At 32.5% G+C, this 65,229-nt stretch overlaps 5 protein-coding genes across 5 annotated transcripts in view; 3 read left to right on the top strand and 2 right to left on the bottom strand.

The window, feature by feature from the left end:
* LOC108917687 (facilitated trehalose transporter Tret1) overlaps positions 1–7,412 on the top strand; it is an 11,424-nt gene extending 4,012 nt beyond the window's left edge. Inside the window, exon 2 of the mRNA XM_018724420.1 lies at positions 5,977–7,412. Within this exon, the coding sequence (XP_018579936.1) occupies positions 5,977–7,316 (1,340 nt within the window). The 3' untranslated portion in view covers positions 7,317–7,412. The remainder of the gene's footprint in view (positions 1–5,976) is intronic.
* Positions 7,413–20,075: 12,663 nt separating this feature from the next.
* LOC108917699 (facilitated trehalose transporter Tret1-like) lies at positions 20,076–34,557 on the top strand. The gene is made up of 2 exons (XM_018724436.2): positions 20,076–20,212; positions 33,057–34,557. The coding sequence occupies exons 1-2, from the start codon at positions 20,143–20,145 to the stop codon at positions 34,442–34,444; spliced, it is 1,458 nt and encodes a 485-aa protein (XP_018579952.1). The 5' UTR covers positions 20,076–20,142; the 3' UTR covers positions 34,445–34,557.
* A 75-nt stretch (positions 34,558–34,632) lies between these two features.
* Positions 34,633–44,742, bottom strand: LOC108917700 (facilitated trehalose transporter Tret1-like). Its single transcript, XM_018724437.1, has 2 exons — positions 44,657–44,742; positions 34,633–36,046 (listed from the first exon to the last, which is right to left on the bottom strand). Exons 1-2 carry the CDS (start codon positions 44,724–44,726, stop codon positions 34,713–34,715), a joined length of 1,404 nt encoding a protein of 467 aa, XP_018579953.1. The 5' UTR covers positions 44,727–44,742; the 3' UTR covers positions 34,633–34,712.
* A 2,063-nt stretch (positions 44,743–46,805) lies between these two features.
* On the bottom strand, positions 46,806–50,666 carry LOC108917659 (facilitated trehalose transporter Tret1). The gene is made up of 2 exons (XM_018724379.1): positions 50,577–50,666; positions 46,806–48,759 (listed from the first exon to the last, which is right to left on the bottom strand). The coding sequence occupies exons 1-2, from the start codon at positions 50,644–50,646 to the stop codon at positions 47,420–47,422; spliced, it is 1,410 nt and encodes a 469-aa protein (XP_018579895.1). The 5' UTR covers positions 50,647–50,666; the 3' UTR covers positions 46,806–47,419.
* A 601-nt stretch (positions 50,667–51,267) lies between these two features.
* On the top strand, positions 51,268–57,820 carry LOC108917656 (facilitated trehalose transporter Tret1). Its single transcript, XM_018724376.2, has 2 exons — positions 51,268–51,416; positions 55,378–57,820. The coding sequence occupies exons 1-2, from the start codon at positions 51,356–51,358 to the stop codon at positions 56,706–56,708; spliced, it is 1,392 nt and encodes a 463-aa protein (XP_018579892.1). The 5' UTR covers positions 51,268–51,355; the 3' UTR covers positions 56,709–57,820.
* Positions 57,821–65,229: the final 7,409 nt, after the last annotated feature.

The following is a 65,229-nucleotide window of genomic DNA, read 5'->3' as shown; positions in this document are numbered from 1 at the left end:
AATTTCTCGATTTCTCGACACTTTTTTCTCGTCTCAAGTAAGGCCAGATTTCCCGGGAATTTTCGCTTCGAGAAGTCTCGACCAGAAACCCTACTACCTAGTGAAAAACCCGGGTTGTATCAAATAACAATTTTTTTCTTTAAAAGCAGCTTAAGCTCAAGACTTAGTTGGCGTGCATCTTTATTTGTCTGGGTGTAACGTATATTGGAATATGTAAGAAAATGAACACAGGGTGTTTTTCTTTTAATCTTCAATCCTTTGAACACCCCATAACTTTTTTATGCTTAAACCACTAACTGTCAACTTAACATTTTCTTTTGAAAAATTTATTTTAAAAAACTTCTTATGAAATTTTGATATCTACTATGTACTTTAAGTAAAATATCCGGCCTTAAGGTGGCCATATCCCTGGCTGAGAAATAGTCAAATTTCTGGCATTTTTAGGTACTGAAATCTTGAAAAGTAAAACGTACAGAACAAAAGTAAGCACAAAAATAAAATCCTTGATGTTCTGTTTATTCATTGTTACTGTTTAAATTTACTCAAATAAAATAGTAACTAAAAAAAAATGAGTTTGTAAAACATGCGTTTGCTGTTATCCTAAGCCCACATTTTAAGAATTATTTTCACGTACTTATAAATAGAAGTAAACAATTTTATATGTAGGACTAAGAAAGTGAATGTTATAAGAATATTTACATGTGGAGTTGTATATACAAAAGTTAGTATTTTCGTAGATTTCAGTACCTAAAACTTTGATGGTTTGATCGTTTTTTGCACCGTTTATTCGTTTTACTGCGGCGTCTTTGAAAATATCCAGATGGCATGACATAACATTCCTATTATTTGATAAGCTTTAGATTATTCAGTTATTAATTGTTTGAAATTAGTTGTCTTTGTGGAAAACACTATTTAAAGAATATGGCGCCCTTAAGTGCACAAGTGGTTTTTGGAAATTGTATTCTATTTGAATGCGCCATTCTTATAATAAATACTCCTAGAAATATAAAATAAAACTCATCTTTTGGGTAATTTTTAAAAAACCATATTTTAAAAATCGTTTGAGCAACTAGGTTCATATAAATATTGGTTGCAGAATATATTGTTTTCTTTTTTGTAAACTTTCACTGAACGAAACATATCCAAATATTTCATGTACCTCACCTTGTTTCCAAACACGTGTATAATGGCAGTTTTTAAATTTGAATTGTTAATATTTATTCGGAAATGTTTATCAACTAAATTGATCTCTGACAATAAACTTGTAAGGACATTATAAAAATCCCCCTTTCTTGATGAATATTATAGGAAACGACCGCGCTGACTTGACGCTAAATCATAATTTTTGCAAGCGCCTGCTAATCAACGATAACAAAATAAAAGGTTTTCAATTTCAATTAATGGTGGTAAAACATGCCGGAACACTTTGGCACTAGTTAGTTTTAAGACAGAATTATGACCGCGCGGAACAGTGTAGAGGATGTAGAGGTGCCTTTTACTTTTAGGGGTGTTCTAACCCAGGTAGTTTCAGTAGTTGCCGGTAAGGTTTATTTTATTTATCGAGTATGTGTTTTATATAATTATTAAAAAAAAAACGAATAATAGTTTATACTGGTCAGAAAAACTTATTAAGTTGACTTTTGAAGTTTAATAATTGTAACTCGTTAACTTAAAATTTTCGTACCCTATTAAATGCGTCATAAGGGAACTACAGTCACTCGTAAAGTAAATTAAAAAGTTCATCAGAGCTTTTAACAAAATGTTGCTTTGATGGAAAAACAATTACACTACAATTTTTTGATAATAATAATTTATACAGGGTGGCATAAAAGTAAGGGAACCCCAAAAAATCTCGCGAGATATGCATTTTCCGGAAAAACCAAATATAGGGAAAATTAGTATTTTTCCCCGGTTATTCAATGGTGGCCATGCTATCACCACTGACCACGTGGTTATTATGGGGTCAAGATGATTTTTTTAAATGGGAACCCCCCTTTACGTTCAGATATAACCTTGACCATTTCAAAAATTTCAAAATGGCGGCGAAATTAAGATGACGGATAGAATTTTTGAAAGTTAACCTATTCACACATAAAAATAATTGTTTAATTCAATGCAGTAAAATTTAAACTAAACAAATAATATCTTCCCATATCCGCAATGCAAACATGTATTTGAACAAAGAATATTATTTCTTTAAAATATTTATTTCAATTAAATAATAAACGCTTCACATGAAAAATATTTATGTATTGAAATAATGTAGTACATATTGTTGACTCAAATTTTTCATTGGTTTAGAGAAAACATTTGTAATTTTATTTTAAAAATACTATAAAATTAATATAACATTACATTTGTTCTAACAAAACAAAATATATGTTTGAAAGAAAATTATTGTTTTTTAAATATAAATAAATGGTTTTATTTGATATGAGACTATAACTTTCCTGAATTAAATAAAATAGTTCTTTGGAATAAAAATTTGGAACTTTTTTAGGAAAGATAGGGTAAGGTTAAAATAAATGTATGAGTATGTTTGGATAGAATGTATTTTTTCTTAAATAAACGTATACACAAAACATTACAAATATAAGAAATAATTTTAAGAATTAATGTTCCTTAGCTGTTTATGTATAAAATAACATTCACAAAAATATAAATAATTTTTCCGAGACAGTGTGAAATACGGTAGGTTTAACTGTTCCTAAAGTTTTAATGTCTACCGTTACAAAATTTTCAGAGATCTTCACAGAATAAGCACTATGATGCAAATCATAATTTAAGGTAATTAATAAATAGAAATGAAAACAAATTATTGTATTGTTGTCTTCATTAATAATGATGTTTTCTATTATACCGAAAGAAGGATTAGGATACCTAATAAAACACAAGACTTGATTTTGTAAAAAATACCATTAATTTTTAACCATGGCACGCAAAAACTTGAAGATGAAATTTCTGAATTAGATGGAAGGATAACGTCTCCTTTTATTAAATTTTGAATTGGTCCATGTTCAAACGTGTCTATTAGTCCTTTTGTGATAAAATTCTATACGATAATTTAAGCTGCGTCCGCACACAAAGTGAAAAATGTACATTTTTTCTACATGTAATAAGGGTAGCTAAATATTTTAAATCTTTATGTTTTACGTCGTATCTAATGGAGATAACATGTATTACAGGTCCAGGTTTCTTTATTATATTTGGGTAGTGAAGCAAAAAATTAAATTTAGGCTTTAAATTTTCTTTAAATAGTTTTAAACACATTAGGTGATGGTCTTCAATAAGACATTTTAAAAAATCATTGGATTCATCATTAAAGATAGACAAAAATAACATTTCGATTATTTCTAATAAAATTAAGTATATAGTAACCATGTTTTATCATTTTCTGGGAAAAGCATGAAGATGACAGTAATATAACCGTTTCTAATTTGTTCATGCATACTTAATGTTTGGAGGAATGTTTTTATTTATACATATAAGAGTTATACTTAATTCGAGCATTTAGTAATGTAGCTTAATGTAAAATATTTATTAGTTAATAAATTGTTAATAATTTTCGCCATTTCATAACGATGGATTCCTTCGAAAAGGTTATGCATTAAATCACAACTAATATTTTTATATATGTGAAAGTCATCCAGTTCAATGAAAATGCAATTTTCCTTAACACCATAATCAGAAGCAGTTAAATGTTCTAAGTAGTCTTGTTCTTGTCTAAGACTACATTACACACTCCTACGATGTACTACACAGTACAGTACACCACAGACTATACACCATACACACTCACACTACACTGCAAGTTATAAAACACATACGAGACGAGTAACTGCATGTGGTAGAAGTTAAAAGTCTAAATGCCTTTGGCTGTCGCTGAAAGTTAATCCACGCTTTTCGCCGTAGTTTTAAAAATATGATAGTTTTGAATTGAAACAATATACTAAAATCAACTATACCACATCTTTAAATGCAGTTTATCTGAAAATTTAACGATATGATAGTTTTATGTCAATAAATACTATTATTCCTTTGATAAAATAAGTGTTTTAATTTGGACTTATGATTTATTTGTTTTAAATAAGTTCATTTAAATTAAAATAACCAAAATGTTGATGCAACCTTAAATCATGATTGTTTTAAAGAAATTGATTTGTTTTTACATTATAATTTACTATGTTTTAATACATTATATTATATGTTTAAATTTAGGATGTATCTTTGATTCTAATACATTTTCTAAACATAAAATAAAATTGTTCCAAATACATGAGTAATACTGAAATAAAGATATATGATCAAATTAAATAAATATTTCTTCATAAGAAACAATTGCTTTTAAAGAAATTTGTAGTTTATTATTAAAGATACCTTTTTAGGTGTGTTGTTACCAAATTTTGTATACGGATGTTTTCGAAGTCGTTGATCACAAATTCGAGGTCGGATTTAAAAAATCAAGATGGCAGATCCAATATGGCGGACGAGTTTTTCGAAAATCAGCCGATTTGCACCAAACGTTGTATACGGAGGTTTTTAGGATTGCTGATCACGAATCCGATGTCAAATTTGCAAAATTCAAGATGACGGATTCAAGATGGCTTCCGATTTTTTTTTGAAAATCAGTCGATTTGCATCAAAGATGGTATACGACCGTTTTTGGGTTTACTGATCACGAATATAGGGTCAGTAACCTCCAAAACCCCCGTATATCAAATTTGGTCCCCATTGATTAATTTTAAAAAACCCCATCCACCATCTTGGATCCGCCATCTTGAAATTTGAAAATCTCTTATTCGTGATCAGCGACCTCGAAAATCTCTGTATACAAAATTTGGTGATAATTTCATCCGCCATCTTGATTTCACCGTCATTTTGAAATTTTTGAAATGGTCAAGGTCATATCTGAACGTAAAATTTTCCGCTCTTTCCATTTCCGGGGTCAAGGAGGGTTCCCATTTAAAAAAATGGTCTTGACCCCATAATGACCACGTGATCAGCGGTCAGTGGTCATGGCATGATCGTCATTGAATAGCCACGGAAAAATCCTAAATTTGCCTATATTTGATTTTTCCGGAAAATGCATATCTCGCGAGATTTTTTGGGGTTCCTATACTTTTATGCCACCCTGTATAAAAAAATATGATATGATTTATATAATTTGTTTTTGGTATGGTATAATTGTATGGTATTTAACTAGTATAATTTTGTTTAATGGAAAATGGTTCTAAATGATTGTTTGTTCTGTAAATGGTTATACTGTTGGACAAATAAAGTGTTATTATTATTATTATTAATAAATATATTCACTTTCTGTTTTGCTACAGACTACACATACTTACATTAAATAAATACAAATAAATTCTCAAAAGTTCATAGATTTTCTAAGACAATTTTTGTATATTGTAAATTATTTAGAAGTAGTCTTTGGGTGCTAAAAAAATATGGACCAACTAATATTACACATTTTACAAGACATTTTTTTGTGTATCTTACGTAAAATTCGATGATATTGAAATAAAATTAATATACACAATTAATATACACATAACTTACAGAGAGCAAGTTAAACCTTTTCTTGCTCTTTTCATATTATATTTTTAAAGGGGATTGTAAGCAGATAAAACTAAAACAACAAGCGTTGTCAATATTTAATGTTTACAAGTTACATCTTTTATTTTAGATGAATTCATAAGACAAGGTAACCATTTGTCTGTGAGGTCACCCACAATGTGACATTTTAGGTATCTGACGTAGTATATGGATTATAATTTCATCGCAGTAACAAATAAAACTTGATTTTGGGTATTTCATTCGATTATAAACATGCATTGCTTTAAAACAGATCTTTTTGTAAATCTTGCTTAAAATATTCTGTGTCCATCTTTATGATTGTTTACTTATAATGAAAAAAATGTGTATAAATACTAAGTAAAACCTATTGATAATCCCAATCACGTTTTTTTTTTCTAGGAACATTGGCGGCAATCAGTGATGGCATGCAATACGGTTGGACCGCCCCAGTCATACCCATCCTCCTGGGTCCAAATAGTCCGGTTGAAGTAACACCAGCTCAAACAGAATGGCTAGAAACCCTGCTGATGTTAGGTTCCTTCTCCGGATTAAGCCTAACCATCTTCTTCGTAGACCGAATCGGAAGAAAGCGATCCCTACTACTCTCTTCATTCGTTACTCTCCTTGTTTGGTTAGTAACAGCCTTGGCACCAAGAGTGGAATACATATTCGCTGCCAGAGCCTTTTCTGGCGCGGCTGGTAATATGGCTTTCGTCGCTGCTCCGATGTACGTAGCAGAGATAGCCGATCAGAAGATCAGAGGATTCCTTTCCAGCATAATCTACTTAATGATGCTGATCGGAGTGTTGATAATCTATTCTGTCGCCCCATTCGTGCCATTCTACGCTCACTGCGTAATTGGCGGAGCCTTGGTGTCCATAGAGCTGATAGTGTTCCCCTTCATGCCAGAATCTCCGTATTATTTGCTGTACAAGAACAAACCGGAGGAAGCTAGGAAATCTCTGCAGTGGTTTAGGCCAAACCAGAACGTAGAGAAAGAATTGGAAGATATCAAGGCAGCTGTGCAGAGACAGGTCACTGAAAGAGGGAAACCGCAAGACCTTATTATGGTTCCCAGTAATCGCAGGGCCATCTTGATCATGGCCATCTTGAACTGGGCGCAACATTTTAGTAGCATCAGCGTCCTTTTCATGAACATGCACGTCATACTCGAGGCTGCGGGTTCCATATACATGGCCAATTCCATCGCGGCTATTTTATTTGCCGTTATTATGCTCGTAGCTGCAAGCATTGCTTCAATATGCATAGACAAGTTTGGAAGGAGGACTTTATTGATTCTTTCTAGCATACTTACAGGATTATGTCTGTTAGTTATAGCAATATACTTCACCTTGAAAAACATGGAATATAATGTAGCTGCCATCAGTTGGATACCAATAGTGTCAGTAATGTTGTACGCTTGTGTGTTCAAGTTGGGATTAGGTATGGTGCCTATAGTTTTAACAGCCGAACTGTTCCCAGCCAAGATGAAGGCCATGGGGATGACTATAGCTGATGGCATGTACGTCACTTCCTCTCTTCTTTCTTTGTTAATTTATCAAAAGCTGAAAGACAGTTATGGCATGGAGTATCCATTCTACATATTCTCTATATCTTGTTTCTTCGCGGCATTATTCACAGCTTTATTCATTCCGGAAACTAAGGGTAAAACCTTGGAGGAAATCCAGTTTATACTCAAAGGGCAAAAAGCGCCGCGAAAATCTGTAGATTCAGCATAGATTTGTAAATGTATGACAATGTGTGCAACTAATAGTGATCTAAACTTGCAGTATCCATGTTTCCATTTTGTTAAAAAATTATTTTTTTACTATGTACATATATTGTTTTATTTTTAGAGATGCTTTAGGGTAGTGCGATATATTGGTTATCATTTATATACATACTTTAAAGAACAGTAACTCTAATTCAGCAACTGCTGTGTGCGTAAAATTGCAGTATATTTAGTTATAATATTTAACGTATTAATCTCTTTATACTACTTGTGGAGTTTAGAGAAAATCTCAAATATTGAATGTAATTTCAATGATTATAGAAAACAACCCTGAATCATAAAAAATTTATTTAATTATTTTTTAAATCAACTAGATTTCTACAGATGTGGTAGACAAGGGATATATTTTTAAATATTTTTTAATGTTAAACTACTAATGAGTAAATAACAATTTTTGGGAAATTTAATTCTGATAAACAGAGCAATGAAGTAGAGGGGGAATTGGTTTTGAAGGATTTCCTCCCATTTTGAAGAAACACAATCTTATGTATTGAATCCTCTCAATATGCCGATATTGTCAGTTTTTCTCTAATTGTAACATAGTTGGATAGGAAACGAAGAACGAAATTCAAAAAATAAAAAATTTTCCGCCATAATTGTAAAGAGGTTACACAGAGCCTTGATAAATGTTTACAAGCCACGTAATCGCCGAGCTCAGGCAACCAACATTACAAGGCTGGTACTGGTAACGAAAATTCCGTAAATCTTGGCGTCACCAATATTAATGATTCATTTACAAGGAACAATAACAAATCGTTACGTCTACACGTGTAAAATTACACCAATCACACCAATGCCATGCTTTAATGTAGGTAATCTTGATCCTATTATTTTAATATGTAATTTTTAATTTTACCGAAATTTAATTGACAACCTGAAATGAAGATCAGGGAGAACCACAGAGCCTAGACCGAGAACAACAAGAAGAGGTCAAAGATTCCTAGCTGAGGCTAAGGAAATGAAAGGTAATGGTAACTGGCAACTTCCTTTCCATTTCCAAATTTGTTTTGTTCGACAATACTGTTTTTGCAGAAATATAATTTTTATTATGCAAGGTGTTTGTAAATAAGTGCGAAACACTTTAGGGGGTGGTTGTCGAAGTTAGTTTGTGAAAAAAAAAAGTTCATATAAACGTATGTCGAAATAGCTTCGATTCCGAGATACAAAATCTTTAAATTTTAAGTTTTTATTTATTTTTATTAATTATTTCAAAGTTTTAAAGATATTGACTCGAAATTTGAAAAACGCTTGGGAGGGATAAATGTACATTATTTGGGGTGATCCGAATATTTCTACTTGTACCAGTGGCGTTCGTGCGAGAATGACACAACTTTTTTAATAAAAGAAATGGTACGCCACTGACTTTTTCCTGATTTCAGGGATCATTTTTTTTAGGAATCCACCATCAATTCTGAATGAAATTGGTCTCTTCAATTTTTTTCGTAGGAAGCGCCGTTTTTGAGGAAAAAAATAAAACATATTTTATTGCAAGTTGTATGTAATTTTAATTTCTATTGATATATTATCTAGTAGATCGCTGTCAATATTTCTAAATAAAATACGACCATCAAATTTCAAGTAATATCTTTAAAACTCTTTGAAATAATTAATAAATTAACACTGTATCTCGGAAACGAAGTATATTTCGACCCAAAATAAATAAACATTTTCTCATAAAATAACGTCGGCAACCGCCCCCTTAAAATATTTCGCACTTATTTACAAACACCCTGTATATTATACTTAAATATGTTTTAATACACAGGAATTTTTTAAAACAGTTTATTGAAAAAAACAGAACTAAGCTTTCTGGGGTCAAAAAGAGCTTACGGTTTCTCTTTTGTTTTCAGTCTCAGAAGTATTATACAGAATGTTTCAATAAGGTGTTGCCAAACTTGAGGGGGTTTAAGTAATTTTTATTAAGGATAACGCAAAAAATGTTTCGAAACTAAATAAACACGTTTATCTCTTTTAATAAGTGTTTATCAACTGCATGTTTTACAGACGATGTTGGTAAAAATTGATTTTATCCACATCTGTGTGATAAAAGCTCTATTGCACGCATCTAATTTAGCCATGCAATGTCATCTGTGTCACGCTGCGAGGAATAGTGAAACAAATGAACAGAGTTGTCACGTAATAAATGCTCGGACATAATTGAGTGTTTCACATTTGTTTTGTTTGCGACGAAATTTTGCATCTAAGTTGTTGAAATGAACCAATTTGTTTTGGTCGAAGAGTATGCATCTTATTTATGGCAAAGCAAGATGCAGCGCTAGTGAAGCTGAGCGCTTTCTGAATCGCCGACATCCTTGCCCAACAAGAGAAAAAGGCAACTTTAAACCAGATATAGGAAGTTGACATCCACGAACTTCATGGACAATGGTCAATGAGGAAGAGGTTTTGCGTCGAACTGAAGAACAACGTACCACAAGCCGTTTTAAACAATTATTATAAATTTATTATTTTTGCGTTATCCTTAATAAAAAATATTTAAATATCGAACACCTTTGGGGTCAACGTAATAAATAACGTTACGTTTTTGGACAAAAATTGCTCCAGGGCAAAAACTGTTCATTTTACAGTTTATATACAAAAATTTTCTTCCGCAATGTCCTCTATAACTCCCTCAAGTTTGGCAACACTTTTTTTAAACACCCTGTACATTGCCTTAAAGTTATTCCTAGAGATGTAAACAAGCATCTATGTCTCATTTCACCGTATATACTCCATTCAGTTCGATATGACATCGACACTAGTAAGAAAGAATAGTATTCTATGGATGAAGACAAAAAGACTATTGTTATATCAAAGTGAATAAGCAAAAACAATGAAAGCTTAAGGTTTTTACCGTTTTCATAACACAGGCATAATTTTAAGTCAATAGCTTTGGGAACATCATTGAATGATATACAGAAATACAAGGAGATAAATATTATACGGGGTAGGACAAGTGCCAGTTCTCAATTTAAATTGTATATAAATAAAAATCTGAATATATTTTTTGGCTTATTTTTATTAAGATCTGTAACTTTTTTTTATATTACTTATATGAAAATATCAGCCAGATAAGTTGCTCTAGCATTGTTACAAAGTTGTGCTTGTTTCTCAGCCACTGACTTCAAACCGTGCCTATAATTGCTATGGACCAGTACCGGAGCAAGTATAAATACAGTTTAAATGATTTAGTATTTAGCTCCAATGTTTCTTCTAATTTGCATGTACAAGTGTGTATTTTAATTTAATTTAATTTATTGTAATAGCCATCCAGATGTAGTAATGTACTTAATTAACGTATTATTAAATAAATGAAATGAAATGTTTCTTCTAAATAAAAAGGCGATATATTTCTAGAAACGTCAAAAAGTCTAGATCAACGTCTTGGCAATCAGCTCAGTGATATTAATCAGCCATGCACATATGCTGTTTTCGAGTAACATTACAAGAAAAAACTCTAAAGCTGTGTAAGCTGGATATAATTTTCAAATTAATAATGTAAAAAAGTTAAGTAACAATAAAACGTATACAGGGTGGACCAACTTTTTGTGACAAACTTTAAGGGTATGTTCTACGTCCAAAAATAACCGTAGTTTGCTATACAAACAATAGTCCAAAATTGCTTCGTTACGAAAATACAGGGTGTTGAAGTTTATTCTGAAAAATAGAAAAATACATTTTTTTTAAACCGCTTAAGATAATTAAATGAAATTTGACAGGTGTCAATAGCAATGGAAGACTTAAATTTTGCAATGCAAAAGTTTCTTTTACTGTCACCAGTGGCGCGAGTAGCGGATCGTTAGTGACTATTTTCCAATAAAAAAATGGTACGTCCCTGGTTTTTCTAAAAATTAATGTTATTTTTGAATTCCTCGTTCAATTTGGTAGAAAAAAACTCTCTTGACTTTTTTTTGTACGATGCACCGTTTAATAAATAATAAATTACTTTAAAACTTTTCAAAGTGTTTTCCTTCAAATGGATTATTATTTGTTAGCTGCATACCAGATACACTTGCTGCAACCACCAGATAAACAAATTTACAACGACTAGTTGGCGTCGGTTTTCATGTCAACGTTTGACAAATCTTAAATAGACTTGTCTTCTGTGCAGTAGTATCAAAATGCCGTTTAGATTTTCACCGTGTATTAACAACTTTATTTTCACAATGAATACCAAAAACTAAACTAATTAAAATTATCAACAAAAACAGTCATAAAAATTGTTCAAAATGGGAACCATTATTTTCAATGCACAACTCGCACCTACGTACAATACATCTATTTAAATTAATTAGATGCGGTATTATTGCATTACAACCATTTCTTATACGAGTAATAAGTTCATCTTGTGTGTTCACGGGGGTTGCATAAACTTTCTCTTTTAAAAAACCCCACACAAAGAAGTCTAACACGGTAATATCCGGAGACCGTGGTGGCCATGGAACTGGACCCCCTCTGCCAATCCATCTGTCCGGAAAGTTATTATTTAGCCAATTTCTAACATTTCTGCCAAAATGAGCGGGACAACCGTCGAGCTGAAAAAATGAAGTCTGTCTTAAAATTATCGGTATTTCATCCCACATATTGTGATGTTCCGTTTCTAAAAACTGTAAGAAGTTTTCTGCGTTTAAGCGTCGAGGTAAAAAATAGGGTCCAAACAGATTGTTGTTGTAAATCCCTATCCAAACATTTACGCTGAATTCAACTTGAAAATTTCGTGGTCTAATGGCGTGAGGATTTTCATGTGACCACACATGTTGATTATGGAAATTAACTATACCGCGACGGGTAAAGCAGGATTCGTCAGTCCACAGTATGTTGTTCAAAAAATCCCTGTTTTCTTGAACTGAGCGAAGGACCCACCGACAAAAAGTCAGTCTTTTCTCTTCATCTCCTGGATGTAAGCCTTGAACAGGTTGTAGGTGAAATGGACGCCTGTGATCCCTTCTGAGAGTACGAAGTACATTGGATTTAGATGTGCGGATAATACGAGAAACTATACGGGAACTTGTTGTTGGATCTCTGTCAAACTCATTTAATATCAGTCGAGAAATTCTTCTTTGCTGTTGGTTTGGATTGGCATTATTTCGATCTCCATGTAAATTTCCTAAACCATTCTCCATTAATTGCTGGTGAATTCTTGTGAACACATTACGACTAGGATGTGGTCTCTGCGGATATCTCCTTCTGTATTCTCTGGCAGCCGCCCTTGAGTTTCCATTAGCAAATCCATACACAAAATGGATATCCGCTATTTCTTGGTTTGAAAATCTAAACGGCATTTTGACACTACTGCACTACTACTATTTAAGATTTGTCAAACGTTGACATGAAAACCGACGCCAACTAGTCGTTGTAAATTTGTTTATCTGGTGGTTGCAGCAAGTGTATCTGGTATGCAGCTAACAAATAATAATCCATTTGAAGGAAAACACTTTGAAAAGTTTTAAAGTAATTTATTATTTATTAAACGGTGCATCGTACAAAAAAAAGTCAAGAGAGTTTTTTTCTACCAAATTGAACGAGGAATTCAAAAATAACATTAATTTTTAGAAAAACCAGGGACGTACCATTTTTTTATTGGAAAATAGTCACTAACGATCCGCTACTCGCGCCACTGGTGACAGTAAAAGAAACTTTTGCATTGCAAAATTTAAGTCTTCCATTGCTATTGACACCTGTCAAATTTCATTTAATTATCTTAAGCGGTTTAAAAAAAATGTATTTTTCTATTTTTCAGAATAAACTTCAACACCCTGTATTTTCGTAATGAAGCAATTTTGGACTATTGTTTGTATAGCAAACTACGGTTATTTTTGGACGTAGAACATACCCTTAAAGTTTGTCACGAAAAAGCTGGTCCACCCTGTATATACCTCCTTAAGATATCATGATTTTTCGGGTTGTTATGAATGTTAAGAATCTTTCACCCACCCTTGTTGTTCTTGGGCTAGGCTCTGTAGGAGCAAGCTCTCTATCGGATTCCCTAGGCAGAGCTTGATTTATATTATTATTGTTGGTTCGTTAAATAACAGCACACTTGTGAAAGCTTTAAATCAACTATAAATATACCTGCTGATTTTTAAATATTTTAATTATTATGGACTATTTAAATTGGGTACTGATTTTTATCCCTTCTTGGATATTATCTAATAGAGGTTACGTAAGGTTAGACTTGTCTCGACGTATCATAACCTCAAATAGAAAATGTATTGAATTAAATTAACAAAAACACATTAAACAAGTACTTTTGTTTTATAATTAATATATATATATATACAGGGTGTAACTTTGAGTGAGGGTTATATTTATACAAAGGCTTTCTCAAATCGTCGTAAATGCTTCAGTTCCTTAACCTTTAACCCTGACTTCTTTAACCTTTTTTCAGTAATTTTCATACTCCGCCACTGGATAAATTAGTGTGAAACAACGCCGCGCGTTAGGCGTAGCGCATGCACTGTTGAGAATTGGACTATGCATTGTTGTCAAATCTCATAATTTAAAGGATATGTTATTAAAAAGCAAAAATGTAGTAACACATAATTTTTTGGAAAAACTTTAAAAGATAAAATTTAAAATTCTTTAAAAACAATTTTTCCACACTGGCATCAAAAAAATATGGTGACTATAAAATAACACGTCGTAGTCATTAAAGCAATCTGTATTCACTAAATTATTTTTCATTAGTTTCGCTGTCTAACAGTTAATTTAAAAAAGAATATATTTACAATTAGTAACATATGTACGTACCAATATTAGTTAATATTTAATAAGTCATGTAAAAATGTTTATTTTTTTTAGAAACGATAGAATATTTTTGTATGGTCAGCGCTTCGACCACAGTGATATCAAAAAAAAATATATAGTAACTTTAAAATATTACTTTGTTAAGTTATACAAAATCAATCTGTTTTATTAAACTATTTTTCATTGTAACTGCATACAATACGGGTTAACTTAAACCTAACTGGCAACGCTGATAATGCAGTAATACACAAATTCCGGGTAGCTCGGTTTACTCGCCCAGTGGCGGCATACACAAGAATTAAAGTGCATCTTAAAAAATTAATTATAACTAGACATTTATTTGATTTAAAAAAAATAATTTCAGATTCGTTCAGGCAATTTAAGTTGATCGTATAGATACGCCAAACGTTTATCTTCCACATTTTCATATGAAATGAATATTTTATTTGAAGTTTGAACAAGCGTTACCTGCTTGGTACTATGTGAAGATATTTAGGTTGCAACAGCACTAGAAATGTAATAACTACTAGGAAAACGAAAGAAAGTTATTGCATTTCCATTCCAATTCGTCAGTCTTGTTCCTTAGTGACGTCACCACATTAGAATGTGGAGACGCACACCACTGTTTAGGTTTGTCACAACTTGGAAAGAGAACCATTGTAGATAGATCAGATTTCTTATGATGACTCATCTGGTGTAATGGGGAAGTTGCTGATATTGTTATCTGGTAATGAACATGAAATACGTAATTTGTCAGATCTGAGGACGTCGATTGCTATGCCCTTGCCTACAAATGTCAATTTATGGGCAAGTGTCGGCCCTTAGTTTCAGCAATCTGATTGCATAACTCAAAAGTTAAAGTATATGTTAGCTTCTTTACGGCAACTTCTTTTTTATTTTGAAAAATCTGATTGTCAACCCAAAAATTATATTTTTCTGGTTATTTGTGCGAGAAGTTAAAACAAGTCTAACTCTTTTTAGCTTCTATTACTGACTGTTCCTTTTCAATATTTTTGTGTTATTGTTTATTCAAATATCAAATTTATATTGCTACAACTTGCAATAAAGTACAAAATAAGAATAAATAAATAATGACACAGTTTAAAGAATAGTATTTAGCTCTGTTGTAACACAGAAGATATTAAACTTAATCTAATTTAAATTACTAAATTAACAGTACTACAAATACTATTTGTGGTCATAGTAGAATGCAGAAACTAGTTTGTATATTTCCTCTGCGCATGAGCACATCTAGAAAAAAGTGCTGCCACTGTGTAGAAATCACAACACAAAGGAATAGAAAAGAAGTTTTTTCGTGATTTTCAAGTAGTGCGCGCAAAATTTTCTGTTTTACAACAAAACTAAACACTAATCTCTAAACTATAACAATAAATTGTTTTTGTACTTTATTGCATGTTGTGACAATTGCATGGTACATGACAGTTTAATTTTGACATTTGAATGAACAAAGATGCAAAAATATTTAAGAGAGATATAAGTTGAAAAGTTCCATTTTTTATAGAAATAACCGCGAAAGAATCATTTTTCAGTTGATCAACAAGGCTTTCCAAAAAAAGAGAAGTTTCTGAAAAAACTACAGTTAACTTTTCCTTTGTAAAATCAATGCTATTGCATTTATAGTTTATATCTAGCATTCTTACTGGAAACTGTCTTTGACGTGTGGCGTTTCTGCTTACTGTAACCACAAAGCATGAACTATAACTGTAATATACTCTGTGTCCCAAAGTGATGGAACAAAATTTATATTTTGTTCCACTTAAAATTAAAAAAAATTCTGAAACAGGTCAATTAGTAAATACAAATTCTCACTTTTCTGCAATATTTTCTATTTTTTTTAACCATGTTTGACAGACCTATAACATTACCGAAATTTTTTTTAGTATAAATAGCTAGCGCTTTTATAGATGAATTAATTCTGCGATATAAGGTTATACCTACTTTTTTGTCATAGTCGTCAAAAAATGGAGGAATTAAATGAAAACAATAATTAAGTCCTACTTTTTATTTTATTACAGCAAATGTTCAAAGTGACCCTCATTAACCATTGCAGAATGCCCTATTCGGTGTTCAAAGTTATCAATTACATTTCGAATAACATTTGGTGTTATGTTTCGAACTTCTTCTCTGATACGATTTTTCAATCTTTCGATAGTGTCTGGTCTGTTCACAAACATTTTGCTTTTTAGATAACTCCACAAAAAAAATCTAGTCGGGTTAAGTCAGGGAAGCGTGGTGACCATTCAAACGGTCCTCTTCTGCCTATCCTCCGATTTGGAAAAATTTCATTAAGGGAATTTCTTACATCGAGGCGAAAATTAGGAGGGGCAGTATCTTGTTGGAACCAGACATCACCAGCAGGCAAATCGTGCTTATTAGGGTTAGAAAACGCAAAAAATCCAAATAAATATCGCTTGTCAAATTCCCGTCAGAGAAATAAGATCCCAGTATGTGATTTCCTACTATTCCAGCCCAAACATTCACCTCTTCCGGCCGTTGTGTATGTTTTTCTTGCATCCATTGCGGATTTTCTGGGCTCCAAAACCTAGTATTTTGTCAGTGAAAATTATGTGATTTTCTAAGTTTGGTTGTCTTTCAAATAAATTTCTAATTTCTTCGCAAACTGTAATCTTCTCTCTGTCTCATCTGCCCATAATTCTTGTAAGACGGTAACTTTGTAAGGATGCCACTTTTGAGACTTCAGAGTTCGGTGAACTGAGGACTTCGACAAGTTGAAGATGACTGATATAAATCTAATGGATGAGTGAGAATTTTCAGTAACGGCGAGCATTATACAGGGTGTTTCAGGATTAAGTCGACAAACTTTAAGGAGATATTCCTCATAAGAAAAAAATCAAGTAGAATTTTTTTTCCAGAGACGCTTTATTTTCGAAATATAGGGCGTTAAAGATTTTTTAAAAAATTCGAATTTTTTTTATAACTTCTAAATGTAGAAGGTTATTTTAGCCAAATTTGGCATGACACAACTTTTTATAAGATACCATTTTTCCATAGAAGTAGAAGTCCCGCAAGCAACCAGTGGCGGAGTTATGGGGACTCGTTAAATTATAAAAAAAATTAATACGGCCCCACCGAAAATAAAAAATGATGCTGTTTTTAGATAGAACAGTTTGTTATTGACAAAAACTGTACATTCACTTTGTTTACTAACTCTTATAGTTTCATGGCAAAATTGATTTTTCGGAAGGGTGCTTCTGGATTCTGTCTGGAGCTTTAAAATGGACCTCAACAAAAATTTTCGAGTAGGCTGCAGTCAAGCAATGTTAATTTGACGTTATTTTGCGAATAGTTGCATAAATTATCCATTAGATAAAGCGTTCAAACTAATAATAAAAATAAGTTTAATAATGCCGTCCATATTTTCTTTGTATATGGTTTTTGTGATGGAATTGCCACGGCTGCTCGTCGTGAATATGCAGTAAGATTTCCTCATTGCAGACTACCAGCAAAGGAAACATTTTCAACGACATTCAGTCGTCTCGGACAAACTGGGTCTTTCGGTATTCCAACTTATGCTGATGGATATTTTGCCCCACTTCAGGATCCATCCATGAGTGTCAGAAGATCTAGCTATGAGCTAGGTATTTCGTCAAGTTCCATTTGGAGGACTCTTCGGGCTGATGGACGCCATGCGTACCATATCCAGCGTGTGCAACATTTATTGCCTCAGGACATACGATGCAGGCGCGTGTTTTGTGACTGGATGTTAAACCAAGCAGAGAATGATGATCAGTTTACGCAAAAAGTAATATGGACAGATGAGACAACATTTACTCGAAGGGGAATTTTAAACCAAAGGAACAACCATATTTGGTCTTACGAGAATCCACGGGCGGTAAGGGAACATAGATTTCAACACGAATTCCAATGTAACGTATGGTTGGGTGTGTTGGACAAACTATACTTGATCCCTACTTCCTCATCGGTTAAATGCTGACATGTTTACCGAGTTCTTTAAAAATAGTTTTCAAGATCTGTTAGAAGATGTTCCGCTTAATACTCGAATGAACAGTTGGTTTCAACTAGTTGTCCTCCCATTTTGGTTAAACATTAATTATCCCAGGAGATGGATTGGTCGTGGAGGACCTGCAGCGTGTCCCGCACGTTCACCGGACTTGACACCGATGGATTATTTCGTTTGGGGTGCTGTTAAACAAAAAGTCTACGAGGTGCCAGTTGATACCCTAGAAGATCTAAAACAGCGAATAGTCCAAGCGTGTTGAGAATTAACTCCAATTCAGTGTCGATCGGCCACTACTTCCATAATTAGAAGATGTCGTGCTTGTCTATTGTCCGGAGGCGCCCATTTTGAACAAAATATTTTTTAAATCATTTTATTTTTTATTCACTTTTCGCTTTGTCTAGGTATAATATTAATTGATAATTTTTTGGTTGTTACAATTTACAAATAAATTTTCATAAATTGTTTGCCATCTTAATTTATTTAATAGTACACAACACGAGTAAATGAAGTGACTACAAGCCGCCTGAAAAAAATTAGGAGTATTGCAAGGTTCGTTACGTTGTCGCATTACGACTTATTTACAATAGATGTTGGATACTTAAATATTTCTATTTTTTCATCAACATCATTTTTTTTTTCTAAAAAAAACCCTATATCTCAAAAACGAAGCATCTCCTAAATAATTTTAATACTATTGGTTAAACCCAAGCGAAGGGGAGACAAAAAGGCTTATTTCACTCACACATACCCGCGACTAAGACCAATTTTAATAGGTACTATATTTTTTTAGGTTTTATGAGGAACGTCTTCCTAAAGTTTATCGACAGAATCCAGAAGCACCCTTCCGAAAAATCTATTTTGCCATGAACTATAAGAGTTAGGAAAAAAAGTGAATGTACACTTTTTGTCAATAACAAACTGTTCCATCTAAAAACAGCATCATTTTTTATTTTCAGTAGGGCCGTATTATTTTTTTTTATAATTTAATGAGTCTGAGTCCCCATAACTCCGCCACTGGTTGCTTGGGAGACTTCTACTTTTATGGAAAAATGGTATCTTATAAGAGGATGTGTCATGCTAAATGTGGCTTAAATAGACTTCTTTATTTAGAAGTTATTTAAAAAATTCGAATTTTTTTATAAATCTTTAACGCCCAATATTTCGAAAATGAAGCGTCTCTGGAAAAAAATGTATACTTGATTTTTTTTCTTATTTTTTTTATGAGGAATATCTCCTTAAAGTTTGTCGACTTAATCCTGAAACACCCTGTATTTTGACGGTCATTTTAAATCTTTTATACTTCCGGTTCCTTCAAACTTTTTGAATACTTTACTTATTGTAGCTCGTCTAATTCTCTGGTCTGGATACTCATGGTGAAGTAAGTCACATTCCTCCTGTTGACTTAGGATTTTATCTCCACATCCAATCATAAATAAAATTTCAATCATCTGTTTTTCGCTTAAACAGACAACCATTTTTCAAAATAATTTAACAACGAATGAATTGGAACTCTACCCTGGTGAATTTCATGTGTTTATTGATATGTGTTTATCGATATGGCTTTAAATAAAGTAAGTAGACAAAGATTAATAAAGAGTAGGTACGTTTTTAAAGTACAGAAGAGACTATGATTGTTTGAAATAGTCGTCAGTACGACATAAAAGACAATTTTTTAAATTTGACATTTTCTATTTACTAATTGATCTATTTCAACTATTTTTTAAAGTCTGAACTGGAAAAAAATTAATTCTGTTCCATCATTTTGGGACACAGTGTATATAAACGCATATGAAAACATTGTGCAGTAATCAAATAATTACACTTTGGGAACACGATTAATTGGCACAAGCAACTCCAAAGCTGTTCGCAGGCGGTTGTGGTCTGTGGAAGCAGCGGTTTGAAGAATTCCTACTCTGCTACTGCTTCCCATTCTTGCGAGACAGGTTTTTTCAGGACACTGAAGGTCAAGCCGGCCACAATAACTTTAAGCTTGCACGTGAAACGGACTGTTTCAGTCATCTGCAGAATGCTGTTCCCTAACAGTGTGACCGACAAGTTCCAAGGGACGTTTCCCCAAATACTGGCCGCTGTGACAGGTGGGTACCGATTTTCTTAAGGAATACAGTGCCTGTGCCTATCTAACAAAGCTTTGATAGTGTGCAGTTTTCTAGATAGTGTGTAGATAGTGTGCTTTATTTATCTGTGTAACTCGGAGATACCTTGTCAAAGGGGTAAGTGATGGAACACCATTATTTAACTGCATAGCTGCTCCGAAAAATTGAAACAAGACGTTGCTTAGGCAGAACAGTGACATCATAATTCGTTTAACTATCCTACAAGTAATAGCGTATTAAAAATAACAAATATTTGCGTGAACTGTGTCTATCCTATTTCCCTTTCAGGCAAGACAACAAGGTGTTGTTATTAGTATTTGTTTTTAATGAATAGGCATATTTTTTGGGAAAATCTAAAGAGCTTGCTTCCAGCAATTTTTAAATAAGTTATATAGGGCTTTACATTGCAAGGATGATTTTAGGTCAATCTTAATATGATATCCTTGTACGCTTTTTACTTCGGCCCAAAAATAGTTTAACCACTGGATTTTCTAGGAAAAAAACAAAAATTGAGTATTATTACAGCTACATTTTCCTGAAACATCCTGTATAAATTAATCCCTATTTAATTTAGTACAATTATTCTCATAAATGAGTAAAGAAAATTTCAACAATTATTTATATTAATGTGTTGCCTGAGGGAAGTCTAGAGACGAGTTAGTTATCTAAATAAAGCTTTTTATTACTATTAGGTATCTATTTATATAAAAATTGTACGAAACCGTGTCTGAAGAAACAAGTTCTGTTATAAAAAAATTGAATTGAGTTATTATCTAAATTGGTGTCGATGTACTCAGCAAATACACATTTATTATACTAGTCAACACAATTAATACTATAATTATTAAATACTCTTTAAAATATAAAACCTTGAAATCCTAAACTAACAAGCCATCAACTTGACCTAGCGGTTGCTTATTTTATTGCTAAATGTAGCAGACACTGGACTGATATTACATATTCCTCAAAAAATGTGCTTTCAAAAATGTCGTTCAAAGTAAATGGGTATCGAGAATGATTAAGCTATAGTTTTTCGCTATGGTCACTTACACTCTGACATGGTACTTGGTGCTGTCTAAGTTATTTCTTAATATGTCATAAAAAAATTCAATTATTGCACAAGTTCGTTGAATGGGAGAAGGTCATTGTTATAACTTTCCCTTAACAACGTGTTGGTGTTTAGTGATTACTAGCTATTTCCCTATTTCCATATTTTTATTAAAAATAAAAGAAAAACAGAAAGAGGCATTTATTAAAAACATATGGCAATTTTAGTTTTCAAGATTAAAGTGACTTTATTTTCTTTTAATTAAAGGGGTATGGTTCTATTTCAGAATATTTACAATCAACTTCCTATTCATACTAGCTTCCTCATTTCAATTACAAGGTACTAAAATATAGGTATATTATTTTATACAAGTTGGTTCTTTCCAATATTTCAAAAATATATAAATACATAGACATAGAAGGTAATCTTTAATTACATTCGGATAATAAAGGAAACGATTTAGATCATTTCAAAGAAAACATTTCTATGAACATATGCTTTTGTTTCTAGATTACAGTACACAATGTTTTAAAAAAAGGCAGAAATACGCAAATATCTCGACAGATATTCTACGTAGATTAATAGGAGTTAAAAAACTAGCGACTCAACTAAATTGAGGTAAAAATTCACTGTATTTATGTAGTCAGTTATTAACCAGTGACGTAGATACTGGAAATAATGTCACAAAATAAATTGATTGTCAGTGTGACATTCCTTGAATTTCAACCCGACGTCAACTTTGCTACACGATATGTATTATTGCGTTAATAATTTAATCGAGAATTTTGATTATTTATATCATACATAAAAATATTTCACTAATAATCCCATAGTTTTGACACCGAGAATTTTACAAATTTAATCTGTCCGATCAATTCATTGGCGTATTCTAAGAAAAATGCCACTTTTATTTTACCGGAAAACGAGTAATTTTCCAGATATTATTTGTTTAATTATAAAATATTTCTATTACACTGTTAATAAATTGAATATAATACAAAAAATACGGAAATACTTTCTTGTAAATATAATTTTAAATACAGTGTAATCATTAAAAATCCAGAGAAGTCATCGGCTAAGAAATTTTGAATTCTATAAACACGCTATACAAATTTTTGGATATACAATGTGGTTCCAAAGAAACCATGACTTTTCATAAATGGGTATTTCAGTTAATGGATCAAGTTTATAGAGATGATTATTTATTCCGAGTTCTAAATGATGAACAACATGTTGAAATACCGAAGATTGCAAAATTTCGAGATTTTCCGGATATCTCCGAAACTACCCGGAATTTTAAAAATTTCTAAACAGCATATTGTTAGGTATAAGAAACACAACTTTTTTTCTAATTTGAGCCACCCCGTATCTTTTACCGTTTCTTAGATTCTAATGCTATTCCATCTTTATCTTGGATACACTGTATATCTGGAAAACTACTCTGTTTAATTTAAACTAATCTCTCAAAATCATCCCAAGAATCAACTCGGAATCATAGCTTTATTACCTGAACATATTTAAAGACCATACTGCATACAGTGTCTGCCCATTACAGCTCACCTTTGAAAAGGAACTAAAAAAGATAAACAGAGACAATATCTTGATAAAGTCATGACATTAAAAAAACATTGATTATTTATCCATGCAATGAGTAATAAGAATGAATGGAAAACATTGATTTAGCAATTCAATTTGCATTGTTTTTACATTAATTGTCAATAATGTTTTGCAGTATACAAGAAAACAATATTAACGAATCTATCAATAACAGGTGTGTCGTTTAAAACAAATCGGAATCTATTTTAGTAAGGAATTAATAACAAATTCAAATTGGACCAAATAGTTAAAAACTTTTTAAATATAAAAAAACTCATCAAAATTCTCCGATTATGACCTAGGCCTTGGAAGCAGCAAATGTATAAAAATACTTTTAACCTATTTGTATATTCATAATGACAATGATAGAGCGTGTAACGTTTTGTAATTCTTGTTCCAACAAACGTGATCTTGATAGCAATTCAAGACAGGTTCTCATTTTCGTAATGTCGGTAGAGGACGTACTACGGTCTAATTAACAATAGTGCACTATGCTGTGCACCAGGTAGAAACAAACGTTTTATGGTTTTAGTTTTTACTGATAACATAATGAAATAAAATTGTTTCCTTTCAAAATAAAGAACGTGCCGATATTGCCGAATTTAGTAGGTATTTTAATTATGTAAAGATTATATACATGTGGGTGATACACGTTCACAGTCATCATTTTTGTAATATATATTCAGAATATTTAAATCACAATTTACTTAAAACCTAGACCTTGAAAAAACGAGCTGCTAAAAGTTGTGTGAATCGGAATGTTGTGCAATTTAAATTTTAAATGAGCGATCAGAATAAAAAAAATTTTTGCATCCAAAGATGTTTATTATTTCTTAAACAATTTACTATCGAAACTATCCTTTTTCCTCTTTCTCAAAATATTAAAAATAACAATATTAACTAATCACGCTACATAATTAAATTCATTATAATACATTATAAAATCAAGGGTAGTCTTGCTTTTCCTCTAGACTAACTGCTCATGTAACCTCTTAATTGGCTATGTTGTAGAGGTTAATAAATAAAATCATGCATAAGGACAATGAGGGATGCTATATTAAATATTAAAAACTTAATATTTTTATCCTCAATCTTTCATACATTGCTAAAAAATAAGATAAAAATAATTTATTAAGAAATTAATGGAAACGGTATCCCAAAATACACGCAAGAAGTAAATCTGATAAAAAACAGAGGTTTTTCATTAAAAATGGTAAACTTTGAATACTAAAGTATACAGTAAATATAGGGTTACATATGGAAGGTCATATCGGGTATATGGACTCCACGACTTTGCTGGCACATACGCACTCTTTTTTCGAAATTTTCCATGACCGTTTTGCATAAATGCGGCAGAATTTCGTTGAAATAAGTAGCCCTTAACTTCCTCCTTCAAGGCGTGGGTGATCATGGGCTTGTTGGCATACGCCTAGACTTAAAAAATCTCAAGGAATAGTCCAACGACGCTGATCACCAAAACGGGAAATTACACGACCAGGAATTGATTCCCGCAGTAAGTGAATTGTTTCTCGGGCTGTATGGCATGTGATACTGTCTTGTTGAAACCACATGCCATGTACATCCATATCGTGCGATTTGCGATAGCACCATTAACTGTTGTTGCCTGATCAGCTGCATTTTCTAAGAAGAATTTCGAGCCCAAAATCCGCACGTTGTGGATACATTTGTTTCTCAATGATCACTCGTGGATTCTCTGAATCGCATATGCGTTAATTTTGTCGATAATGAAGATCATCACCAAGATGAAAATGAGTTTCATCGCTGAAGATTATTTTGTTCGAAAAATCAGCGTTCACTTGTTCCATAATCCATCCAACGAACTCTCTTCGTTCTGCATAGTCAGTAGGCTTCAGTTCTTGAGGCAATTGAACTTTGTAAGCATGAAGATGCAAGTTTTTCGTGAGAATACGTTGTAGAGAGCTTATCAAAATGTCCAAATCTCGACCAAGATGCCGAATTGATGTTCCCAGATTCTCAGCAACAATCTCACGAACTGCTTCGATGTTTAGTGTTGAACGACTTGTTGAAGGACGGCAAGAGTGTTTAACTAGTTGATCCTGTTCCCCTGAATTTTTCAAATTAATCTCTTAGCAGTTGATGAAGACTATTTCGGACATATTTTGTATCAAAATTGCGAATTGTAGCTACGAAACCTTCATTATTTTTAAAATATTGCTCAACGCGTTATTCTTTCTTGTAGCGCTCCATTTTTCATAACCCTGTACTATCAGCTGTCTTTTTTCTCATTGGCAACACTTTACTGCAGAAATGGCGCAAATTTTAAATCTTGCATGAATTTTGGGTCACCTGATAAAAGTGTTGCAAACATTTTCCTCTGAAAATTAAACTATTTAATCATAAAATACCATTATAATTATTGGAATAAGAATAATAATGAATTTGAAGCTCGTTTTATCGCCAAATTAGTTCCGATATAACCATTATAAAATTACAGACGCTACAAAAGGAATTTTTGTAATACTAAATACTCAACAACCAAAGAAGACACATTTTAAAATGTTTATAATTGTGTGTAATTTAAAGATTGCATTTCATTCAAGCCGAAGAATTGTAAATATCTTCGTACTAATGTCACAAAAACATATTTCCTTTATATAAAACTGTACTTATTGTTACAAATCCTCTATCGATTAGCTGAATGAAAAACAAGAGAAACATTGTTAGGAATCAGTGAAACAGAAATTTAAGGATACTGGAATTTTTGCTCATTTAGAAGTTTATGGATTTTTTTATCCGAAAATATGAGTTCCAGTCGAGCGATCACACCAATCGATTGTCAAAATTAGCGTAGAAAAACGTTTTTCTCAAGATATAAGACAATACCTATAAACATTTAACGCGCTAAAATATAAAAATGTCTTGAATAAATAATAGCCTTTTCGCGACATATTTAATAATCTAGCAATATCTAAATCACTTTTTTATATTTCCTTAAATTAGCATCTGTTTTGTCAAAGTTCTATATTTAGAAAAAAAATAAATATAAATTTTACACTGGCATTTTTCGTAAAAATAAACAATTACGGAAGCACTGAATTGTAAAAAATAATTCAATTGTCGCAAATCCGATGTTTCCGTAAAATATTCGATGACATTTTTTAAGTTTGAAACTGGAAATCTAACCTTGCGTGAAACTTCCATAAATCGTTATTGTCGGCGTTTTTGTTAATTTAAATATTCAAAATTAATCAGTCGTCAGTTCCTTAGTTACAGATCACTGACTTCATTATCAAGTTCACCAAATGAATGTAGGAAAGTACAAAAACAAAGAGTATCCTTGAAATAACTATATCATTGCAAATGAGGTGCAGCTGGCATTTGCTCTTATATTCAATGAATTTTGTTCTCTACTATGTGTTCTCTTTCCTAGTAGAAATATTTAATTAAACATAACCCTTTTAGTTTAACAATGGAAATGAGTCAATATATTTCCAAAGGATATAATAAATTTTAGGAGTATCCTTAAATCCCTGTAACCTGAATGTTGAATAAGCCCAATTAATGAGAGAGATTCTCTCATTAATTGGGCTTATTCAACTGCCTGAAAATAATTGGTACTAACAAAGAAATGCTCAATTTACGTTACCCGTTTTTTTTATGAAATAATTTTTTACCTGTTGAGATTTTGTTAAACTTAATTACATTTAATCCCAGAGATCAAACAAAATTTTTTTACAATTACTGTGCGACCATGGAAACAAATTATTTTAAATTACTCTCTCCATTCGCCACAAATTTTATAGATTTTAAAATTAGCCCTTCTAAGAAACTGTTCCGCAAATGTCTTTGTTCTGTTCGCCCCATTCCCTTGTCTTGTCTACGTGCAATGTAGATCATAGTAGGAAACATTTTATTCCATATTTTTTGTAAGTTTGTAAACAAATGATTTCCGCAATCAGAGGCTATGAAATTAAGACCGAGTTTTAAAAATTAATTGAGTGGAAATTACCGATTGTTTCCCATTTTCTTAAGCTGACATTGATTTTTTTACGAGAAAAGTAACCTTTAAAAAAATTTATTCGATTTTTACAAAAAAAATATTGTCACATCTATATAGATTTTGACCCAAAATTGACATTTGTGGAAATCGCTCTGTATACAGGGTGTTTCAGGATTAAGTCGATAAACTTTAAGGAGATATTCCTTATAAAAAATAAGACAAAAATCAAGTATAAATTTTTTTCTAGAGACGCTGCATTTTCGAAATATAGGGCGTTAATAGTATATTACGTAATAAGTGTTGTAAAAAGCATTTAACGCACGAATGGAAAAGTTACGCACGACGCCGCGTAGCGGCGAGTGCGTAATTCTATGAGTGCGTAATTGCGTTACACCACGTATTACATACTATACTTTATCTACGACCACCACTTTAAATACTTAAAAACACACCGTTTGCGATCAATGCAAGATTCCTATTACGTCGTACGGTAAAAAAATCGCGCAGCTTGGTAAAAAAATCGTACAGTTTTCCTAGCAACCGCCTAGCAACGGTCAATACAAACAGTATTGTTGACCGTTGCTAGGCGGTTGCTAGGAAAACTGTGCGATTTTTTTACCGTCCGTAATAGGAATCTTACATTGATCGCAGACGGTGTGTTTTTAAGTATTTACAGTAGTGGTCGTAGGTAAAGATTTTTAAAAAATTCGAAATTTTTAAATAACTTCTAAATGAAGAAGGCTATTTAAGCCAAATTTGGCATGACACATCTTATAAGATACCATTTTTCCATAGAAGTATAAGTCCCGCAAGCAATCAGTGGCGGAGTTATGGGGACTCAGTCTCATTAAATTATAAAAAAAATAATACGGCCCTACTGAAAAAATAAAAAATGATGCTGTTCTTAGATAGAAGAGTTTGTTATTGACAAAACGTGTACATTCACTTTTTTCCCTAACTCTTATAATTTATTGCCCAATTGATTTTTCGGAAGGGTTCGACAGGGAAGACGTTCCTCATAAAACCTAAAAAAATATAATAAAAATATAGGCAACATTTACTCGAACGGGAATTTTAAACCAAAGGAACAACCATATTTGGCCTACGAGAATCCACGGGCGGTCAGGGAACGTAGTTTTCAGCATCAATTCCAATGTAACGTATGGTTGGGTGTGTTGGACACCACTATAGTTGGTCCCTGCTTCCTTCCGCATCGGTTAAATGCTGACAAGTTTACCGAGTTCCGTAAAAATGGTTTTCAAGATCTGTTAGAAGATGTTCCGCTTAATACTCGAATGAACAGTTGGTTTCAACTAGATGGTTGTTCTGCCCATTTTGGTAGAGGTACTAGGGAGTGGTTAAACATTAATTATCCCAGGAGATGGATTGGTCGTGGAGGACCTACAGCGTGGCCTGCACGTTCACTGGACTTGACACCGATGGATTATTTCGTTTGGGGTGCTGTTAAACAAAAACACAGCGAATAGTCCAAGCGTGTCGAGAATTAACTCCAATTCAGTGTCGATCAGCCACTACTTCCATAATTAGAAGATGTCGTGCTTGTCTACAGTCCGGAGGCGCCCATTTTGAACAAAATATTTTTTAAATCATTTCATTTTTGATTCACTTTTCGCTTTGTCTAGGTATAATATTAATTGGTAATTTTTTTGGTTGTTTCAATTTACAAATCATGTCAATCAATCAAAATGTTCATGTATTGTTTGCCATCTTATTTTATTTAAATGTACATAACACAATAAATGAAGTGACTACAAACCGCCTGAAAAAATTTAGGAGTATTGTAAGGGTCGTTACGTTGTCGCATTACGACATAGTCACATTAGATGTTAGGTACTTAAATATTTCTATTGTTTTCATCAACATCATTTTTTTTTTCTAAAGAAAACACCCTATATCGAAAACGAAGCATCTCCTAAATAATTTTAATACTATTGGTTAAACCCAAGGGAAGGGGAGACAAAAAGGCTGATACTCGAGACTAAACCAATTTTAATAGGTACTAAGTATATTTTTTTAGGTTTTATGAGGAACGTCTTCCTAAAGTTTATCGACAAAATCCAGAAGCACCCTTCCGCAAAATCAATTTTGCCATGAAACTATAAGAGTTAGGAAAAAAGTGAATGTACACTTTTTGTCAATGACAAACTGTTCTATCTAAAAACAGCATCATTTTTTATTTTCAGTAGGGCCGTATTATTTTTTTTATAATTTAATGAGTCAGAGCCCCCTAAACTCCGCTACTGGTTGCTTGCGGGACTTCTACTTCTATGGAAAAATGGTATCTTATAAGAAGATGTGTCATGCCAAATTTGGCTTAAATAGCCTCCTTCATTTGGAAGTTATTTAAAAAATTCGATTTTTTTTTTAATCTTTAAGGCCCTATGTTTCGAAAATGAAGCGTCTGGAAAAAAATTTGTACTTGATTTTTTTCATCTTTTTTTATGGCGAATATTTCCTTAAAGTTTGTCGACTTAATCCTGAAACACCCTGTATACATTCACCTTAATCGTTATTAAAAGTGCTTCTACCTACATCGCACTTAGTAGCTGCTTTCCCAGAATTTAATTTTCTACTAATTATTGTTTATGTCCCAAACCGGTACAAGTTTTAACAAATAAGACTATCAAGTCGGCAACGACTACCTGAGGCCATACACAAATGCGAAAGTCGGAGGAAGAAAGATAAATATACCCAGCCCACTTCAAGGGAATTTCAAATTTCTTGTAAGAACATTAACTCTTGGGAAATCCGTAAACTTCTGGTCTTCAAGTTCAAATTTACATATTCAGCGTGTTCTGTATGGTGAAACAGTTTATTGTGCAAAAATGGCAGTAGTCCACACGCATACATAGAATGTTGCTTTTAAATTGCGGCTTGGTATACCCCGCGACGTCAATGTTGTATACGTTTGGATTTTCAGTGGGAATAACATACTTTATGACAGAAATTTAAATGCAAAATTGCAATAAAATCGCTATATACTTCTTATTATCAACAGAACGTTGGTTATTGGTAAATTCCCCCATGTAGGTATACCAAAAGTAATAACTGTTTCTGATTTTTTAAATATTTTACCACCAAAGCAGAAACTGCAGAGCTGCCATGTGTATTTATCTCAATTATACTGGAACATGCAAAAGTCGTTTCTATTTTTTCCATGTGAGTAATTTTTCCGTGTGAGTAATTTTGAATAATAGACGAAATGCTGAATATTCATTTTTTATAATTATTGATGCGTTAATAAATAATGATATATAAATATGTGAATTATTTATTATAGATTATTCACTGCCAGTGAACTAATACATCCTTGTAATTTAACTAATTTACTTGAAGTAAACTGATAGGCAGTGCAAATTTGAAATTTATTTCCATATATTATTATTTCAGGAACAAATGGGTCATACTTCAAAGGTATTTTCCTTGAATAAATTCTGCTTTCTTAATAAATTAAGACCTTCAAATAATTTTTTGATTTAATTCCTTAAAGGTAACTTTTTCAAAGAAACTTGATGTAGAAGGGCTTTGGGAATAATCAAAAATGAATATAAGTTTATTGTAATTTAAAACTTCGGTCGCTAAGAATACATTTTTTAATGCCACTTTATTTATTATAAAAAAAGGTATACTTTTTTACTAATTTATCTTTCTATCTCAATTTCAGCTACGGACAGCTAAGTGCCAATTTAATCTAATTAACTTCATCTTCATCTTCATTTATGGCTATATCTATTAAAAGTATTTTTTTGCAATTTATTCAAATGTCAGCATTTTGAAAGCAGTTGTACAAAATTTAAAGGATTATGTCTCAGTAGCTTATGGTAAACAAAGCAATGTTGCATAAAAGACGTTTGCAGCATTTTCTCAAAATTACTATAAATCAACAAAAGGATGACAAAAAAATAGAGGATTCAAAGAATCTACCCTGAGATGTATCTATTTACCACACGTCCTTTGGTTCAAAATAAGTCGATATTTTCCGTGTGTTCAATGTAGGTACTTGTTTTTACACAAATATTTAATTGTTGGTTTATATAATTTCATTCATAGAATTATTGTCAAATTAGACACCTCTATCTTAATCAGGTTCAAACCTTTTTTAAAATAGTACTGTAATAATTTGGTAAATTTAAATTTTCTTTATTTCTCATGCATCAGGGTATAGTCTAAAAGGTTTGTTGTTGTCTGTTGAGAAACGTCTTCGGCAAATTGGTCGCTTTGCTTTTAAAACTGATGATTATAGAAGGAATAGTTTTGTATAAACTCTACTTGACAAACAAATTTAAGAACGTGTTGGAGGAGATCCGGAACAAGCACCACACGAATAGGTAGGGAAATAGAGTTTCCAAAGATGTTGTTAATGAGTACTTAAAGAAAAGTAGCTATATGCATACCATAAGATCAACAATCATCAATATTTTATTAACCAATGAAGGGGTCTTTCATGAGAAGATGGGCAACTAATTTCCATAGTAAATATGTTTATTCTGTTGAAAATCAGCATGCAATCAAGATTCATCATTTTCCATACGATTTTAAAATTAATGTGTGAACTGGGATAATTGGTAATTGTATTATTGGTCCCGTCATTTTTCCACAAAGGCTGGTGGGAGAAATTTATTTGCAAGATATAAAAAATGTGTTGCCAGACATAGTAGATGATTCACCTGTGCAACTTCAGAAAGATACGTGGTTTATACACGATGGTACGAGGTGTTCCACCATATTTTTCATTAAACGTTCGAAGCCATGTAAATTAAAAATACCCAAATAAATGTATAGGTAGAGGTCATGACGTCCCTATAAATTGTCCATCACTTCTCCAGACTTAAAGCCATTGGATAATTTCCTATACCCTAAATCCGTGGATTACAACAAACAAATAATTTTAGTGGCTATATATTTTATTTATTTTTATTTACGTTTTTGTAAAATCCAATCACAATTATTAAAATACAAATTACGAAAAAAAGACATCAAAGTAGTCGAGTCATCAATACTACCTATTTTGTAGTAAATAAAATTACCTAGCCTATTTTTTTTGTTGCAAAAGTTCTCGTCCTTTAACACGGAAATCTGAAATATTCTATCTCAAAAATATCAAGTTCTATGCATAAGGATGATATTTATCACAGTTTTGATATAGGACTTTTTGCCCTATAAAGAACCAAATTTGAGGAAAATCGCATATGTCGTTTTAAAGTTATAACAAAAAGACATTTTCAAAATTGAAAGTTCAAACCATTTAGTTCGAACTATCTAGTTCGAATCAAACGTATTTGTTTATTCTATGGTAAGTTGCAGTGCTTTTTTCGGTAGAAGCTTCTACATTTTAGAATATAGCTACATCTGTTGTTTCCAGAGATTTTCTTAAATTTTTTGTTGACAGTTAATGCAGTTTGTCAGTAAAGTTTTTACAGGATTATACATTACAAGTCAGTTAATTGTATATAATTTTATAAATACTTTATTAATATTGATTTAAAGGGAGGTGACAGTTATTAGCAACTTAATACAGTATAGATTGATATTAGTGACAATTGATGTAGTATATTTCAAAATAATTCAATTCGTTTTTTTTATTGTTTGAGGTATAAACTATCTGGTAAAGATATTACTAAAACCTCTAAAATTTCCAGTATTTCGCACCTTTATTTTAATTAATTACAGTTGTTGGTGAAAAATAGCGATCTACAAGTGACAATGTACACTAACACAAAAAAGAATGTTTTTTCAATACTCAAAATAATATGGAAGTTGCCATAATTGCTTACAGCAATGGTATGCTGTTTTCCATAACTTCAATACGCTATGGAGATCTTTGGAACATTTAAAAATATAGCATAAATTAGTAGTAATCCCTAGAACACGAAGAGGCAGCTCCTATTTTTTTCTTTGTATAATAATAATTACTGGCGAGTTAGACCATAGAAGAATAATTGACATGTATACCGTATTTATAATGTATACAAATGTATAAATGTGTACAATGTACAAATTTTATTAAAAACCTTAGTACATATATTTCTTCTATGAAAATTTATCCTGAGCAGTTACTAATGCCGTTGCCTAAACAAAATACCGAAATAAATGAAGAAAAACAATTTTTGTGATAAACTGACTTACCTTTCTGATATATTTAATAGAATGTATTTTTAATTTTTTTTCTTTTTTTTTAGGGACTCTGTCAGCTATCTCAGATGGCATGCAATATGGCTGGACCGCCCCGACAGTTCCCATCCTCCTCAGCGAGGACAGCCCTATCGAAGTCACGCCGCACCAAGCAGAATGGCTGGAGACCATCCTCATGATAGGCGCGTGTTTCGGTCTGCCCGTTACCATGTACCTGGTGGACAAGATAGGCCGTAAGAAATCGCTGATTACCTCCGCCACCACCACCCTCATAGCTTGGATAGTCATCGCCTTGGCTCCCAGCGTGGAGTACATCTTCGCGGCCAGGTTCTTCGCTGGCATGGCCGGCGACATGGCCTTCGTAGCTGCGCCGATGTACATAGCGGAAATGGCCGATCAGAAGATAAGAGGGTTCTTGTCGGGGTTGGTGTACGTCATGATGTTGACGGGGATCCTGCTGTTGTACTGCGTCGCACCTTTCGTGCCGATCTGGGTACCATGCGCATTGGGGGTCTTCATCAACTGCATAGGGCTCGCGATATTTCCTTTCCAACCTGATTCGCCCTACTATTTGCTTTACAAGAACAAGCCTGAGAAAGCTAAGGCAGCTCTGCAACGACTGAGACGATCTGAGGATGTGGAAAATGAGTTTAATGACATTGCTACAGCCGTGGACCGACAGAAGAATGAAGGAAAACATAGCAAGTTCCAGGATTTGTTCCTGATCAAGAGCAGCAGGAAGGCTTTGATTATAATGGTTGTGCTCAATGCCTCACAACACATGAGCAGCATCAGTGTGATGTTGATGAACCTGCACTCGATCCTAGCAGAAGCAGGTTCATTCTACGTAGCTGCGTCTACTGGAGCCATTATATTCTCGGCAGTAATGTTCTGTTCTGCCATGTCTGCATCTTTAGCCATCGACAATTTTGGACGTAAAGGCTTGTTATGCACTTCGGGAATAATGGCTGGCATTTGCCTCTTAGTTATAGCTATATATTTCACAATGAAGGATGCTGGTGCCGATGTACTTCCATACAGTTGGATACCTCTAGCAATGGTTATGCTCTACGCGGCTTTCTTCAAATTCGGGATTGGTTTGGTGCCTATCGTCCTCACCGCTGAATTATTCCCGGCCAAGACGAAAGCTATTGGCATGACTTTGTCTGATGCCTTTTACGTAGGATTTGCTGTTATAACCTTGGAGTTATACATTGAACTGAAGAATTCCTTTGGCATCCAGGTGCCGTTTTATATTTTCGCTTTCTCCTGCTTCTGCACGGCGATATTCACGATATTATACATACCAGAAACGAAGGGTAAAACGTTGGAGGAAATCCAATTCATTTTGAAGGGCACCAGCTCGGAGCAAGAAACAACACCAGAAGCCAAAGAGCCAAAGGAAGTGTACAGGAATGAAGGATTTGTTCCCTAGATGCACTTGTTAAATTTAGATTATGTTAATATACTACAAAATAAGAGTATTCGTAGAGTACTCTTTTTTATTGTTTTCTACTTGTATATAGGTATTTAATTTTGTAATAAATAATTTATGTATATATTTAATAAAATTAAAACAGTATTGTTATTTTAATAATTTTACATTAATTAATTTTTCACCCGAATTTTACAATATTTTCAAAAAAATTATTACATTCACATATAAATAAAAGCAGCCTCAGTATCATCAAAATAAATTACTATCAAGAAGTATGTTGTAACAAAGGCTGCTCCTCTTTAAGCATCGTCTGTATCTCCTCTAGAGTTTTCCCTTTAGTTTCAGGGATATAAAAAATAGTAAAAAGCATTACTGAAAAGCAGCACCCAGCAAAGAAATAAAAGGGCACGTGCAGACCATAAGTCCTATCCATCCATTGATAAATTTGCAGCACTACAGCACTCCATCCCACATACATTGCATCCGCAGTAGTCATCCCTACAGCTTTTATTTTTGCAGGGAAAATTTCAGACGTGACTACTATGGGGACAATGCCCAACCCCAGTTTAAAAGCTGCAGCGTACACCATCACCGCAACTATGGGTATCCAACTCGCTTTCCTGACATCAACTCCATTCTTCTGCAGATTAAAATAAATAGCGATGGCTAGTAAGCACATGCCACTAAATATAGCTGACATTACGAGTAACACTTTACGACCATACTTATCTACTATCAGACATGCAATAGTAGCTGCTACAAGCATTATTACAGAGAACAATATAGCAGTTATTGAGGAATCTATGTATATAGAACCCGCAGCTTTCAGTATTAAATGTAGATTCATAACGATCACGCTTATTGCACAGAAATGTTGACCTCCATTCAGAACGGTCATGGTTGTTATGGCTCTACGATTGCTTTTAACTAAGAATAAGTCCTGTATCCTCCCTCTTTCACTTCTCTGTCTCTCTACCGCTTTAGATATTTCCTCTATTTCTTTTTCAATGTCACCATTGCATCTGAAATATTGCAAAGATTTCAGGGCAGCTTCTGGGTTGTGCTTGTACAACAAATAGTATGGAGTTTCTGGTAGGAATCCGAAAATAACTACTTCAAGTGAGGAAACCACGGCACCAATAGCCGGAGAAACGTAGAAAGGCAGGAAAGGTCCCACACTGTAGACGATCACGCAGCCAGTGAGCATCATCAAATAGATTATCCCCGACAGGAAACCTCTTATTTTTTGGTCCGCTATCTCAGCAATATACATCGGAGCAGCTACAAACGCCATATCACTAGCCATCCCAGAAAAGAAACGGGCTACTAATAGTTGGGTCATATTGGTACCTAATGCAATGGTTATCCAAGCGCTTGCGTTTACTGATGAAGCTACTAGCAAGGAGTTCCTCCTTCCGATTTTGTCCACCAAGTATATGGTTAATGGTAGACCACATAGGGCTCCCAGCATCAAGATAGTTTCCAGCCATTCCGCATTGTATTTGGTCGTTTTTATGTGGCTATGTTCGCTGATCAGATACGGTACAGCTGGCGCTGTCCAGGCGTAGCTCATTCCATCTGATATAGCGAAGAGGGAACCTACAAAAAATACGGTTCATATTATAGCTTCACGGTAACGATCTCGAACTATATCAGGGCACAAGAGGCTCAAGCACAGTTTGAATTTCGGACTGTCAGATTCAAACTGGACTTGTGTCCAATGTTTAAAGTCATCCTAAACTAGTTCGGGATCGCTACAGCGAATAAACCTTATATTTCGCCTCAAAATTTGTCAAATACCGTACATTTTATACAGGGCGATTCACAACTTATCCAAAACACCTTGAAGATCTTAAAAATATTAATAATAATAATTTTACAGAGTTAAATATAAAAATATACATATTCGACAACTGCAGCTTGTTAAAATGAAACCTAATTATTTTGTGAGAGACCGTTCAAGTAGCTCCAGACAATATATTATGATAAATGTATATTCAATATTACTGTGGTTTTCTCTATCTTATTATCGTGGTTTATTGTTTACATCAATTTTACAAGTGTTCAAAATGATATATGTGTAGCAATGCAGAATTAATAAATATGGTTTTATGTTAGGTTGAAGCATATACATTAGCAGCTTCTCGCTTGCATGTAGAAGATTTTTCAGAGCTACACATGTGCTGAATGCTGCTACCTTTGCTACATTGGTTCAACGAGTGTGTGGAAGGGGAAATTTACCATCGATTCGTGGTTTACTTCAATAATCCCAATCTTGGAATAGAACCTGCTAATTCATTGGGATATGAATCTCTCTAATGAAACAATAACAAGTTTATACAAAAAAATGTAAACAGATATTTTAATTAATAACATATAATAGCAAGTGAATATATTATATTCCAAAAATGTGGTGTCGTACCTCCAAGAGACATCAATGGTGCTGACATTCAGCCATTATTTTGACTGTTAGGTATTCGGTGCTACTGTGATTGTACCGTCTTCTGTCAAATAAATAATTTGTCATTTATGTTGTCATTAACAGAATCGATCCAATCGTTGCTCTTTGTCTCATAAAAATAATAAAATAATTATTTTTATACGGATGTTTTTTTTCGTTAAAATAAGTTTTAATATCATAATAAAACAAACGATGTTAAATCTCTAAATATTTTAACAAAAACAAAACAAAATATTTACTGTTCGTTGTGAATGGAATTAATTTTCAGCTTTTGTGTTTGTAATAAGTAAATATTAAATTAATGTGATAGGTATTCCAGGGATAACAAATGTTTATAAACGTGCTGCGCTGCATTTGCCATATACAATCTGCAAACATTTGCTTTGCAATTGCTGTGGAAGCGAAAATAAAAGCCAATACCCATAAAAAAACAGATATACTAATCCAGTTCCGGTTATGACTACCTAATGGGAGATATAGAAAAAAATATTTAAACACATCTTTACATTTCGTGTCAGCTCCAGTGTTAGTTTTCGTTGCCAGATACACTCTTTTAGTATATTTTTTATATACGGATACTTTTGAAAGTATATTTATTGTTATCTCTGTGCAAATTTAGAGAGTTTGATAGAATCTATAATAAGAACATTTAGTCTTACATGAGATATATTATTGAGCCTTTTTATCAAGCGTATTGTAATTTACTGTAGCTTGCAGTAAAACAAAAATGTTTTACACGTTTAGAAGAAAACACGAATTATTAATGAAATAATTTTATATATTTTTAGTACGTTTTTCAAAAGCTAGCCGAATGATATTGTACTTTCATATTTTTCAAACAACGACCAGTTTTCTCTTGAAATGTGAGAATGTAACTTTAAATTTTCAATAATATTAAATTTTATAAGAAATTACTGTTTTCTAAAATATTATGTTGTTATGTCACTCATAACACAGCCACACAAAAATTACTTTGGGGCCCAGAGGTCAGACCATGTTTATTACAGGTTTTTTGGGTCGCTGAATCCGAGTCCGAGGTCCATTTTACCCCATCACCTCAGGATTTTTCATATCCTCAAAAAAAAAAAACGATATTCTGAACAATAATTAAACCATATAACCTTAAAAATCAAGCTGTCAATGCTAAATCCAATTAACCAAATCCCATAAATATTTATTCCAATCTAATAAGCCCATGAACTCAAACCCCAATAACCCTATAACCCCATAACCAAGGAAATAAATCATACGCAATCTGTATTAGTGCAAAACAGCACATAGCTCAGGACTCTTTGAAAACCCAAGTACTCAAACCCAAAAAATTCCCATAACCCTATAACCCCATAACCCTGTAACTTTATAACCGCATAACCCCATTACTAATAAATCATAGGTAATATGTATTATGGCTAAACGTTAACGTGGTTGAGGGTATCTTAAAAATCTATGCACTCAAATCCCAACACCCCCATGACCCTACAATTCATAACCCCATGATTCCCTAACCACATTTTCATTACCTTGTGTACTATGATCCCATTCACCAAAGAACCGAGTGTTACAATCCGTTTTTTTATAACTTTAATTGGTAGGACCGTCGGCATTAGCGTTACCCGATGTACACGAAGTGGTAGATTAAAAGACCGGAAATGTGAAATGACTGGATCAATATATAGGATGCATTTTAGGTTTGTGTGCTAGGGTTTTCAAGAAGTCCTCAGCTATGTGATGTTTTGCAATAATATAGATTGCCTATGATTTATTCTCTTAGTTATAGAGTTATGGGGTTATAGGGTTATTGGGGTTTGGGTTCGTGGGCTTATTAGGTTGGGATATCATTGAGTTAAATTTTTATGGAATTTGGTTAATTGGATTTAACGTTGGAAGCTTGAGTCTTAAGGTTATATGGTTTAATTGTTCAGAATATTGGTTTTTTGAGGTTACGAAAAATTCTGAGGTGATGGGGTTAAATGGCCCTCGGATTCGGATTCAGCGACATAAATAAACATGGTCTGACCTCTGGGACCGAAATTCGATTTTTTGTGTGGCTGTGTAATGAATCAATTCAATCAATGGTAATTTTCCGGAATAAAACCGTTCTAGCTTCGTTAAATAATAATTATTGACATTCAGCTCTTATGAAAGTAACAAGTATATTAAGTATTTGCGTAAGTATAATTTAGTGGTCTACAAGATTTTGTAGACCTGGGTAAATCACTTTCAACTTAAATGCATTTAATCCTAGTTAAAGCTAAATGTTTGCATAGATAAATCAATTTGTACTTGAATAAAACTTTATGACACTGGTTATTATTAAATTGTTTTATGACAGAACCTTGATAAGAGTACATATTTGGTTTTATTGTAGTCTTACAAATGTTCGCACGTTCCCGCTTGAAAACATAGCCTATTTGTAGTGCTTGTTGGGTCTGTTGTGCCAGAGTCGTTCACTTAATAATGCACTTTGAACTTTCTAGGTAAGAACAACTAACTTAAATTTATATTTATATGTATATTGTGTTCCAGGCTGTTTTTTAAAATAGTTTGGACTAATGATGACGGAGAAATTTGTTTATCTTTTGTCCCATCTACATGGGAGGAGGGTAGTATTCTTAGATGGTCTAACAAATCAAATTAACCCAATAAGAATATTAGCAACCTGATTTAAAACAGGATAAAGACTTTAAATATAGTAAAGATGCTATGAGCTCAGATCAGGTACCGAAAGAGACAAACTTGCTTATCAACATTGATTTAGACATACCTATTGCACACGTCGCTATCGAATTTGCGCTGTCGTAACCTAATTATTTTTAGAGATTTCAGCTTTGCTCAAGTATACCTACATATAAAATGAAGATTATAATATATTTAATAAACGAAATAATGTTATATTGCATGTTCAACAGAAGAAAGAGAAAGTTAAAAAGAGTATACAGGAATAAGTATTTTTAAAATCATTTGAAGGGTTTACAGTTTTATAGTAAATTATATTTTCATTCGAAGGTTTCTTCAAACTAAACTGTTTTATGAAGTGTCTTAGACATAGTATTAATAAAACTCCCAGAGAGCTAACAACCTGGGAATTTTTAAAACGATTTATTGTTAAATTTTAAAAATACTACAAGGCGTTTTAATAAGTCATTGCTCTCAAGAAGTCCAAACATCTTTCATTAAGCCATTACAAAATCAGAGCAAGTTTAAACAGCATTTAAATGGTTACTTGGTCATAGCTGTTTGACAACGGATGTGGTTCCTGCACGATTTTCTACAAAATGTTCGAAATTATGTTCAAGAAGTACAGTGGATTCAACGAGAAGGACTAGCAGCATGGACACCGCGGTCTCCAGAATTAAATCCCCTGAAGTTTTTTTTATGAAGACATTTAAAAAAATAAAGTGTGTTATACTGAAGTGGAAGTATTTACAGCTGCTGACAAATATTTACGACTGTAAGTCCAGCGAGAATTGAATTAAACGTACCCAAATGTGTTTACGAGACGGTGGACAAAACTTTGAACAGTTGTAACATTACATAATTACTCATTTTTTTCTTGATTATAATACTAATTAATAGAGCTGTCAGAACTGAGCCGAGGGACTTAGGTGTACGCATTATTTATTAAAACTTAACAAATCGACAGTATACTAACATGACATGAACGTGAAAATCATTTTGAGGCAGCGGTTCACACATGTCTCGGTTGATCCGCTTGGTACGCCATTGAATTATGGCTCTCTCTGACAGCCCTATTAGTTTACATTTACTGATTACTTTTAACATTAGCAGGAATTAATAACAATAATAAAAGCAATAACTGAATTAGTAAAATAAAATAGCTACATATTTATTATCTCGTAAAATTGTTTTGTTTTTTGTGCGTAAACTTTTTATACGAGGTTATTGACTGCGTGAGCATTGCGCTAGGTCAGGTTTTGCAATCAACCTAGTTTCAGTGAAGGTTAATTAGTTTTCGAAATTGTCTTTTTTATTTTTTTTTTCAAAATTAATTATTTGAATGGGACTTTTACCCATCCCATTTTGTTCAATAAGTTGTGAATCGCTTTGTATACGATATAGTAAAATAAATATAATAAATAAAATATCCATTGGAATTTCACTTAAGAAAATTCTATTGGATCAAATTTGATTTTTTAGAATCCAAATTTATATACTTCAGTTCAGGAAATGTATGCACTAATTCAAAAACAAAATTTAAAATTACGTAAATTCCTATCTGCTGCAGTATTAAATTTTATATTTAACAATGACAAAGACAAATATATGAAAATATATAGACGTCATTCATATAGGATTAGGAGATGGCTTATAACCCCACGTTCCCATTTTCTTTATTTATAATTCCTCTAACTAAAGATATATCGTACATTTATATGATTTCATTTACTAGTAAGAAAAATTATTTCTATGGGACTATATTTCAGTTTGTTTATATATTTTAAAGAAAACAAATCACATACTATTTTTATTACTTCTCAGAACAAAAAAATTCTCATCAAAAAGAAATTGAATGAAAATTAATATCATGGATCAGTATAGTCTTTCCGATCTCAATTGAAGACCAAAGAGCTAGGCAGTATGTACCAGGTTCGGTCGCTACGCAGCAACTCGGCATCGAAATATTTGAAAAACTTGTTCCCATATTTATTTAGGTCTGGCCGAACTAAACGTAGAGGTGGTGGTAGAAATGTATACGATCAGTTGAGGAATGCGCACTCGGACAAACGGCGCACAAACACAGCCGTACTGAGCGACCGGCCATAAATTTAAGTTGTTGACAAATTGCCTAGCAGTGCAGTGCAGCAATGCGGAATTATTTTATTGTTGATTATTTTTATTTAATAACTTTTCTAACCTAAACTAACAGCATTTCCTCATACTTTGTAAAATGTCAATGTTTTTGATATGTCATCACCGAAATTTACCATCAATATAATAAAATTGTTTCAGAACATAAATAATTAAAATATGTTGTTGGCCATTAAACTTTATTGCTAGGCGTTTTTATATATGTTCAACTGACTTCGGAAAGACTATACCCCACACATTTTATCGGGATGCATGATCCATATCAATTTCTCATATACAGGATGTTTCATAACAGTATGTCTTTATTCATTGTGGAGAATCTGTGCATGATTCTAAGTTAAAAAGTTCATATAAACATATGTTCGTAAATGCTTCGTTACCATGTTTGTTGAAGTTTCTATAATTTTTCTATTTTTTCTTTGTATCTCCCACAGTTTCTGAGATATGTAGCTCAAATTTAGATCGTAGGCTAACTTAGATTATCTGCATCATCATCCCTTCCTAATAGTTGTCACGATCTACAGGGTGATACTTTTTTTGGGGTCAGGCCCCGCAAACTTTCTTCCAGTACGTTCCTGAACTTTTCTGGAACAAGGGTTTAATTCCCTGTTCAATTTAGAGACTTTTTTGTCACTTGTAATGTGTTCGTATCTGCTGCCGTTTTCGAGTAAAAAAAATAAAAATTTACTTCCTGCAAAAGCCGGATTTCAAAATCCTCTACTTAGTAGAGGCATTTGGTTTTTAACCTGTGGTCTGCGGGCCCCTGAGGGTCTGCCATCTCCTTCCGAGGGGTCCGCGAAGATTTTAGGAATATTTTTATCACTAATAACAACTAATTAAGAAAATGCACTCTCTTATGTCAGAGTGCAACTTATTGTTTATCTTCCCAAAATTTATGTTTGGTGTTCAATTTCGAATTAATATTTCGCACGTTTTTTTTATATATAATACTGTTTGCATTATTGTATTAATTTGTTATTTATTCTTAACGAAGTAGTAACGACTTTCCAAAACATCAGCCCAAGATTTTTGAAATTTGTTAATAAGCCCTGTTTATTCTTTGTTATCCTGTATCAATAAGTAATTATAAACTAGGTAATATTTAACTCAAATAATAATTATCTAAGTAGGCAGAAGTAGTTTTTGAAAGCCAAAGGTCAAACTTAATAAAACAAAATAATTATTATCCGTCAGTCAGAAGCTTCTAGAGGAACTTGAAGTCCGGTTTTTAATTAAGCGAATTACAAAAAAATCATTTTTTACTTTTTTGCTCGAAAACGGCCGCAGATACGAAAACATAGCAAGAGACAAAAAAGTTTCAAAATTGAACAGGAAATTAAACCCTTAATCTAAAAGACCAGTGGCTACCGGAGGAAAGTTTTGGGAGGATGAAGGTGATGAAAAGAGGTCCGATCCCAGAAAAGTATCACCCTGTAGATCGTGACGACTATTAGGCAGGGTTAATAATGCAGGTAATCTATATTAGCCTACATTCCAAATTTGAGTTACATATCTCAAAAATTGTGGGAAATACAAAGAAAAAACAGAAAAATTATTGAAACTTTAACACCCTGTACCAGGGTAAGGAAACATTAGACCTTTTAGATATACATACAGGGTGTTTGTAAATAAGTGTGAAATATTTTAGGGGATGGTTGAAAAAGTTATTTTGTGAAAAAAAGTTCATATAAACGTATGTCGAAATATTTTTCGTTTCCGAGATACAGTGTTTAAATTTTAATTCTTTATTTATTTTTATTAACTATTTCAAAGAATTTTAAAGATATTGAATCGAAATTTGAAAAACGTTTTGGTGGAATAAATGTGCATTTTTTGGGGTGATCCGAATATTTCTACCAGTGGCGTTCGTGCGGGATTGCCCCAACATTTCTTAATACAAAAATGGTACACCACTGACTTTTTCCCGTTCTGATAGTTTTTTTTTTAGAAATCAACCATCAATTCTGAATGAAATTAGTCCCTCCAATTTTTTTCGTAGGAGGCACCGTATTTGAGAAAAAAATAAAAAGTATTTTATTGGGTTATGTATTTTTAATTTCTATTGATACATTATCTAATAGGTTGCAGTCAATATTTCTAAATAAAATACAAATATAAAGAGTCAATATCTTTAAAACTCTTTGAAATAATTAAAATTTAAACACTCTGTCTTTCGGAAACAAAGCATATTTCGACCTACGTTTATATGAACCTTTTTTCACAAAATAACTTCGGCAACCACCCCCTAAAATATTTCGCACTTATTTACAAACACCCTGTATGTCCTAAGCCAACTAAGACTAATTTTTAATGTAAAATATTTGTTGTACTGGTTAAAGTTTTAAATGTATTTTATTTCTGTTTCAGTTTAATAATCTAGTGCCATTTCAAATACCTGAAGAAGAAAAAATTAGTCATACTGCAATACAATTGTGAAAACAACATAAGTCGGTTCAATTATTTACCAATTATGATCAGCAGTGTCGGTATTTGGCAAATGATCATCATCTTCTGGCGATTTCAGTGCCTTATAGGTGTTTAAATCGACAGAGAAAATAAATTTTAAACTCTAAGCAAGCCTGTATAAAAAAGATGTTTTGCATTGACGTAATAAAAATAAATCTTCGAAGTGATTTTCAGGACAATTATTTGAAAAAAAAAATGCAGTACGTCATGGATCTCCACAACTGCATGTGACAATTTGAAACATATTTCAATACCTATTTCGTTTCTGTTATTGCCTCATTTCCCGCATGCAATATAATTGTTGAAGTAGCATCAACTCCTTTAATAATCAACAGATGTCAACTTAAATACATAATATTTGGAACACACGGTCATAAAACATCTTTATTACTTATCTGCACAATACAATTCTAGAACACTTATTACTTATAAAAATGCCATAAAGTTCTTACCAGAAGCAGCCGCCAGTAGTTGATTACATGTGCCTTTGAATATATTTATTCCTGTATCGTGGCTGGCCATGACCGACCAACAGACAGGTCACCAAGAAACTGATACATATATTTAACCAAAACATTTAATCAAATATATATGTCACTGGATTAACGCGGACAATGTGTGGCTCTACCGAGGTCAGATATAAGATAATGTTTGACAATTCTTTGATAAGTTATTGGCACGATGGTAGGAAATGAAAAACTGTCGTTCTAGACTTCTAGAAATAACCGGTAAAAAGTTGCAACTGGCAATGAACCGGGATTAATTTGAGATTTTAATTTGGCGCAATTCGTATTAACTACATTTAAAAAAAGTACATATATTTTTTTTCTAGGTATACTACTTTCTCATACAACTTGATCGAATAATTAACAAAAATAAAAGGAAATATTTACCATTTACCATGCATTTGTTCTGAGAACGACGCAAAAATTTAATCAGCTTTTCTGGATTTAACATACATAAAAACGTATATCTTAAATAACAGAAAACTTATTATCTGATAACTTTTGAGTCGGTATTACCAACTATTTCTTTCCTTAGGTAAAAGTTTTATTTTATTTGCCATCATTAGAGAGAAAAAATTACATTCGTTGGAAAAGCAAAAACTGCTTTATAAACTACTAATAAATAACATTATAATTTCTGTTTAAATATATTATTCCAAAAATATATGTATTATATTATCAGCTAGACAGGCATTTTAAAAATGTTAATTTTAATAATAATATCACAATGTACTTTTATAACACCTTCTATTTCAGTGTAGTGTCGACTGCATCTGAACAAAGTTGATTAAAAGTGTAGCATCACATATTGCTCACGTCCTGTCGAATATAATAAATTTGTCTCTACAAACTGGTTCGTTTCCAGCTGATCTAAAACCAGGGTTTGTCATCCCAATTCACAAAAAAATAGTGGATTACGTCTTGATAATTGTAGACCTATAACTGCCCAAAGTGTAATACGCAAAATTATTGAAAAATGTATTTATAAAAAAATTATCTCATTCCTAGTGAAGTATAATGTAATAACAGAACGTCAACATGGTTTTTACAGGGAAGATCAACAGATATTGGATCTATCGTTCTCTTTAATTTTATCAATGCATGTAACTGATTGAGGCAAACAGTAATAAAAAAGTAATTGGATACAACTAGTTCAAAAACTTTTAACAGTTCTTAACGCCCAAGAAAGTGGTAATTTTCATTATAATAGATGGGAAGCTAGCCATAATTATAACATATAAGCACTTCTTTTGTTTCCACAAATCCTACCGAACCAAACGAACTCTCCTTTAAAAAGTAGAAAATTCTAATTTTAAGTTTTAGATGACCTTCCAAGATATACATGAATCTGATAAAATCTTTTTAAATAAATATAAATCCTTAAGTTTCTAATAATTATTAGTACATTAAATAGTATTATGCAACCCAACATACTGCTACAAATAACTGCGGAGATATGTGTAAATTAGCGCATTAAAATTTCTGCTGATATTCAAATGAATAGTTTTGGATTAATTATAATAACTGAACATTCCAAGATTTGTATAAAAATTTTAAAAAATTTTAACATACATGTAGTGGTTTGCAACACGTGTCTCAGTCTATATGTACAGAGCCTCCCTTCATAAAAGAATAAAGGCCACGTAATCAGTAATTTTGTTTGGAACAGTAATTTTATTTCTTTCATATTGACAATTAAATTTTGGGTAAAATCTAAATAATAAGATCAAGATTACATTAAAACACAAAATTCCCGTTCTGGGATTGGTGTAATTATTCACGAGATTTTATTCAACCAACCAGCGACCGAATTATCTCGAGCGTGGACGTAACGGTTTGTCATTGTTCATTGTAAACGAATCATTAATATTGGTGACGTTAAGATTTAGAGATTTTTAGTTGACAGTGCCAGGCGTTGATTACCTACGCTTGGCGGTCACATGGATTGTAATCATTTATGATCAGAGTACTTTCTATCTTCTATCTTTCTATCACTGCTTTTCCAAATCAATATGCGATGAATGGAAGATAAAACCTTATCTGCAACATTTTGAAGGCCGCTATTAATATTTGTGTATGCATAGAAATTAAGATAAAGTAATAAAGCAATTATATTTTGATACATTAAACAAACATTTATTTTATACAACAAAATGTCTTAACAATACCTTAATTTTGTTAACCTACTTAGCAAATGTCGTAAGTCCACTTTTTATCCATACAGAGATTTTGGTGGCATCTAGCTGGCAGTGCATGAACCTGTCATGCTGAGATGTCAGATTTTACTTCAGTAGTAAACAGCACGCGAAAACATCAAAACGCATATGTCGAATGTCCACTGCATTCGATTCAAGGGCAGAAATAGTCGTAAGTCCACCAAAATCTCTGTCTGAATAAAAAATGGACTTACGACATTTGCTAAGTAGGTTAACGTTATGCTTCCATATGACAAAAACACATACCTTGTTTAATTTTCACACAATTCTACTATTATATTATGATTTTTGAAGTTTAACACATATTGAAACCCTCTTTTTTCTTTAATATGAGTATATGTTTTTATGAACACATAAATGGGTAAAAGTTTTCCAAAGATTGAAATCTTAAGAGAGAAGTTGTTCACAGCTGACTAACACATGCGCTAAGCTCATATCCAAGAACAAATTCGATTTCCTGCTAATGCCAAATTTACCCTCACATTTATGCATTTCATGCCGTAGGAGCACTTATTACTTCTGAAAATTTCCGCCCTTTCAGAATCTGTTGAATCTCCTCCAAACTCTTCCCCTTGGTTTCTGGGATATACCACTGGGTAAAACCTGCCAAAAGATAGGAACATACCGCAAACAAGTAGAAGGAAACGTGCAAGCCGTACATGTAAAGCCACTGGTACACCTGCAGTGCTATTATACCCCAGACAACGTACATTGCATCCGCAATCGTCATGCCTATTGCTTTCATTTTTGCGGGAAACACTTCGGCTGTGACTACAATGGGCACGATGCCCAAGCCTATCTTAAAAGTAACCGCGTACAACATTACCGACACTATTGGTATCCAACTTACACTGATAACGTTGTAACCATCATATTTCAAATTGAAGTAGAGGGCGATGATCAGCAGACATGTGCCTGTCAAGATGGCTGAAGTTATCAGGAGCAGCTTTCTACCATATTTGTCCAGTTGAAGAGAAGCACCGGTAGCTGATACCAGCATTATCACAGCAAACAGTATTCCCGTGGTAGCCTCGTCGAGATAAATAGAACCCGCTTCACTTAGTATAAGATGCAAGTTCATCATAATGACGCCGATCCCACAGAAATTTTGACCAGCATTCAACACTGTCATTATCAACAAAGCTTTACGATTACTGTCGATTATAAAAAGATCCTGTATCCGTCCTTTTTCAGTCTTTTGCCTATCTATGGCGTCTGAAATCTCTTTCATCTCCTTGTCCACGGCAACCGTTGATCTAAAGTGTTCCAGAGATTTTCTTGCCTGTTCTGGTTTATTTTTGTAAAGCAAGTAATATGGAGACTCGGGCACGAAGGAAAAAACTAATAGTTCTGTCAGGGCAATGCATATTCCTAGGATGGGGGCTGTATAAAATGGCGTGAAAGGTCCTATACAATACACAATCAAACAACCAGCCAGCATCATTAAATAGATTATGCTAGACAGAAATCCTCTGATCTTCTGATCCGCTATCTCAGCTATGTACATTGGAGCTGCAACGAATGCCATATTGCCAGCTATGCCGCAGAAAAATCTAGCTACAAATATATATATCATGTTGTTTCCCAACGCTATCGCTAACCAAGCGAATAATACAATGAATGAAGCTAGAAGCAAGGACTTTTTCCTTCCTATCCTTTCTGTGAAGAACATAGTAGTTGGTAGACCACAAAAGGCTCCCACCAGTAGAGCTGTCTCTAACCATTCAGCCTCGTGCCGTGTAGTTTTGATATGACTTTCTTCACTGATGAGGTAAGGAATCATAGGAGCTGTCCATCCCACTGTCATGCCATCGGAAATTGCAAATAGTGTGCCTATACAAGAAAAACAGTTTCAGTAAATTTGTTCAGATAATTACTTCAAAAACTCAGCAGTTGATATGCAATAATTATTTGTCACTTTCTGAGGTATCTCTAATTATTAGAAATGAAATTACTTTACAAAATTTGCCATATACAATGTGTCCACGAATGGAGTTCGAAGAGGGAAACAATTTTTATTTCTCATTTCATGAGAAAAGTCATTATTGTTAAAAAATTCTGCTTTGTGTACCCATGTTCATCTTATCCTGTTATATATTTTTGAAAAATTAAGTGGGCTTTTTCAAGATTGAAAATCTTATTTTCTGTGTAGCTATAAGTTATCAACATTTTTTTTTTAAGTTATTCACAATTAAAACGTATGTCAATATATCAAGTTTGAAACTATAGAATACAATAGAATAGAATTTATTATTTGACACATTACATAAATAATATATTTATAGCAAGTCAAAGTACACATTTTACGAGAAAGAACATACACATTTGTAAGCAAAACATAAGTAAAAAATGACATACAGGATACATGTTAAAATTTTATAAAAATACAATCCAAAAAACTTTAACCGCCATGACTAAATACTGATAAAAAAAAGTGGTAAACCGCAAAGACTCTTGTATTATAATTATGGATATCTGGCAGGAGACAAAAGTTATTGATATTCTTTTGAATTTTGGTTAAAGTAAATATATAGGCAAGAAAGAAGTGAAATTCCAAAAACCACAGAAAATATTGTTGACAATGATGTCTGCTGTTTTAATTAGCCATAGGTAGTTTTAATTGCTTCTTTTTATAAATAATAATTTTTATTAGAATAGCTGGAATTGCCCCATAAAATGCATAATATAAGCGCGACTGAAAAGAGGCTATGTAAACGGAAATTAAAGTATTAAGGCTATTTATATAGGTTTTAACTATCGAATGAAAAATATAGTACTTGGAAACACCTTCATGAGATAATCAACATGACCTGTCCAATTTAAACCATCATCCAAAACCACACCCAACAGCTTTAAACCTCACTGTTTGTATTAGCTCGATTAGAGGAAATAAAAAGTTTCTAAGTTTTATTGACATTCACTTTGAATTTGAGTAAACCACTTTTCACCTACTTTTCTGTCTGTTTTGAAACTATTTTTAACCGTGGAAAATTTTTGTGTGATACAATTAAAGTGGTGTCGTCGGCAAAACAAATACATTTTAACAAAAAATAATGGATGTCATTAATAAAAATCAAAAATAATATCGGTACAATAATGCAACCCTGCGGTACACCGTGGTGAATTATATCATACTTAAATGTATAATTATTACTGGTCATAACATACTGTGGTCTTTCCTGTAGACAATACTTAAAAAATTTTAATGCCAAACCCCTTATACCAGAATGTTCAATCTATGTACTATCAATATTTTAAATGTATTCAAATGTTTCAAATTTGAGGTTACCGAAAAAATATTATTAATTTTTCAATAGGTAACGTTTTCTACATTAAAATTATGTCATCTAAGACGGTTTTAAGAAACCAAAAGCTATTTATTTTTACAAATTATTAAACCCTAAATTTTGTTAACAAATTAATAACAAATCTTACATTTATTTTAATCATAATAATTTACTAAACACTCTGTAATATATTCCATTTGGTATTGTTTTACTTCACATTCTTTTCATGACAGCTGAATTGCCTTATCTTGTTATAAAAACTGACGTGGCTTTTATTCTATTTGAATCTATATATCAAGATTAGAACGCAAATTCTCTTGACATTGTTAATTAAACACTGTTATTTGCTACAAATTTTTTTACCTGATACAGCAGCGAACAACTGAGGGAAAGTTCCCCTAAATATATCGGTAACACTAGTTTTCACTGTCATTTTGATTTGTACTGAATAATAGTAAGTGTTGTCCCAAATCTCTCACACAAATTCTGATTATATACCATGCAAATGCAAACAATCATAAAAATAATTAAATACATTATAAGTACGCTACCATTGTAAAACAAATTCTCTTTTTGTTATGCTTAATACCCACACAGCATTACTAGGTGATGATATTTTTCACAACTGAGTAAAATTTCTCTAGATAGTAGTAGCAAATTGGAATGGTTTAGCTACAACTTAGTTTTTCTGTAAGCTAGAATAAAACAAATAGTACGTGGTTCTAAGAGCATTTTATTTATAGACAGTAAAAAAACATAATATAAAAAGCGATGAAACTAAAAAATTATTAAAAGGAGAATATATAAATTTAAACAAGATCCGTACTACGACACTGTAACCATATTCAAATGAAATTAAGTAATACCTAAGAAACTGTAAATACTAAACAGGGTATACATAAATTATATATTAATGTTAAACAAGACACTTTAAAGGATATTTAATATACTTAAATATTTGCCAAGTCTTTAGGGGGCCTGAATGTATTGTGTGGGTATTAATTTTAAACAAATGGAGACAGTAGTAAAAGTTGCCTTATTTTTTACAATCAAATGTGACATTTACTTGCATAGGCACAGACAGTGGCACATGAACTAAGGTTAAAATTTTAGATAGGTATACTTCGTTTTCCTAAAATAAAATGCAAGAAAAACGTCCTATAAATAAAGGAACACTTTTCCAGTTGTTTGCAGCTGTCATTGGTAAGACATACATGGTTTTTGTATTAAAAGTAGTATTAACTAACAAAAATAAAATAATCACATATCATTATAGTTGGCATAATCGGTTTCACTAGCCATTGGCGCCGTTATTTAGCCACGCGAGTTGCCTGGCTGTCCATTTTAGTTACCCGCTGCTGCATAATTGTATGTATTAGAAATCGGAAATGGGTACAGGGTTGGCTATAGGCCGGGTTATCTTTTATCTAATTTTATTCAAACAAAAAGTGATACAACCGCTTCTTATATTTGCACTCTTTACGTTATAAGAATATATATGTAAGGATTTACATAATAGATTAAATAAGAAAAGGCAGTGTTTATTTTACTACACTAAACGCTTCACATGGAACTTACCATAAAATATATTGGTAGATATAGTACGTAACAATAAGTACCAGCAAAAGTTAACATATTAATTTCTTACTCATAGAGAAAGCGAAAATAATTAACAGTTGTCCTAAGTCTTCCGCGGTCAATCGTCTCCGGCATTAGGTAAATCTTATTTCAGAAGTAAAAATGGCCGTTCAACATTTACCGAGATCACAGACACAAAGCATTAATTACTTCACATTTTAGTAATCCCGGTATCCGCCTTATTGTACAATAATATGTACATGTCTGCCTCTAATGCGAAGCTTGGCATCGATCAATTTATTCTATACGTATTTAGCGGCACTCTAAAGCCTGTCCGTTCGGCCTCGTGTGCCGGTGAACAATCCAGGTTTGTTGCTGAGGGATATTGACCGTACACTTCATTGTCGTTTGGGCGTGTGTGACTGAGTTTGACGATTTGCTTAGTCGAGTGTATGGTACGTGTTTTTGTGACAGTCAACAGCATTGTGTATCGTGAGCATAGAGCGGCACACGGTTTGTATCAGTAGCAGTTTCAAGAAGACGTATAATGGACCCAATGTTTTTCCGAGAAATAATAAATGGAGAACGATACCGTAACATTTTACAAGCTCGGGAATTAATGCATGACAATAAACTGCAGCATGGATATTTTCATTAAGATGAAGCTGAACATACTGCAGCAGAAACTATCTTCAGGCAGATATTTTTAGGAATTTTATGGTGCTTGAAACGTAGAGTAAATTTATGTTTGGAAAACGAAGATGGTCATTTAGAAGATCTATTTTTTTGATTGAGATAACAAATTTTTGTTAGCTGAGTAAAATACTTTGTGTTTATGTTAGCATTGTAAGGTAAATTAATATATCTATAATTAATTTATATTTAAATATTGAAAAAAAAATAATAAAGCGCTGAAAAATATGTTTCATTAACAATATTTCACTTCATTATCTCTGAATAAAAGTGGATTACAACGGAGCCTATATTTTAAAATGCCAATCTACATATTTCAACATAAAATCATTTTTTAATATAGAATGGGTTGAAAATTCAAAGTATTTATGAGTTTGATTATTTTGTAGGTAAAAATGTAAAAAAATAATTATTTTCTATTGAAAAAGAAACTCATTTTGCAAATTAAAGTTCTATGGTTGTAAAGAATTGTAGTATGTACTTCACTGGACTCGTTTTCTGTCTTTAAGCAATTTTGTGTTAATCATTGTGTAATAAAATTTAATACTAAACAATTAAGGTAAAAACTTATATAATGTAAGAAGAGTAATTCACAATAAGAGTAATGCGTGTTAACATATTAACGGTATATAAATGAATGTCCCAGAAGTATTCTGTCCGCTTCCAAATGTTTATACTGAAACAGTGCCTATTCATTACTTATAACCCAAACAAAGCCGCCTAAGGCTGGCCGGCTATGTTGACATTCCATACGCCAATCTTGTACCGCTTACAATTGCCTCCATTGTAAGTTTGGTTGCCTATCAGTCGCGGTCACGTGGGACTCCGATATTTATGAAGGCACTGTAGATCACTACTGTTTATTTATTTGACTTTCTCCTCAATTATATACTGTTCGAAGTGGTAGAAAACAGCAATTAATCATACTACTAAGACAAAAAAAAACACAAAAACGTAAAGTAACTACTTACAAGTATATGTATAAGTAACAAACTTATCTAATAGAGGGGTACTCAACACGTGTTATTTCAAGCGCAAGTGGTCATAGGACGTATTAAAACAAATCTTTGTTTTACTAAAAAATTATAAACAACAATGTAGAATGTAGAGATATTCAGTATATACGGTGATAGTTTCCTTAGTAGCACTATATATGACCTGCTTACCTTGCGTGCTTACTCAGCTTCACTGCTTCTTGATCTACTTTATTCGGGCGCCAGCTCTCATGAGCATATAATTTATATGTAGGATTATATTTATAGAAAAAGTCTTTGTTATTGTTTTTAGATTGAATCAAGAGCAACTATATTTTAAGTACATGAGATGTCTTGTCATAGGGTGTGGTTCTAAGAAGATATGAATTTTGATTTAAATTTTCTTTCAATAAATAGACTTGAATAATGTTCTCAAAAGGAAATATTAAATTTGTTCAGAATTTAATTACTGTATCTTAAAATTTTAATTTATGCAAAAAAAATTCAATTATGATAGTTACGCAAGTATATTTTACATTTAAATAAAAATTTTAATGTGATTAGTTTCCCAAAGTTTATTTTCTAGTAATCAAAACAATTCTTTATGTGTTTCTATACTACCTACGCCACCCCTACTCTATTCCTTAAAATTATGTCCTAAACTCTATAAAGTATTCTTAGTTTATACCTTTATTCCACTATCCGACACTAACTTCTGTTTCTGTCTTTGACCGCTCAATCCTGGTTATTGTTAGTCTACTTCTGTCCTTACTTGACACTTGTCATTTCCTTTACTGATATTTGGTCTTCTATACTATTCCTATTATGTCTTATCGTTCTACTTGTTTTGTGGTTCTGTTGACTACACTCTATTTCTTCACTATAACAGTACAATTATAATTTATTATTTGACTTACTGTATTAACAATTTTATTTATAATCTTCACTGAATTTTCGTTACTGTTAACACTTTTCCTTTGCTTCCTCTGTATAACTTTTCCCTCTCTATGAAATACTTTCTTTCTTGTTACTTCTACTATAAATCTTCTCGTTTTTCAATTTCAAATAATCTTATAATAATCTTTATTTGACAAATTATTCCTCTTCCTTCATTTTATTTATTTTTTCTCACTAGTTACCATTTTTCTTTTTCATATACCACTACTTAAATTATAAACATATTTCTTAATTATAGTCATACAAATTATTTATACCAATCACATTGTTGCTTTGGAATATCTATATTTTTTTAATATTAACTTTACATGATTTTTTTTTATAAATTTTCTTTCTCTAATGACTTTTAATAGATCTTATATTAACTTCTAATAATTTTATTCTTCCCGTCTTAATTTTAATGATTTTCCTTATTTCCTCCCATTGGTCAAACTATTATCCAAGTCCATTATTAATTTTATATTAATTTTCCTAACTCTACCATTTTTTTTTATATTTTAAAATCTTTACTTCAATCATTCTATTACAATATATACATACTTGTATAAAATAAATATTAATAAACAAAAAATAATAAGTATTAAACAATGCACAATACATGTATAAAAAACTGGCGGAAACCTTAAGACCCAATTTATATTTTAATTTTCATGCTGATGTACGTGTAACCTACCATTTCACATAGATAATGAAAATAACATATAAAAACATTTTATAATCTCCGCAAACAAGGGTTGAAACATGGTGCAACCGATCCCACCCATATTGTGGAACTGATGGTAACCATGCCTAAAACAACTTACCCAATGTCACAATGATGTAAATCTTATAAACATTGGTCACTTTAAATTGTGTTCCGTACCTACTACGATTCGCATGCCTCTGGTGCGTGGACCATTGTGCCATCTCTACGTATCATGCTGTGATAGTTTAATTTTTTTAATTTAATTTATTTTTTACAGCCAATTTAATGGCCATCTCAGATGGAATGACTGTAGGGTGGACTTCGCCAATGATACCGTATTTCCTCAGTGAAAAAAGTCACATAAAAATTACTAAACATGAAGCGGAGTGGTTAGAAACCTGGCTATTAATCGGATCAATTGCTGGTCTAGTACCAACAATTTATGCCGTCAACAAGAAAGGTCGGAAGGTGTCTCTACTTCTAGCATCGTTCGCTTTGCTGGTCTCTTGGGTTATAATAGCTTTAGTTAACAAAATAGAATACATCTACGTTGCAAGAATCATTAGCGGTATGGGAGGTGACATGGCTTTTGTAGCTGCTCCAATGTATATAGCGGAAATAGCCGACCAACGTATCAGAGGGTTTCTGTCTAGTGTCATCTACCTCATGATGTTGACTGGAGTTTTGTTGATATACATCGTAGGACCGTTCCTCCCTTTTTACTTTCCTTCATTGCTGGGTGTTATTCTACTGTCCATAGAATTAATTGTGTTTTCTTTATTGCCAGAAACTCCATATTATTTGATTTCCAAAGGTAAACATGAAGAAGCAAAACGTTCTCTTCAGAAATTTAGATCCACAGATGATGTAGCATCAGAACTCAAGGAGATCAGCTCAGCAATTGAGAAACAAATGGCAGAGAAAGGAAGAATCCAAGATATCGTACTGATAAAAAATAATCGGAAAGCTATGCTGATAATGACAGTACTGAATGCAGCACAGCAACTGAGCAGTATTAACGTGATCCTGATGAATATGCACACTATTTTAGAAGCAGCAGGTTCCATTTATATGGAGTCATCTAGTGCTGCCATCTTGTTCGCTGCGCTTATGCTGTCGGCAGCAACGACAGCTTCCTTCTTCATCGACAAATTTGGACGCAAAAAGCTTTTAATAATCTCTTCAGTACTCACCGGCTTCTGTTTACTTAGCTTAGCAATATACTTCAACCTTCAGTACATAGGTTACAATGTATCCAGCATTAGCTGGATACCAATAGCATCGGTGATGGTGTACGCTTTCGTCTACAAATTTGGTTTAGGCATGGTACCGATAGTCATCACAGCAGAAATTTTCGCACCAAAAGTAAAAGCTATGGGGATGGCCATCGCAGACGCCATCTATGTGTTGGCAGCCATTTTTTCACTGCAAATTTATCAAATATTGTTGAGTTCGGTTGGAATGCACATTCCGTTTTACGTATTTTCCGCATGCTCATTCTTGACCAACGTGTTTATATTCTTCATTATTCCTGAAACCAAGGGAAGGAGTTTGGAGGAAATCCAAATGATACTCCAAGGAAATCTACAAGAAAAAGATAAGTGTTAGAAGTGAATAGTAAATCACTATGATCATTTTATTTGAACTGTGGCAATTTTTTTATTATATTAAAGAATTAGAAATTATAAATTAACTAATATTTTCCACACAGTGAAAATTTTCTTATTTGTAGTAATAAGTATTGCTTTGCAAATAAAGAAAAATAGAATCGAATCAATGTTATCTTATTTTTTTATGTTAATCAAACATTTACTTCAGATTTAATTAAATATGACTTCGCAAATTTTATATTTAAGTATACATGGTGATTCACAAGCAAGCAAGCAGCAAATATAGTAGAGCACAAAAGTGCAGTAACCTTGTATAGTAATGATAGTGAAGTAATTTGAGTTTGAATATGAATAGGAATCACAACACAACAATCAGGGTCGGTTATAAAAATGATTGATTTGTTAGGAAATGTTATTGGAAGTAAGAATTCTTACATTAAGAATCCAAGAAGAATGTCAACAAAACCATATTTTTTTAAATGCGGTCTATCAACTTTTAATTCTTCAAAACAAGAATATATCAGATTGCTATTAAATTCTAAGAACAATTATTTGTAGATTGTTTGTGCACAATCTGTCATGTTGTAATAACGCTTTTTAGAATATAGGTTATGTTATTTTCATATTTAATAAAAAATTATGTAATTTTTAGTAATTTATCAGTTCTTTTCCAATGATGACTTTTCTTCTTTCCTGAGGATGGTATAATAGCTGACACTAATAGGAAAGATAATAGAACAATTTTATACAGTGACTTTTATACTTAATCAGGAGAGAAAGCGAAGATGAGTAAAACCCTTGATATATTACGTACGGAGCCTTCATAAATGTTTATAAGTCACGTGACTGCCGAGCTTAGGCAACCCAAGAATGCACGGTTGGTACTGATAACAAAATTTTCCTAAATCTTGGCTTCACCAATATTGACGATTCGTTTACAATGAACGCTGACAAACCGTTATATTTACGCTCGAGATAATGCGGTCGCTGATTGGTTGAATAGATTTTCGTGAAAAACACCATTCACAGCCGATGAAACAGAATATTGTGTTTTAATGTAATCTAATGAAATAGCTTGATGGAAATAAAATTACTGTTCCAAACATAATTGCTGATTACGTGTTTTGTAATTATTATTGTAGGCTCTGTACAGGGTGATTCACAATATTTTGACCACCCTTTAACTTTTTTATTTTAAGTTATAAAAAAATGTTAAATATGTACCTCTAAATGCATTAAAAATTATTATTTCAGTAAAGATGTACTTATTTTGTTATTTACTACTTCTCTTACTTGTGCATATAAATTTTTGAAAATATATTTTCCGGGAGTATTCAATAACGTCTATAACGACTTTGCGGGTCGCTTCGACACTTTGCCATGACGTATCCGACCTTCACCGGCCAGATGAATCAAGTTGAACTGTGGGTACCTAACACGTTCAATTCTTGGACCTACACAATTTAAAATGATTGTATTTATGGCTTTGGAAGATATGAGTTCACATTTCAATATTGCCCAAAGCCCGCAAAATAGCTGCATCTCGAGCAGCCCGGCAGCTTTTCAATAAAAATAGATTTTAAATTTGTTGAAACTAAATCCCACAAACTTAACTATCATGAACTGTTAAGAGTAAAGAAATCCTGGAAGAACATATAAAAGACTATTTAATAAAGACATATATTTACGGCTGTTCCGAACAAAATGATTTTTCTAGTGCTTTTAGGTATGTAAGTTATTAATAAATACAGAAAAAGCAAAAATACTCACATTAGCAATCAAATGCGGTTAGCATTAGTTGACAATATTTAAATAGACATTCAAAAGTATAATGAAAAGATGACAAGAAATAGGTACGTTTTATGTAAAATCATTAACTGTATTAAATTTTGTACAGCTTTTGAATTTGCTCAACGGGGACAGGTGAATCTAGAAAATCTGAAAACCCTTGTATTTTCGCGGAACACCATAAAAATGCAACAATTTTAAATAGTCTGGGAATATCTGGGAATAGCCCATGATATTCGCAAGTCATTCGCGTATGCTTTAGGCAGGGACACACACGTCGCCGTCGTAGACAGGGAACCCAGTTACATCATAAGACTTACGGCTAAATACAGATAAGTGTTTTTGACAAATATGTTGTTGGTTTATTTGTAAAAAAGGGGTATTAGGCATTAGTGTGTAAAAAGGTGATGTAAAAGTACATTCTAGCAGAAATAATTCCAGAGAAAATTTTAATTTGGAAATTTATAATAATGTGTTAAAAGAATTATCTTGCAAAAAAAGGCGATGATATTTACTTATTGAAGATAAAAATAACTTAAAACTCTATTATATTGTTGTATAGGGAATAAGCATACTGGTGTGGAACAGCCAAATGGAATACATTCAGTATCTCAATTGTTGTGCATGTTTATAACAAAAAATCCCGAGTGGCAGTTGCAAACCCTAACTTTTTAAATGGGAAATAGGGTCTTGTGATACCTCATTAGAGAAGTATTTTCATTTTCTATTCAAAAACCTATGGTTTTAATATTTGTTGCAAACATTAATGATCTACTCAACGAAATTCGTTACAACAAACAAAAACATAACTTAAACCATTTTCTTCTTACAGACTAGCAAAAACAATTTCAGTGTTCTTTTTCAACATTATCAACTAAAATAATAGTCCAGTTGGTAGAGGTTCGACCTGTGTCAAATCTTGATAACTCGGAAATAACTACACAGACCTACTTTAAATGATGAGTACAATAACAGGCTAATTTGCTGACAAAGTATTTTATCAGGAAAAAAAGTTATTAACAATTTAATCGTGACAAATTTTTTTTTAGTAGTTTTCTTTAAATAACTCAGCGGGATGACTTTGTACGAAAAAATGCTTAGAACATGATTTTGTTCGTAATAAAAATAGCTATAAAATGGCGGTGGTCCGATTACGAAATTTGCAATAACAAAGCCGTGAGATTGAAAAACGGTATAAAACGTCAATTTTTTAAAGTTGCTGTAAAAATGTCAATTATAAACAAAAATTGTAATGAAACTTTCGAAAACTATAGTTCAATATATATACAATAATGACGCTAAAGCCGAAAATCAGGAGAGTAAAACTTTTTGTTCTATAAGGTGCTATACATTCATCGGCATCTGAAACTCGAAACTTTGCTAAATTTGTTTGAAGTTTTGCCGACACTTGAAATTTGGTATACACATAGCGTAAATATGCAGAAACCAAAAGCAATTTGCAAAATTCAAGTATCTTCATTTTTGGTTTTGGTAAGGTTTTATACGTTACCCTAGTTTCACACGTCACCGTTTTTTTATTTTTGGACGTATATTTATGTTAATTTATAAAATACTCCATACTCCACGGTAGATTAGCCAGCACAAAATATGATGAAAATCTTAGTAGAGTTTTTGTCCCCTCCCCTAAGGGAGATACAAACCCTTGAAGGGGTAACTCAGGAAACAGTTTATTTCATAACTTCAAAACGGCTTAATATAAAATCACGAAATTTTGGGGTTGTATTACTATTTATATGCTTAACAATCGGTATAATATACAAATCAAAATTTTCTACAGGGGCGTAAGAAAATGCGGGACCATGGGGCTAATTTTAGAATTTTATTTTTGTACTCAATTTTTTCTACGTCTTGAACCGAAATTATGAACATTTATCATATTTTACATAAAAACGGTATTCTTGTTAGATTTTAATAGCATGAGCCGTTTTCTAGTAGAATCCATTTCAATAACACAGCCACACACAAAAAAAAGTTGGGTATACTTTTTATGCGACATATATGTTTCGTAGTAATTTGGCCTCCTGAACACGAATCTGGGGTCAGAATTGGCCCATCACGTCACAATTTTTTCCTAACCTCAAAAAACTTGTGAAAAATAGTGAAAATTGATGAAAATTTACTGGGAAAATTTGGAAAAAAATTTATTTCCACATCAAATAGTACATTTTTATGTAAAAGACTCTGCTGAATTCAAATCCACTGTCAGAATTGAGCTAGAACGTGTGGTTTTTTTTCTAACCTCAAAAAACCGAGCAGGAATCGCTATTTTCAAATTCTGAGCGGATTTTGACCAGATTTTGTATAAAGGGGTTTTTTGGGTCGCTGATTACGAATATGAATTCACATTGTAAAAATTCAAGATGGCTGATCCAATATGGCGGGTGTACTTTTTTGAAATCCACCGATTTCAGTAAAATTTGGCATCATAAGGATTGCTGGTTGATCTCACCTTCATTAATCACACATCTGGAGCCAGATTTTCATAAATCAAGGTAAAATTTGTAGGCAGAGTCATAATTTTAGGCCGAGTAGGCGGCATTTTTTCGGCAAAGTCACATTTTTAGATTGAAGGCATAAGCAGATGCAGTGATGTGCTGTGTGGCAGTAATGTGTCCTTTTCCTTGAACTTTAAAATTATTAAGAAATAAAAGCATCTAAATGCCATAGGAAAACTGCATAGTAGTTAAAAAAATCTGATTGGAAAACCATAAGCCCATGCACGACTAAATAAATGAAAGAATAAAGTAGAAACTTTTTTGTCTTGTCCCATGGAAACAAGCACATCACACTACACATCATTACATGTGTAGAGTCCTTAAGTCATTTTTTTAAGCGAAGTCACATTTTTAGACGGAGTGGCATCTTTTACCTTGATTTATGAAAATCTGGCTCCAGATGTGTGATTAATGAAGGTGAGATCAACCAGCAATCCTTATGATGCCAAATTTTACTGAAATCGGTGGATTTCAAAAAAGTACACCCGCCATATTGGATCAGCCATCTTGAATTTTTACAATGTGAATTCATATTCGTAATCAGCGACCCAAAAAACCCCTTTATACAAAATCTGGTCAAAATCCGCTCAGAATTTGAAAATAGCGATTCCTGCTCGGTTTTTTGAGGTTAGAAAAAAAACCACACGTTCTAGCTCAATTCTGACAGTGGATTTGAATTCAGCAGAGTCTTTTACATAAAAATGTACTATTTGATGTGGAAATAAATTTTTTTCCAAATTTTCCCAGTAAATTTTCATCAATTTTCACTATTTTTCACAAGTTTTTTGAGGTTAGGAAAAAATTGTGACGTGATGGGCCTATTCTGACACCAGATTCGTGTTCAGGAGGCCAAATTACACGAAAAATATATGTCGCATAAAAAGTATACCCAACTTTTTTTTTTGTGTGTGGCTGTGAATCATTACGTGCTCAAAAATTCCTGCTGAAAATAAATGTATCAAATTGTGCCATGAGAAAATTACTATTTATGACACTTAACAGGGGTGTCAAGTATACGTCAATTACTGATTAGATTACGAATTCGAAAACGGTAACATACAGGGTGATTCAGAACTTATCCAAAAAAAAAATTCTGGATGTACAGGGGACCCTTATAAATCCAGTTTTGTAAAGAAAATATCAAAAAGGGCAGTTCGAAAATCATTTAAAAATACACTTCTGCACGGCACTGGAAACTGGTCCACTGTAAAACCTGACCTCGAACAATGCGACCGGCATGGCGGTGAGATAAAAACGGACAAAATTTCGAAAGGAAAGAAATATGTAAATAGAATTTTATCGCACCTATTTTATATCGGCAAATTCAACTTGCCTTTATTAATTAATAAAATTAATTTGTGTTTTTAAATAATAAAATCATTTGACATACCCGATGTTACAACAACAATTGTTCAAAATTTTATCCACCAACGTGTAAACACATTTGGTTCCGTCTTACTCAGTTTCTACGAACTAACACAAATGTTGTCTTGCTTCACCATAATACAAATGCTTAACCATAAATTAAAACGATATCCATCAACTCCAAATTGCTATACACGCAAACCATTTTTGACACTAACTACCCATTTTTGACACTACTAAAAAACTATTGTAGGTGTTTACAATAGTACAGATAACAGGTAAATACTATCGCAACGACGATTGCAAAATCCGATTTCAGTATTCGGAGTCGCTGAAGCCACGTGGCTCTCCACGCATATTGCGAATGACGCTAGAGACTACAGTTGTCCAGCTATGTAGTGGTTGAATGTACTATAACTTCAATAATTTTTTTCTCGGAAACTATAAGGATTTTACAAATTTTTTTTACGATATTGACTCTATTTCTCATGCCGCATCTATTCCCAAATTTTTTTGGATAAGTTGTGAATCACCCTGTATATAAGCTCCGTGCCGTTTGCATCCGCGCGGTTTCCGCCGTGTCTAAATTAGCCCATAATGCAATATTATCTTCAACGGTGAAACTACATTTACAATAAAAATTTTCAAATAAAAATAATAATAGTATCTAATAACATTTTATTATTCAAAATTATTTATGTTACTGTTTACTACAAAATTATCTACTTAACTTTGATATTAAACCCTGTTTTAGTAACAGTTACATAACAACTACAATAAAAGGAAAATTAAATAAAAATAGTAATTTTCTCATGGCACAATTTGATACGTTTATTTTGCAATAGGAATTTTTGAGCATGTAATAAATTATTGAAATGGATTTTACTAGAAAACGGCTCATATTATCAAAATCTAACAAGAGTACCTTTTTTATGCAAAATATAATACATTTTCATATTTTTGGTTCAGGAAGTAGAAACAATTACGTAAAAAAAAAAATGTAAAATTTGCCCCATGATCCCGTATTTTCTTAGGCCCATGTAGCAAATTTTGATTTGTATATTATACCGATTATTAAGCATATAAATAGTAATACAACCCCAAAATTTCGTGATTTAATATTACTCCGTTTTGAAGTTATGAAATAAAAACTGTTTCCTGAGTTACCCCGTCAAGGGGCTGTATCTCCCTTAGAGGCCGCCACTGACAATAACTCTACTAATTTTTTCATCATATTTCGACATATTTTACATACTCTCCAATTTTGAGTACTTATTTCATTAACAGCTTGTAGAATGCATTGTTTGAAATGGATAAAAGTATTTCACCTGCTTTAATATACGTATTAAGACTAATCTTATGCACTGTAATAAAAAAAGTAATGAATGATGTTGTCCAGTTTAATTATATCTTAATGAAGAAAATACGTGACGGGATTCATCCCACATTATTGCAGATTAGAGCACCACGTAAAAGCGTTTTCCAGGAGTTTTTCATGCGAAACCATTAAGGTTGTCTCGAGGGACTAACCAAAGTCTGAAGGCGAAGTCTCCTGTGACACCACTCGTTTTTTTCACACACCGTTTTATATTATCGCGAAATACATCTCCCAGGAAATATAACCGAGAGAATAAACTTTGATGCTGGGCTATTTTTATATAGACGTCTAAAATCGCGTTTATCTGAGCTGATGTAATAATACGCGTTATATACAAGAGATGGTGTTTCAGTTAAGTACAGTATCTATTAAAAAATCTTTTCATACCACAAGTATTTTATATTAAAGGATATTCTTTATTAACAAGATTTAATATTTCTCATGTACAAGGGTACCTACAGTACTTTAATTGGAATAAATTCGCTACCGGGGAGCTGAATAATTTTTCGAAAAATTCCCGACACATCAACGTTTGAATGTATTTACCTACCTTTTTCAGAAAATATGCGAAATGTAGCCCTTCAAGGAGGGCGCAAACCACCCCCAACTTTTTTTTTCAAATGCAACAATATGGCGTGTAACCCTTCATTGGAAAGGTGACAGAAAGACGAATCCAACGTACTGATCACATTTATTATTTTTCAAGAGGTTCAGGGTTACATAATATTAAAATGTAATTGTTAAGTTTTGTTATAAATTCTTGAGATGGTAATTTTCTTACCTGTATTTATATTTCAAATTAAAATAAAAATTATGTGTTTGGCTAACACTTTATTTATTTTACTATTTATCCAAAATGTTTCAATCTTCTATCAATAGAAGTATTCTTAAATTAAACCTACGCCACTTCCTCTACTCTAACTTAAACTAAATAACAATATCCAAGATTTGGATTTAAATAATATATTTAACACAAGTCTGTATTATATTAGGGGTTTATACCTCTTTACCACTGTCTAATACACTAATTTCTTTTCTTCTTGGTCCTTTATCTATTCTATCTCTTTCCTGTACCTGTTAGCACAACTTATGTTCCTGACCTGTCGTCTGTCATCTAACTCCTTATTGTTTGTCTCCTTGCTGATATTTCTATATTACTATTCCCTGTCCGTGATTTGGATTAGATCTGTATTGACTCGAAACTAGAAAATACTCTATAAAAGCTGTTTTACATTGACAATTTATTGATCGATTAATTGATGAAGTCGCTTCATCAAGAAATTGGACAAGTGTAATGCACCAAATCAGCTGTCAAATAACTTCATCAATTTATTTATCAAGTTCTTTACGAATTAGAGCATGTTCTAATTTTCGTCAATTTCTTCGTGAAGTTCGGAAGTACCAACCCAACAGATTTCCAGCCTCAGATCAGTAATGAGGTTATGTTATTGGAATATGTAAATAATTGTGTG

This window comes from Anoplophora glabripennis, unplaced genomic scaffold (assembly GCF_000390285.2).
Source record: "Anoplophora glabripennis isolate ALB-LARVAE unplaced genomic scaffold, Agla_2.0 scaffold44, whole genome shotgun sequence".
Classification (NCBI taxonomy): domain Eukaryota; kingdom Metazoa; phylum Arthropoda; class Insecta; order Coleoptera; family Cerambycidae; genus Anoplophora; species Anoplophora glabripennis.
Note: the sequence above shows the minus strand (reverse complement) of the source record. Positions and strands in the feature narration are given on the sequence as shown.

Coding starts and splice junctions, on each gene's coding strand:
- LOC108917700 (XM_018724437.1), bottom strand. CDS start 44,726: ATGGCCAGCCACGATACAGGAATAAATATATTCAAAGGCACATGTAAT. Junction 36,047..44,656: donor ACTACTGGCGGCTGCTTCTG/GTAAGAACTTTA, acceptor TATTTTTTGTAG/GTTCCCTCTTCGCTATATCA.
- LOC108917659 (XM_018724379.1), bottom strand. CDS start 50,646: ATGACAGTGAAAACTAGTGTTACCGATATATTTAGGGGAACTTTCCCT. Junction 48,760..50,576: donor GTTGTTCGCTGCTGTATCAG/GTAAAAAAATTT, acceptor TTTCTTGTATAG/GCACACTATTTGCAATTTCC.
- LOC108917656 (XM_018724376.2), top strand. CDS start 51,356: ATGCAAGAAAAACGTCCTATAAATAAAGGAACACTTTTCCAGTTGTTT. Junction 51,417..55,377: donor GTTGTTTGCAGCTGTCATTG/GTAAGACATACA, acceptor TATTTTTTACAG/CCAATTTAATGGCCATCTCA.
- LOC108917699 (XM_018724436.2), top strand. CDS start 20,143: ATGCTGTTCCCTAACAGTGTGACCGACAAGTTCCAAGGGACGTTTCCC. Junction 20,213..33,056: donor AATACTGGCCGCTGTGACAG/GTGGGTACCGAT, acceptor CTTTTTTTTTAG/GGACTCTGTCAGCTATCTCA.